Source organism: Quercus suber, unplaced genomic scaffold (assembly GCF_002906115.3).
Source record: "Quercus suber isolate HL8 unplaced genomic scaffold, Cork oak 2.0 scaffold_29, whole genome shotgun sequence".
NCBI classification, from domain to species: domain Eukaryota; kingdom Viridiplantae; phylum Streptophyta; class Magnoliopsida; order Fagales; family Fagaceae; genus Quercus; species Quercus suber.
Window position 1 is genome coordinate 2010514 of NW_027069494.1, and position 71290 is coordinate 2081803.

Below are 71290 nucleotides of genomic sequence, written 5' to 3' on the forward strand. Positions count from 1 at the left end.
CTTCAAACCTCAAGAGAGGGGAGCGTTACTCTCTTTAAGTTTTGGGGTATAGTATCATTTCCTCAAACTTCAAGAGATATTTGGTGCGCATGACAAACTTGTAGACTATTTAGTATTGTATCTGGAGGTTATTTGCTTGTAAATATAGGGTCCATAGCCGCATTACCCCTAAGACGCGTGGAAAAAAAAAAAAAAAACTTGCAAAACGCAAAACAAAGACTTTGTATCCAAACCCCACCATAATCTTGTAAAGTTTAAGATTATATTTGCACGTATAAAGGACAGTAAATTCTGTGTCAAAGCAAATCTATCAACAATGTTTTTGATATCATGGATTAGCACTAGCAATGATGTACAACAGCAACATACGAATGCAAGATTGAGTTTTTGTGCATCGTTGGATCTATTGTCGATGTCCAGGAATGGAGCTTTTGTGGGCCCTCGCCCTTTTTAATATTTAATTCTCTTCTGTCGTTTTTTTGTAATTGGCAAATCACATGGGTCAAGTTCTGGAGAGAGTATATTAGGTTTCCGTTGGAAGCTTCCTCTCCTTCACATGAGGGTGGACCTTTGTGAGAGTAGATTTTCTCCAAGTTCTAACATTTTTTAATTGTCACTCACAGTTTAAAAGGCTTTAGATTTGCTGTTTTGTTTTATTTTGTTTTTCATAGGATCTTATTTGATATTGATATATCGTTTATTTTCAGTAATTTATTTGTATAATATTTATTAAAAGATACAAATTTTAGTAATTCTTATGTTAAATGTGTTAAAAAAAAGAGAGGCAAGAAACAAAAATTAAAACATTTTTTTTAACAATGATCAAATGCACAATTAGACGTGCTTACATTGTATTGGATTCAGTGTCCTTAAGCATTGGACTCAAAACATTTCTCTAATTAAATTCATTGGTGAATGTTGCTTACACAAGTTCTTCTGTTTACACACCCATGACTTTATATATATATATATATATAAATTTTTAATTTGAGAATTGGGAGAGAGGAGATTTGTAGATATTTTAATTGAAAATGTTAGAAAATATTAATTGAATTAGAAGACTCTTGGCCTTTGATGGGCTATTATGAACAGACAAAGTTAGCTTCACCTAAATTCCTTTATTACAATTATGTTGGGATTTTTAATATATGGTGTTTGCTAAATGATTATTATTTTTATCATTTGATCAAGACATCAATTAATTTGTGATGTAGGCGAGAATCAAATCCAGATGCCTTATTTGACGACAAAAATTGTTGTTCTTTTTCTTTAAATAGGTAGATGGTGGGATAAGGAGAAGTGAGGTTCAAACCACAAATATGTGACAACACAAAAAATGCCACTAGACCCATTACCACTAGGCTATTATTTTGAATTTCGAGATTTTACAAGTGGAGTTACTTAAAATCCATACTACTTTTATTATACATAAATCACAACAACCCTATATATCAAATCAATAATTGTAAAAAATATTATGTCCCACACATTATTAAATTAATTTAATTTTATAGTTATATAATCTTTTTTGGATAAGGATACACTAGACCGTACATAATGCTAATAGCATTCTTTAAGGTATCTCAGGCTATTCTAATCAAACAATAACTTTGACAATTCAAAAAAGGAAACAAAAAAAAAAAAAAAAAAAAATTGACCATTCAAACTTTTACTATAAAAATTATGTTGGGATTTTTAATATATGGTGTTTGCTAAATGATTATTATTCTTATCATTTGATCAAGACATCAATTGATTTGTCATGTAGGCGAGAATCAAATCCAGATGCCTTATTTGACGACAAAAATTGTTGTTCTTTTTCTTTAAATAGGTAGATGGTGGGATAAGGAGAAGTGAGGTTCAAACCACAAATATGTGACAACACAAAAAATGCCACTAGACCCATTACCACTAGGCTATTATTTTGAATTTCGAGATTTTACAAGTGGAGTTACTTAAAATCCACACTACTTTTATTATACATAAATCACAACAACCCTATATATCAAATCAATAATTGTAAAAAATATTATGTCCCACACATTATTAAATTAATTTAATTTTATAGTTATATAATCTTTTTTGGATAAGTATACACTAGACCGTACATAATGCTAATAGCATTCTTTAAGGTATCTCAGGCTATTCTAATCAAACAATAACTTTGACAATTCAAAAAAGGAAACAAAAAAAAAAAAAAAAATTGACCATTCAAACTTTTACTATAAAAACTAAAAACTTTGGAAAAAAAAGGCTTTCCTGATAAATAAATAAAAAAATTTTGGACCACTTTTGACTTAATGCGAAATAATGCGACAAAAGTGAGTCTAAATATTTCGTCCCATTTTTTCTGCTCTGTTCATCTAATTAATTAAATATTATTATTATTGACTTATTAATATTACAGTTATTAATTAATAGTAGTATTTAATTAATTAGGTGAATGTGTAACAAGTATTTATTGGTGAAGTATAAAGTGAAGCAGGAAAAGTAGGACAGAAGATTTGGACTGGACAAAAGTAATGAAAAATGGTAACATAAAAATAAATAAATAAATAAAAACTCATTTAGGTTGAAAATTAACAAAATTGGTAAATTTTGACCAATGTAATCATCACACGTCATCATCTTCCTAATGATAATTTTAATCCCCAAACGGACCCATATTATATATATAGTATTTTGTTCCAAAAGTCTCTAAAACTAAACAAAAAGAACTGAAAACAGAGGCTCTCTCTCTCTCTCTCTCTCTCGTCTCTTATTCTGTGTGTGTGTGTGTGGAACTGGTTTTGTGTACCGCACGTTAGCGATGGAGGTTATGTCCCATTCTTCGGCTTTCCTTTTACCGACAATCCCGGCCGACCACCGACCTCCTCAAACGTACTACGCACTCGTCGTGCTCAACCAAAACCTCCCCAAATTCACTCCTCTGCTTTGGAACCACGGTACTTATCCTGCACCCTCTCTCTCTGTGTTCTTTTTTTCTTTTTTTAATTTTCTGAGAAATGATCCGGTGCGCTATTTAGAGCAGCTCAACTTCATCTCTGTGCTGATGGAGGCGCCAACCGTGTGTATGATGAAATGCCTCTGTTCTTTCCAGATGAAGACGCCTCCCATGTTCGAACCAGGTCTTTTTCTTCTTTGATATATATATATATATATATATATTTTTTTTTTCCATTGAAAAAAAAAAAAAAAAAAAAAAAAAAAAGGCAAAACGCAGAAAGAGAGAAACGTAGACGCGCAACGCGCAATCCAAACGGCACCTCTTTCTCTCTCTCTCGTCTCTTATTCTGTGTGTGTGTGTGGAACTGGTTTTGTGTACCGCACGTTAGCGATGGAGGTTATGTCCCATTCTTCGGCTTTCCTTTTACCGACAATCCCGGCCGACCACCGACCTCCTCAAACGTACTACGCACTCGTCGTGCTCAACCAAAACCTCCCCAAATTCACTCCTCTGCTTTGGAACCACGGTACTTCTCCTGCACCCTCTCTCTCTTTGTTCTTTTTTTCTTTTTTTAATTTTCTGAGAAATGATCCGGTGCGCTATTTAGAGCAGCTCAACTTCATCTCTGTGCTGATGGAGGCGCCAACCGTGTTTATGATGAAATGCCTCTGTTATTTCCAGATGAAGACGCCTCCCATGTTCGAACCAGGTCTTTTTCTTCTTTGATATATATATATATATATATTTTTTTTTCCATTGATTTAATTTCTGGGTTTTAATTTAAGAAAAATTTCTATGTGTTCTTGTTCAATTTTTGACCCTGGAATATATTCTGTTGTAGAACAAAAGCTAGAGTACCAGTTCATAAAAAAGTTGTCGAAAAAGGTTGTTCTTATTTATCCCAAATAATAATAAATAAATAAATAAAAAAGGTTTGTTCTTTAAGATTTAATTTCCTGGTTAAAATGTATTTGTTAAAAAAGTTAGTTTGCGTGTGTCTTTTGAGACATGTGGAGCTCTTGGGGGGAAGGTAGAAAGTGGAAACGCAAAGCGCATCAGAAAACTTTTATTTTTTGGATTTCTTGTCTTTGTTTTTAACATTGAAAGATATTTTTTGTTGTATATGTGTGGGGGCATATTGTTTTTGGTATGGAAATTATGTGTTTGTAAGACCCTTTAAACTTTAGAAATAGTTACAGTTGATTTTGGTCCACATAAGTTAAAAGTTTGTGGTGGCTATTGTTATAAAATTTTAGCCTATATAAATGGATCAAAATTGAGAAGAAAGGCTGAGAGCCACATGTTCCGTGGAAACAAAATAAATAAAATGGCTTCATTTTAAGCATTAGGAATTGCTATGAATTTGAAGTCATTGGAAACTGCTGAAGTGTGCAAGGATAGGATACATCCTACAATTACTTCCTTTATGAAAGATATACACTTGAATGTGGTGAAGGATTTGTGACTTCCTTTGCTTCATCAGAGGCTCTTAGTATAATTTTGCCAATCATTTGGGATAGAGTGATACGAACTACTCAAGAAAGCTTTGTTTTTTAGTTTCAGATCAAAGCATAATGAAGCCTCCTATGTATAATAACTGAATTTGCTGCATATAAGCTTGAATAGTCTTGTGGGGTATTCTCTGTTTCAGTAAATATGTTTCTCAATCATTTGGAATATTCTTATGTGGTGTTACCTGTTTTAGTACGTATATTTCATGCTGGGAATGAGATCTATTTTAAGCGTTTCCCCAATGCTCTTGATGATGGGATGGTCAAATTCTGTTCTTTAGTGTTGTGTGCTGTTTTGGATGAGCTATATCAATTTTGCTCCTCAAGCCTCAAATCTGCCGAGTGGCACTCAAGGAACCAGATTAGACTGCACAATATAGAATTTTGAGTATTTTGTTATTTTGGGGTTTATTATCTTGTTTTGAAAGTTATAGAGATGTTCGTGTGTCTACATAATGCTGGTTTGTCAAACAACACTGACTTCCGGGATTTGTGCCAGGTACAAGCCTGATGTTATTAAAGGTGACATGGATTCAATCCGAACAGAAGTACTGAACTTTTATGCAAACCTGGTAACTATCTTTCTTTCCTTCCTGCACAAACCCTTCAATTGATCCTGTCATTCCTGCATGATTTTGAAACTTGTGACCTTGGTTAAACCTTTACAAATATGTTGTCATTCCTGGAATTGGCATCTAAAGATCCATGATATGTGTATCCTTTCTGACAAGTCTTTTTGTGCATTTTATGTTATTATGGTGTTACTGCTCTTTGGTTTTTGCATATGCAGTGTTCTGGAGCCATTCTTAGGATGTCTATGTTTGTTTATTGTATTCAGGGAACCAAGATATTGGATGAATCTCAAGATCAGGACACCACTGATCTACATAAATGTGTAGCATATATACGTGACTTTACACCAAACCTTGATAAGTCAAATGTAAGTTAAATACAGTCATCATAGAAGCTCTTTTTTTATAAAATCTGCTCTGCTTGTGTGATCTTGAATCTGTCTGGTTGCTTATATCAAAATTGCAATTTTAAAATTCTTTTATGGAACCATTTGCCTTAGCTCTAGGGGTATTCTCTGTTTCAGTAAATATGTTTCTCAATCATTTGGAATATTCTTATGTGGTGTTACCTGTTTTAGTACGTATATTTCATGCTGGGAATGAGATCTATTTTAAGCGTTTCCCCAATGCTCTTGATGATGGGATGGTCAAATTCTGTTCTTTAGTGTTGTGTGCTGTTTTGGATGAGCTATATCAATTTTGCTCCTCAAGCCTCAAATCTGCCGAGTGGCACTCAAGGAACCAGATTAGACTGCACAATATAGAATTTTGAGTATTTTGTTATTTTGGGGTTTATTATCTTGTTTTGAAAGTTATAGAGATGTTCGTGTGTCTACATAATGCTGGTTTGTCAAACAACACTGACTTCCGGGATTTGTGCCAGGTACAAGCCTGATGTTATTAAAGGTGACATGGATTCAATCCGAACAGAAGTACTGAACTTTTATGCAAACCTGGTAACTATCTTTCTTTCCTTCATGCACAAACCCTTCAATTGATCCTGTCATTCCTGCATGATTTTGAAACTTGTGACCTTGGTTAAACCTTTACAAATATGTTGTCATTCCTGGAATTGGCATCTAAAGATCCATGATATGTGTATCCTTTCTGACAAGTCTTTTTGTGCATTTTATGTTATTATGGTGTTACTGCTCTTTGGTTTTTGCATATGCAGTGTTCTGGAGCCATTCTTAGGATGTCTATGTTTGTTTATTGTATTCAGGGAACCAAGATATTGGATGAATCTCAAGATCAGGACACCACTGATCTACATAAATGTGTAGCATATATACGTGACTTTACACCAAACCTTGATAAGTCAAATGTAAGTTAAATACAGTCATCATAGAAGCTCTTTTTTTATAAAATCTGCTCTGCTTGTGTGATCTTGAATCTGTCTGGTTGCTTATATCAAAATTGCAATTTTAAAATTCTTTTATGGAACCATTTGCCTTAGCTCTTGCACATTGTGATTAGGGACTCGTTAGTACTAATTTAATGTGCCAGATGCATTGCAAATCTGCTGAATTATTACTGGCATGCATGCTTTGTTTAGCCTGTAATTCTTGTTATTCTTGATTTGATGCCAGCTATGCATTCTTGTTGCTGGAGCACTTGGTGGGCGGTTTGATCACACGTTAGGAAACCTCAATGTTCTATTTGTCTTTTCAAGCTTGAGAATAATTCTTATAACTGATGAATCACTCGTTCGCCTTCTTCCAAGAACTCATCGTCATGAGATCCATGTTCAAAATTCTGTTGAGGGTCCGCATTGTGGACTCATTCCTTTTCCGTTATCCAAAAGCACTACAACGACTGGACTTCAATGGGATCTCAGTGAGTGTATCACAATCACATGATAATTTTTTGATTTATTGCTTTTAGTTACCAAGCTTTAGTGGGAAGAACTCCTTTCTTGGCTTTGATGTTCTTGTCACACACCACATCCTATCATGTACAAAAAATTATTCTTTTTTTCTCAATAAAATATTATTTATATTGTTAAAAAATGTGTGTTTATTTTTATATATTATTTTTTAACTACCTCCGTGGCTATGCAATTTGCTATTGTCTAATGTCCTGTAAATCTGTGTTCTGTCTATTCCAGCTAATACAGAGATGAGGTTTGGTGGTTTAATAAGCACATCAAATGTTGTGAAAGGAGAAATAATAACAGTGGAATCTGATGCAGATCTTATTTGGACAATCTCTGTGAAATAGTTGCTTTTGAGAGGCGTACAAGCAGAAGTTTTCACAAGTTCTTTTAACCTACAAAAATTGCGAAATATCATCTTCAATTATTGTAGTCAAGGTGAATTTCTGTAGGTAGAATGCAAAGCTCAAAGAAATGGAATAAATTGTGTATTCATATTGACTTTTTATGTTTATAATTAATTAGGGAAATATTGTAGCATCTCTACTTTTTCTTCTTTATTATTATTAACTCTAGGGATGATTTATCCTTTATTCAGTTGTCTTGAGAAAAGTTCTTATCCAGTGTTTCTGAGCTTCTTGGAATCCTTGTCAACAGCACTTTCATATCCTCTAACTTTTGACATTCCAGGTTTGCTGCGGTAATCAACCCTGTATTGTTTTTTTCTTTGCTAATGCATGTACAAGTGATAACAATATCAGATAGATTCATAGAAGAAACTAAAGGGCATGATCAAAATTGAGATTCAACTTCCATTGACTGTATTGCTCATATTGCATATTGGTGCTAAGTATATTCAGTTGAAATGCTACTGGCTTTGCCTTGTGTCTTCTCAATCTTGATTTAGAAATGAAAAGCTGGGATGCCAATTTCCAATATATCGAATTTCTAATGGTGCTTAACATTGACTTACCATTGCTAAGTAAAATGTTGGCTGATTTAGTAAGGTCAGGGTTCACTCAGGGTTCTCAACTCCAGACAGTTGATTATGGGATTTTACCCGAGCAGAAATCATCTCTCTTGCTTTACTGTGTTGCAGCGCAATGCCTGTGACGTGTTTCTTAGTCGCAGATGTTTCAGTAAATTATTTCTAAATTCAAAAGATTTCGAACGATTGGAATTGGCTCTTAGAGCAAATTATTTGGTGATCACAACATCATCCTGACTTTCATTATTTTGAACACTAAAATTACGTTAACATTGGAAAGTAAAATGCTTTATTTATTATAAGCGAATTCTTTGTCCAAGCTCCAAAGTACAAAGTCTCTTAAACTGATATATGCTATAGAGCTTGCGTTGTTAGTTGTTCTTAAGAAAACCGTTTTACATGTTTCTTGTGTTACATAATGCAACAAAACAGTTCTAACTTCGTATGAGTTGTTGATTAAGACTTGTATTAAATTAGGAGAAAGAAATTATCTACCTGAATAATACTTAGTCTATAAAGAAAAGAGTCATTTATTTGAAGATGAAATCACATACCAACACAATCATCAACCTGAACAATTCAATAATCATGACCATTAATCATGGGTATCAAATTGTTGGTCTTTTTTTTTTGGTCATCATTATACTCAACGTTCTCCACGACCAAACCACGAGGTTGGATCCCCTTCACTCTATTCTTGAATCTTAGTTAGGGTCCCCTATGTTATGGCATATTCCCTGACTAATTCAGCAACGAACCTTTTCTTGTATTTTTCTTTGGATCATCGTCGGAGGGTAATCATGCACTCAACAACAACAACCTCACCCCATAAAATAATGTCCGTTATTCAACTGTTTCAACACCTAAATCCTAAACTATTATAAAGAAAAATCGGGTTTTAGTTTTTCACACCATCATATTAATTTAAATGCAGTTTTATTTCATTCTAAAAAAAAATTGCAGTTTTATTTGTTGAAAATTAGTTAAAATACTTAAAGACGTGAAATTTTAAAAAGTTATACATGGCCAAAATTTAAAGATCTTCAAAAAAAAAAAAAAAAAAAACTACTGTTCCACAAACTCACAAAATGGTTTTGAGACAAATATATAAGTAAATAAGCTTTGTATTCTTATTTTAGTCCAATTTGGCCCACTTCGGTCAGTTCAATCCATGTTGATCTACTTCAGTTTATTTAGTTTACTTTGGTCTACTTTTGTAATTTTGGTAGACTCTTAATAACATTACATTTTTTTTTTTCTCTAATATGAGTTATAGATTTACTTATATATGCTTCATTTTTAGGCTAGATGTATAAATGATGTATAGTTTATAAGAAGTACTATAAACAAATTTCAACCAATTACGTTATTTATAAAATATCTCACCTTATAATGTAAAATGCATTATGTTCCTTAAAAAAAATTACAAAATTTAAAACACTATCAAATAACAAATGTAGATAACTTCATTTAAAAAATTGATATATTGTTTTAACTATACTTTGTTAGAAAATAATCCATCACTTTAAAAATGATTTAGGACTAACACTTATAAGTTTCAGTTACAATTTTCATTTTTTCACTTGACTAAAGAAAGTAAATTATCAAAAATTTTCGCACGTTGTATGTTTCTACGATTAGTAATGTCCAAAAACTGAAGTGTAGCATTTATTTTTGTTATGCTCTTATTGAGTCACATAAATGTATCATTTAGTTTGATTAATCTTCGATCTAGTTAGGTCCATTTTAGTGCACTTACCTAAAAATAGGAAAAACAATTTTGAGTTGAAAATACCTATTTTAAATCCAAAGTTATTGAAAAATTAGCTAATAAGAGGGTGTTTGGTTTGAGAAAATAAGTAGGTGTTTTCTATATTAATTTTCAGTCTTTTGTAAGACTCACAACATAAGAATCTGGTTTGGTTTGAAAATCTATATTCAGTTTCATTTTTAATATCCTAAAATTTGAATTTGAATACAAAAAATAAATATATATTTCCAATGAAAACAAGTAGAATGACTTTTTTTGTTAATTTTTTAAAAACGATTGGAACCCACCAACTATTAAGTCTCCTTAACTCAGACTTAGTAATTGAAGTGACCAATGTAAGTGGGAAAAAAATGTTTTTTTTTTTTTTTTTCTTTCTAAAATAAAGAACATTAGTTAAATTGGAGAAGTATGCATTTCGTAGACAAATTATGTATTCAAAACAAGTTCTCATACAACTCAAATCTGAAAATAAGTTATTTTTTCTACATTAATAATTAAAAAAACAAAAACAAAAAAAGTGAAAATGAAGAGTAACCAAACATTAATTAAGCCTTAATAAATTTAAGCCAACGGATTTCTATATAACCGGTTCATTTCAACATACCCTTTATATACCGACTCACTTTACCTTCAGTTTTGGCGGCAAAATTCGTACATTACAATACCTGCTAGGGTTTCTCTCTCCCCCTCTCTCTCCCTCTGTGTGTGACAAAAGTACAAATTGAGACCTAGGGTTTTTGCTGCCCAGTAACTTGGAATTCACAGTCCCCAATCCAATGTGAAAGTTGGTCCGAAACAAGGGGCTTCAATGGAAGCAGCTGATTCTCCATCTCCAATTGCTATCAAACCCATAAACAAAGGTGTGGTTCACAGAATTTGCGCCGGTCAAGTGATCATTGACCTCTCGTCGGCCGTGAAGGAACTCGTCGAGAACAGCCTCGACGCCGGTGCCACCAGCATCGAGATCTTTCTCAAAGACTACGGTCAGGACTTCTTCCAGGTCATCGACAATGGCTGCGGCATTTCCCCCAGCAACTTCAAGGTAACGTAACCCTAATTTTCTTCGCTAATAAATGCATGATTTCTCATTGTATATGTGAATTGAAATACTGACTGATGCGATTGTGGCTCCGTTGTGTTGTTTTGGATTAGGGTTATGTTCACGCTTGCGTTTTCTGATTTACAGTTTGCGAATTCAGAGTGTTTGGGAGGGAGTTTAGGAGACTACTACGCTATATTAGTGGAAACTATTTTCATTTGATGGAAATGAATATATCTTAACTATAAGAGATTTTGTTTGCAATTTCAAGTGCTAATGAGCTTTACCTAAAATGGCATTTCGTTTTTTTGTAAGAGTAAGATTGAGGGTGAGGTTGTGTTTTGAAAATCCGATTTCAACAAATAAAATCGAGTTTTAAGAACCAAATTTCAACATGCTTTGAAAACACAATTTAGAAAGGTAAAAAATGCTAGATTCCCAAATAGTTTTAAAACAGTATCAATTTAAATAGTTATTAGTAAAATATTAATATTTTGCAAATTTTACCTTGTAATTGGCTGACAGTTCAGGGTGGTCTTTTGTAACTTACCCTTTATATTCAATGTAGCTTGCTTTAGTTCAAAATAGCTTACTTGAGTTTGATATGTACATACTGTGAAGTATAGAGTGTTGGAGTTGGATGTAATTATTGATTTTCCGACTTCAGTTGTTACTGGGTTTGTTATGTCCTTTATAAAATTGTGTAGTATTAGTTGTTGAACTTTGTGCTTGACTACTTGTTCTCATTAAATCAATTTGAAGGAAAAGTATTCATTATGTCCTTTTTTAATTTTGATACTGCTTATTGTATCTGTCATTAGTTCATTGCATGAGGTAGCATATAATTATTGATTTATTATATAAAAAAAAATTGTTGCAGGTTCTTGCACTTAAGCATCATACGTCGAAATTATTGGATTTTCCTGATCTCCAGTCACTGACCACGTTTGGCTTCAGAGGGGAGGCATTGAGTTCACTTTGTGCTTTGGGGAATCTGACTGTTGAGACTAGGACAAAGAATGAGTCAGTTGCTACACATTTAACTTATGACCATTCAGGTTTACTGGTAGCTGAAAAGAAAACAGCACGCCAAATTGGTACGACGGTCACTGTTAAGAAGTTGTTCTCCAATTTACCTGTGAGAAGCAAAGAATTTAGTCGCAACATTCGCAAGGAATATGGAAAGCTTATTTCGTTATTGAATGTGAGCTTCTCTTTTCTGTGTCATAACTTCAATTATTTGGGTGTTGTATAGTCCTTTGAGTGCAATCTTAATGTTAACCTGCCAGTGAACTACTTAGTTATTTGAATTTGGCTAAAAGATCTATACACTATATGTGTGTGTGTGTGTGTGTATGGAAAGCCGAAAAACTCAGATTTTCTTCAGTTTTTATTTTCATTATCATCATCATTTTTTCTTCTTTAAATTTTCAGGCCTACGCCTTAATTGCAAAAGGAGTTCGGTTAGTCTGCACCAACACAACTGGGAAAAATGCGAAGTCTGTGGTACTTAAAACACAAGGAACTGGTTCTCTTAAAGATAACATCATTACAGTGTTTGGCATGAACATCTTCAACTGCTTAGAGCCTATGAATATATTTATATCAGACAGTTGCAAAGTTGATGGCTTCCTTTCCAGGTTTGGACATGGTAGTGGACGCAACTTGGGAGACAGACAATTCTTTTTTGTTAATGGTCGACCAGTGGATATGCCTAAAGTCGGTAAGCTGGTGAATGAATTATATAAAGGTGCAAACTCCCGGCAGTATCCGATTGCAATCATGAACTTCACTGTTCCAACAAGAGAATGCGATGTTAATGTAACTCCCGATAAAAGAAAAATATTTTTTTCTGATGAAAGCTCGATATTGTCTGCCCTAAGGGAGGGTTTACAGAAGATATATTCCCCAAGTTATGCTTTATATCCTGTTAATAAAGTTGAGGAGTGCACTAAGGAAGCAGATTGCTCTGAATTGTGCTCTCCACGTGAGAAATCTCATATGTTGAAACAATTGTCTCCAGATGGCAGTGATCTAGAAGTTATTGAGGAGCATGTTACAGAGGATGGAATTCCTCTCAAAACAATTGAAAATGCTCAGCAGCTAGTGCATGATCAAGAAGGATCAATCCACACCAATAATGGCAAATTCATGGAGAAAGATTTCACTCTTAGAGTACATGGCACTAAAAAGGCCGATAGCAGTAGGAAATTGACTGGTCACCTCAACAGTGTTACAATTGATCAAATTGCTTCCTCCCCTTCACGAGTGGATGAGAATGGAATTGCTGCTAATACAGATTCATGTGGTCGTTCAAGCTATGTCCAATCATCACTTAAAAAATTTGTAACTGTCAATAAAAGAAAGCATGAAAGCATTAGTACAACATTATCTGAACTTCCTATCCTTAGAAATGAAACCCTTTCTTGTCATTTGAAGAATGATGATTCTGAAAGGCATGCTGCTGTTTCAAGATCCCCAGCTAGTCATGACCTGGTTGATAATTCTGCTGTGGTGAACAAGAATGAGCCTTCCAAGTATCTTAGAGCAGATACGATTTTAAATAAATTTAGAATTCCACTTTCTTCTGGAGGCAATCGTAAAGATGGAGAACCTGGAAAGGTGTGTATGTCTATGCTCTATACATGCTCTTATATTTTTTATTTCAATCTTGTCAACGAGATCTAGCTCAAATGGCAGCTCCTTCCCTTGTAAGAGCAAGATAGAGGATGAAGTTGTGAGTTCAAGACCCACCGGGTGTGCATTTATATATATATATATATATATCAATCTTGTATCCTTTCAGCAGCCAGTATGAGGATAGAAATATTCTTTATTTCAAAATTAAAAATCTACAGTAATGTAAGTGTACAATTTTTTTGCTTAAAGTTGTGACATAATGGGCTTTATTTATAATATGTTGAGAACTTTTGAGTGATTTTACAACTGTGTATGAGATATTTGAAAACATTATCCATAAGTTTGAGAAGCTTGTCCGTACGAATGATGAACAAAGATGTTAAAGAACAAAAAGAAGGAATATAAAAAATAAAAAAAAAAGAAGTTGAAATGTCTTTAAAGGCTAAAGTTGCTCTCACCATTGAAAACCTTGAATGGTGAAACTCAGTCGGTTTTTTAATAAGCTTGGCTTGTAATGTTTTTGATAGATAGATAATCAGCATAAGACATTTGATCATAACCATTTGACCAAGAATCTTGAAATTTTGTTGGGTATTCTTTTGTCAAACAATTAAATGTAACAGTATTGAAGAGGTTATTATTAGCATTAATTGTAACCACTAAAACATGGATGTCATGATAACTGTTTACACTTTGCTACTAATGCATGTTAAACGTTTCCCCAAAATTAAGCTAAGCCCACAGCTTTCATTTTCTCTCTCACTGCTCAATGAATAAGAATGCATGCTGTTTTTAAAACATTCTTCCTAAGTGCTTGATTATTTGCTTCTCAACTTTTATATAGATCCATTTCACAAATTTAAAGTTGGCAGTATTGTAAGCATCAGATGACCTGACCAATCATTGACAAGCTTTTACCATTCTAAACATCTCTGAGGTGTAATCCTAGAAGTAATTGCTCTCCATTGTAGTCCAAGATTTTCTGCTTCTGAGTAACTAGTTCATTTCAGGAACCAAAGGGTCAAGAGAAAGCAGTGTCTTCTTCTACCATGGCACCAATTGCATCATCTAGCAAGGATCTTGAAAATAAATTACAAGATCCTTCTGTTGCGTCTCCTTCACGTTCTTCTATATCCATATTAGATGCTCCAAAGTCACCTGCTGATCTAGAGTTGTGTTCCACCTTGCAATTTAGTTTTCAAGAGTTGAAGACAAAGCGGCAGCAGAGGCTGTCTATTTTACAATCTAGCGGTCATAAAGATGGAAGAGCAAAGATGAAAAGGTTTATATCATAGTAAATTCCATTTGAAGAAGGAAAAGATATGACTGTGCTATGTTTTAACTGGATTATTTTGTTATGATCACTATAGGTGCTATGATGCTGCAACTCTGGAGCTTTCTCAACCTGATAATGAGGAACGAAAGGCAAAGGCTTTAGCTGCAGCTACTACAGAGTTGGAAAAACTATTCAGAAAGGAGGACTTTGGTAGAATGAAGGTTGCCATATTTGTTATTCATTGTGTCAGATTGTGAACTGTGCCATTTTACCTCAAAACCAATTGGTGATGAGGAAGACACACTCAAATCTTTTATGGGCTTTGACATCACACTACGCAAGCCTGCTATTAGAGTGGTTATAAAGAGTCAAATTGTGGTCCCCTAACAATTCCTCCCTCACAATGACACTCCCGTGACTTGAACCCATGACCTTAGCTCTGATACCATTTGTCAGACCGTGAGCTGTGCCATTTTACCTCAAAACCAATTGGTGATAAGGAAGACACACTCAAATCTTTTATGGGTTTTGACATCACACCACAAGGGCTTGTTTTTAGAGTGGTTGTAGGGAGTTAAATTGTGGTCTCCCAACACATTGTTTATAATTAGGGTAAAATGTAAAACTGACCTTCTAAGTTTCTTTAAATTTCATCTCAGTTCTCTAACTTTGTTTTTGTTCAGTTCAGTCCTTTAATTTTCAAGTTTATTCAATTAAGGATTTTCCATCAACTTTTGTTATATGTTGTGGTTAATTTTTCAATTTTATAAAATTTTCTTCAAATTTTTTAAATTAAAAAAATTCAATTAATGATTGAAAAATATTTTTCAGATTTTTTTTTTTTGAAATTTTTTTAAATAAAAGTTAATGGAAAGACCTTAATTGAATAAATATGAAACTTAGAGGATTGAAATGAACGAAAGTAAAGTTAGAAGACTGAAATGAAATCTAAAGAAAGTTAGAGGGTCAGTTTTGCATTTTAGTCTTATAATTATTTGCACATTCATAAATTAGATTAATTTTACTAATACAAGTGGACCAAAAAAACAAAATCAAAAAATCACCTGACTAGATACATGTTCTGATTCACCTGATATAGACTCATTAGGTTTGATTCTGGTTTCTTCGCTTATCCAACCTAGTGATAGTGATCAATTATTTTTAAGTTTTTCAAAAATCAATTTTTGTCCCTTATTAGTGGATCCATATCAGGCTGGGCTGTTTTTAACCCATCTCTACCCAACCTTATGTACATTCTGATTATGATTAATTAGTACTGACCAACCTTTGCTTCTATTTTATAGGTGATTGGGCAATTCAACCTTGGTTTTATAATTGGGAAGTTGGATCAAGATTTATTTATCGTGGATCAGGTAATATTATATTCTTGTAAATCTTTTTCCCTTAATATCTAAAAGGTTTTTTTCCCTTTTTTATTGAACAATAAATTCTTCTAAATGGTTCTTTACTTCAATTTCTGTGTTCCACTTGCAGACATTTTCAATTGATTTTTTTTTTAACAAAATTTTCTGAATTTTCAGCATGCTGCTGATGAGAAATACAATTTTGAGCGTCTTTCTCAATCAACTATTTTTAACCAACAGCCTTTGCTCCGGTGAGAAGTTGGATTTCATTATTTTGTTATCCTCATTTGATTTGCTTCTACTCAGAATGTATAATGATTGATGTAAACAGTGATAACAAGTAGAGGATAAGCAATCTGTACATGTTTGCTAAAAGTGTGCTGAGAACTTCTCTTCTAAGATACAGTATTTTTTGAGACATTTGGAGTGCTTTATCTGATTCAATAGATGGGTCTTTTTCTTTAGAGGTTGCTTTTCTATTATTTTTCTTTTCTTATCTATCTGAGTTTAGAATTTTTTAGTGCACGTCTACTTTTATTGTGCTACATGCATGAATTCAATATTAATTATAGTACCTATTTTTTAGTTTCAAGTTAAATTTTCATTGTTTGATGCTAAAGCAGAAGTTATGTTTGTATTACAAATTGATTTTTGAAGACAATTATCTTAGCCTTCTATGCATGCTTGTGCACACATGCACACAAAAGATTTTTTTTTTTTAAATTTTTATGGCATGGAACCTCACCAAGGCAGGCCCTTTGGACCCACCCCTAGGGAGTAAACCACGGATATATGACTCCATCTACCAAAATTGTGTATTAGGTAATCCAAGATATCTAGGTCTACAGCTCCTCCCAAGCCTCCAACTACTAGCGTACACCCTAATGGGTATGCACACACACTAGAACTTATGCTTTTATGTGTCTAGATTGCTGGGTTTGTCATAAGTAATCAACATAGGGCATGAACATGGTGTGCAAGATAGGATCATCTATAGGAAAAATTTACCAATTAAATCAGATGTATTGCTAACTAGAGGATTGGATGTTCAGGGTCAAAGTTACCACAATTTGGTAATGCCAACCACCTTGTACTCTTTTCCTCTGGGTGTAGCTTATGATCTAGAGTTGTGTTCCACCTTGCAATTTAGTTTTCAAGAGTTGAAGACAAAGCGGCAGCAGAGGCTGTCTATTTTACAATCTAGCGGTCATAAAGATGGAAGAGCAAAGATGAAAAGGTTTATATCATAGTAAATTCCATTTGAAGAAGGAAAAGATATGACTGCTATGTTTTAACTGGATTATTTTGTTATGATCACTATAGGTGCTATGATGCTGCAACTCTGGAGCTTTCTCAACCTGATAATGAGGAACGAAAGGCAAAGGCTTTAGCTGCAGCTACTACAGAGTTGGAAAAACTATTCAGAAAGGAGGACTTTGGTAGAATGAAGGTTGCCATATTCGTTAGTCATTGTGTCAGACCGTGAGTTGTGCCATTTTACCTCAAAACCAATTGGTGATGAGGAAGACACACTCAAATCTTTTATGGGCTTTGACATCACACTATGTAGGCCTGTTTTTAGAGTGGTTATAGGGAGTCAAATTGTGGTCCCCCAACAATTCCTCCCTCACAATGACACTCCCGTGACTTGAACCCATGACCTTAGCTCTGATACCATTTGTCAGACCATGAGCTATGCTATTTTACCTCAAAACCAATTGGTAATAAAGAAGACACACTCAAATCTTTTATAGATTTTGACATCACACCACGAGGGCTTGTTTTTAGAGTGGTTGTAAGGAGTTAAATTGTGGTCCCCCAACACATTGTTTATAATTAGGGTAAAATGTAAAACTGACTTTCTAACTTTCTTCAAATTTCATCTCAGTCCTCTAATTTTGTTTTTGTTCATTTCAGTCCTTTAATTTTCAAGGTTATTCAATTAAGGATTTTCCATCAACTTTTGTTATATGTTGTGGTTAATTTTTCAATTATATAAAATTTTCTTCAAATTTTTTAAATTAAAAAAATTCAATTAATGATTGAAAAATATTTTCCAGATTTTTTTTTTTTTGAAATTTTTTAAAATAAAAGTTAATGGAAAGACCTTAATTGAATAAATATGAAACTTAGAGGACTGAAATGAACGAAAGTAAAGTTAGAAGACTGAAATGAAATCTAAAGAAAGTTAGAGGGCCAGTTTTGCATTTTAGCCTTATAATTATTTGCACATTCATAAATTAGATTAATTTTACTAATACAAGTGGACCAAAAAAACAAAAACAAAAAATCACCTGAATAGATACATGTTCTGATTCACCTGATATAGACTCATTAGGTTTGGTTTTGGTTTCTTCGCTTATCCAACCTAGTAATAGTGATGAATTATTTTTAAGTTTTCAAAAATCAATTTTTGTCCCTTATTAGTGGATCCATATCAGGCTGGGCTGTTTTTAACCGGTCTCTACCCAACCTTATGTACATTCTGATTATGATTAATTAGTACTGACCAACCTTTGCTTCTATTTTATAGGTGATTGGGCAATTCAACCTTGGTTTTATAATTGGGAAGTTGGATCAAGATTTATTTATCGTGGATCAGGTAATATTATATTCTTGTAAATCTTTTTCCCTTAATATCTAAAAGGTTTTTTTCCCTTTTTTATTGAACAATAAATTCTTCTAAATGATTTTCCAGATTTTTTTTTTTTTGAAATTTTTTAAAATAAAAGTTAATGGAAAGACCTTAATTGAATAAATATGAAACTTAGAGGACTGAAATGAACGAAAGTAAAGTTAGAAGACTGAAATGAAATCTAAAGAAAGTTAGAGGGCCAGTTTTGCATTTTAGCCTTATAATTATTTGCACATTCATAAATTAGATTAATTTTACTAATACAAGTGGACCAAAAAAACAAAAACAAAAAATCACCTGAATAGATACATGTTCTGATTCACCTGATATAGACTCATTAGGTTTGGTTTTGGTTTCTTCGCTTATCCAACCTAGTAATAGTGATGAATTATTTTTAAGTTTTCAAAAATCAATTTTTGTCCCTTATTAGTGGATCCATATCAGGCTGGGCTGTTTTTAACCGGTCTCTACCCAACCTTATGTACATTCTGATTATGATTAATTAGTACTGACCAACCTTTGCTTCTATTTTATAGGTGATTGGGCAATTCAACCTTGGTTTTATAATTGGGAAGTTGGATCAAGATTTATTTATCGTGGATCAGGTAATATTATATTCTTGTAAATCTTTTTCCCTTAATATCTAAAAGGTTTTTTTCCCTTTTTTATTGAACAATAAATTCTTCTAAATGGTTCTTTACTTCAATTTCTGTGTTCCACTTGCAGACATTTTCAATTGATTTTTTTTTTAACAAAATTTTCTGAATTTTCAGCATGCTGCTGATGAGAAATACAATTTTGAGCGTCTTTCTCAATCAACTATTTTTAACCAACAGCCTTTGCTCCGGTGAGAAGTTGGATTTCATTATTTTGTTATCCTCATTTGATTTGCTTCTACTCAGAATGTATAATGATTGATGTAAACAGTGATAACAAGTAGAGGATAAGCAATCTGTACATGTTTGCTAAAAGTGTGCTGAGAACTTCTCTTCTAAGATACAGTATTTTTTGAGACATTTGGAGTGCTTTATCTGATTCAATAGATGGGTCTTTTTCTTTAGAGGTTGCTTTTCTATTATTTTTCTTTTCTTATCTATCTGAGTTTAGAATTTTTTAGTGCACATCTACTTTTATTGTGCTACATGCATGAATTCAATATTAATTATAGTACCTATTTTTTAGTTTCAAGTTAAATTTTCATTGTTTGATGCTAAAGCAGAAGTTATGTTTGTATTACAAATTGATTTTTGAAGACAATTATCTTAGCCTTCTATGCATGCTTGTGCACACATGCACACAAAAGATTTTTTTTTTTTAAATTTTTATGGCATGGAACCTCACCAAGGCAGGCCCTTTGGACCCACCCCTAGGGAGTAAACCACGGATATATGACTCCATCTACCAAAATTGTGTATTAGGTAATCCAAGATATCTAGGTCTACAGCTCCTCCCAAGCCTCCAACTACTAGCGTACACCCTAATGGGTATGCACACACACTAGAACTTATGCTTTTATGTGTCTAGATTGCTGGGTTTGTCATAAGTAATCAACATAGGGCATGAACATGGTGTGCAAGATAGGATCATCTATAGGAAAAATTTACCAATTAAATCAGATGTATTGCTAACTAGAGGATTGGATGTTCAGGGTCAAAGTTACCACAATTTGGTAATGCCAACCACCTTGTACTCTTTTCCTCTGGGTGTAGCTTCTCCAGATAGCTGAGCTGTACTTTGACGTGTATGTCAAACCCTTTTATGGAATGCCATTGTCTGAACTGTACTTTGACAAATATGTCAGCTACTGGAGACTTTTCCATCCATTCTCTGAAGTTGTTGGCATAGGATAAGAATCTCTTCTGCTTCAGTAGTTGCAGAATTTAGATATGAATAGATTTTATACATTTGGGAGCTGCTAGAGCCTTAGGAATTCAAATGACATTCAAATATATCTGCCATTCAGCTCTGCATTTAGCTTCTCTGTAATGGGGGCTGGGTTCGGTTATGGTCATTTTAGTATTCTCCAAGTGAGGTTTGAACTTTTGAGTGAGCTTTTTAATTTAAATAGGTTGTGTTTAGTGGTTGTCCAGGCATTTTGTTATTATTGATATGCTTACACTATTTCTGCATCTGCTAGAGATTGAATTATAAACCTTTGCTTCCAAATATTATATGGACAGGCCATTGAGGTTGGAGTTATCTACTGAAGAAGAGGTGGTTGCTTCAATGCACATTGACGTAATTAGGTACCACCTCATCTGCTTCTGTTTTGTTTATCATATTTGTCTATTCATTATTTATATTTTGGTCATTTCTGAAACTGTTAATTTATAGGTGAATTACCAAAAGTAAATAACTTTGTTTGACTTCGGTTGAACCTCTGGGCATCACACCACATAACAATTATGTTTACCAAACATGCTATGAGTGCATGTTAGAATAAGAACAAACATAGCTGTTGGAATGCGATTGAATTGCTGAGGAAGAATGGTTGCCCATGGGGAAGTGACCATCAAAAATAGGGTTAAATAGGAGGTCTATGTCGTTGACTTTGCAGGACCTTGGGTTCAGTCAAATTCAAGCTCTAAATAAATTTTGGGGTAAAATATCATTTTCGTCCCTAAACTTTCACAAAAGTTTGTTTTCTGTTCCTAAATTTTCAAATTTTCATATTTCTTCGTTAAAACTTTACAAAATGTTCTACTTTACCTCATTCCGTCTATGTCCGTTAGTTTATATCCTAAGTGGCCTAACGGAATGTTGACGTGGCATTTGACTTAGACCAAACCATTTTGTTTGAAAAAATTATGGACACATGGCATGCATTTATTGGCACACATGGAAAACAATAATACCCACTCATCTCACTTTTAGTTCTTCGTTGCTAAACATCACCATTGCTCACTTTCTCTTTTTACCCAATAGCTGTTCTATGATTCTTACTCTCTCTCTCTCTCTCTCTCATTGTAAAGACTAAAGTCTGTTCACTAACCCCAGAAATCTCTTTTATAGAAATCGAAGAAAAAGTCAAAAATAAGGAAAAAAAATCAAAACAAGTGAATGGGTATTTGGGGTATATCTGTAGAGATTGAAGGCACAAAAGCACACACCTTGAAATCTGTTGGAGAAAACGTTGAAAGTGGTAGAGAGAGAGAGAGAGAGAGAGAGAGAGAGAGAGTAGGGGTTGGGTTGGTGATGGAGTTTTTTTTGTGTTGTGAGTGAATAAATTCCTCAACCAAATCACACATGCCATTTTAAATTACATTGTTTACTTTGAAGATTTTCATTATTAAACTTCAGAATTGAAAATCCCCAATCCGAACTAGACTCTCTCTCTCCTCTCAGTTGGTTATTTTGTTGAAATCTAGCAAATCTGAAAGATTTCCAGCATGAAAATTGTTGAAATATGGGCAGATTCTCCGCCTTCACTGTTATTCAGATTTTAAGTTTTTGTGAACTAGAAAATTCTTAACATTCTGTTTGGTTGCCTAGAAAAGTAAAAGGAAAATGAAAGGAATAAAGTAAACTCATGAAACTTAAATGTTTCACAGCGAAGTGCTTTGGATTTCAAACTGTGGAAGAACTCAACTGAACCTGAAATAACTTACTATACATTATTTTCTTTCATTTTCTCGTCTGCCAAACGAGAACTAAAAAACACTCATCTTCCTGGCAAACACAATTGGCATCAATACGTAGCTGTTTTTCACATGTGCCAATAAATGCATGCCACCTGTCCATAATTTTTACAACAAAATGGTTTGATCTAAGTCAAATACCATGTTAGCATTCCATTAGGCAACACATAAATGGAAGGATGTAAAGTAGAACGTTTTGCAAAGTTTAGGGATGAAAATGATATTTTACCTAATTTAGACGCATTAGTTTTTTAATTTGTAGGCCTTTTTTTGTTTGTTTGTTTGTTTGTTTGTTGTTGTTGTTGTTCTGTTTTTTATTTATTTATTTATTTTATTTTATTTTATTTTTTTTTTAATGTTGATCTCAACCTCTTTGCATTCTCACATTTACTTTCTTTTAGAAAAATATCCTTCTTTAAGCACGTAGTCATACCCAAATTTAGTCATACCCAAATTTAGACTTTCCCAGATGAGCAAAGCCTACATAAGCACACATGCTGAACACTTTCACCCTATTCATTGTAACAAAAAAAGTTATGACCCTAAATTAGTGCATGATATTATAATTGTTAATGAATCACAAATCAGTGTTTTAGTCATACCCAAATTTAGACTTTCCCAGATGAGCAAAGCCTACATAAGCACACATGCTGAACACTTTCACCCTATTCATTGTAACAAAAAAAGTTATGACCCTAAATTAGTGCATGATATTATAATTGTTAATGAATCACAAATCAGTGTTCAAGTTTACAATGATGATACATAGAGATTCTGCTGGTGGAATCACTAGAATTTGTTCATTTTTAATCTTTTTTCCTGGAGTCTTGCATTGTCCTCATCCATTTACATATTTGGGTGTGTGTGTGTATAATTTCTTACTACTCTTTTATTTTCTGATGGTAATATGATTTCCAATTTCAGGAAAAATGGCTTCACTCTGGAAGAGGATCCACATGCTCCACCTGGGCAGCATTTTCTATTGAAAGCTGTCCCATTCAGTAAAAACATTACTTTTGGAGTCGAAGGTAGTTGTTGCTTTCAGATTTTTTTCCCCCTGATATTCTACCGTATGGACTGTATTTTGAATGTAATGACCATATAGGAATATGTTGCTATGCCTTGTGCAGCATTATCACAAATATGTCTTTGTTAAAAGTTCTTGCATATTGATGAAACGGAGCGCAAAAGACATTTACCATTTACAGTTTCTTTGAGCAGATGTCAAGGACCTGATTTCTACTCTAGCTGATAGTGAAGGGGAATGCTCAATGATTGGGAGTTACAAAATGGATACTTTTGACTCTGTTTGCCCAAGCAGAGTTCGTGCAATGCTGGCATCACGTGCATGCAGATCATCTATTATGATTGGAGATGCGCTTGACAGAAATGAGATGCAGAAGGTAATAACCCAAGATTACTTTAATTTCCCTTGACCCTTTCCATGTCCATGCGTGAAGCATGACCCTTTTACCGCTGAATTTCTTACACAACGAGAATCTATGCACTTCGTTGCTTTGAAACTTCATAATTTCCTGAGCTTATGAATCCTATTTTGCAGTTAGTTTTTGTAATGGTTCTGACATCATTCTCTGCACTTTCAATTATATTGGATAAAGAATATATCATTATACATATTAGAGAGAAGCATGAGTGTTACATTACTGATTTACTTGATGGCTTCAGATACTCAAGCATTTGGCAGACCTGAAATCTCCTTGGAATTGCCCGCATGGTAGGCCAACCATGCGTCATTTGACTGACCTGACATCCATTCACAAAAGATCAGAAGGAAAAAATGTGGACTGTTAACAGATCTTTTCATGACTATAAACGGGCCTGTGGTTTATCTATCTTATTTTGTATGACCTTAAAAATCCATGTAAAAAGTCCCCATTCACCTATGTGACTATGTACAGGTACTTAATGTGTGTGTGTGTGTGTATATATATATATATATATATATTGGGGAATGCTTCTGGTTCTGGGTCCTCTCTCTGTCTCTCAAATTACATGGACTTTTGGCCCTTGATCTTGGCATTTGATTTTATGCTGTGTTTAAGGGATAGTCCCTTCCATCATCGAAATGGTGCAGCAGTTACTCGAACAGCTTAATAGCTGTAAAACTTGATAAAAACTTTCTCGTGGGTTTAAGGGCTTGGATATGTACTGATTTAATTTTAATGGATGGAATAGAAAGAGAACTGCAAATGGTTGAGTAGGTTCGGACAGGCTCGGTTTCTGCATAAGGGTTTACATTCTTGATCTCATGTGTGTAAGAATATATTGCTCCAGCTAAAAGTTTAACCATTTCAAACTGAGTAAGTTAAATGCATATCCTCTTAATGGTTTCAATTCTTACTAAATACAGTTGTTTTGTTGCATAAAGGATGTAAGAATATGATGTTTTTAAATTTTTATGGTTACGTCACTGTCGAGAGCTTTGTAGGCAATGGCTCAACTAATCCTTTTTAGTATTTCTTCCTTCCTTCACTGTAATTATCAAATAATAATAATAATAATAATAATAAGAAGGAGAAGAAAAAGAGTTTTACTAACTTATACTCTTAGGGCATACATTAATTAATCATTTTAAAAAAAAATTTATGGAAAAATAAAAAAATAATTATTTTTTAAACAACTTTTTTAATTTTTTATAAAAAAAAGTTTTATTTATGTGTATTTTAAGGGCACATATTAACTGGACCTTAATAATAACATTATTATGCAATTCTTGAAAAAACAATTATCAAGTTTTACACAGTCAAACACATCACGCACATTCTAGTAAAATGAATGCCATAAATGGTATCATGACAAAAGTCTCGTGGTTTAACAGTGTTGTTCAGTTCTTGTCGCGGGAAGAAAATAATAGTAAATAAATAAATTCACATCACGACACTAAAGGGAAACAAGAGCATTGACATCTACTGGTTACTAATCTCTATGTCCATTAGCTACTTAAATAATTTTCACATCAATTACCCAATTAGTGTTAGTTATTACATGAGCCATTATTTTCACTAGTCTAAGACTATATTAAAGATGTCTTTACAGTTTTGTTAAAAATGTATTTATTGTGACAAATGATGTAGATTTGTTAATTATGTATTGTAGGGACCCAATTTGAATTGAGTGTTGGGTTTCAGCCCAATAAGCCCAAACAATAAATTTATAGAGAGTGGGTTGACAGGCTTAGGTGCTGGCCGTCGATCACCACGCTCAAACTTTTTCTTATAAAAAAGGCTAAGTGTTTCCTTCCAAATAGGGGAATGCTCCTCGGCCATAGGCCAAGGAGGCCTTCAGGTTTCCCCCCCCCCCCCCTTCTCTTGGCTTTACTAGCTCTTCATTTTTTTTTTTTTTTTTACAATAAATACTTAGAACTTAGAACTCTTATCTCATTCAATCTACTGTAAAACAAATACTTAGAGTTTGGAACATTATCTTTTTCAGTCTATCGTAAAACAAACACTAAATACTTAGAACACTTACCTGGTGCGCCGGCCAGCACCCTAATCCTTCCCACAGACGGCGCCAATTGTAGGGACCCAATTTGAATTGAGTGTTGGGTTTCAGCCCAATAAGCCCAAACAATAAATTTATAGAGAGTGGGCTGACAGGCTTAGGTGCTGGCCGTCGATCACCACGCTCAAACTTTTTTTTATAAAAAAGGCTAAGTGTTTCCTTCCAAATAGGGGAATGCTCCTCGGCCTATGGCCGAGGAGGCCTTCAAGTTTTTTTCCCCCCCTTCTCTTGGCTTTACTAGCTCTTCTTTTATAGTTTTCATCTTCCTCTCTCCTACTTCCATCTGTTGATCGTCTATTTGCTTTTCTTCTGGTTGTCCGTCCCATCAGAGGCCTTATCGGCACTAAAGTGGCTCACTCTAACCAACGTTATCCTGCCAAGGGGTTACCTCCCCATTAATGCGGTCAGGGAGGTTAGTTGAGTGCATTCAATGCGATAGTGACAGCTTACTTTGGGGTTAACCTCTCCCCAAAATCACCTTTGTTAGGCCGAGGATAAGGTATCCTCGGCGTGGATCCAGGAGAATAAGCTTCCCCCCATTCTCTTCAGGAATAGCTTGTGATCCTCGGCATAGGCCTTGGGCCTGCTATATGATGGGCCGAAGCTATCAAGCCCACGGACCCCACATGTATAATTAAAAAAAAATTATGTCCAAAACTAAAACGAAAATAAATTTGTGATCAAGAAAATTCATCTTTAATAAAATTAGGTATTGACCTATTTTCTTTGCACACAAACAAACTTTGCCCAATGTACTAATTCCGTAACTTGACTGCAATAATGTGATTCTTAAAAAAAAAAAAAAAATAATAATAATATGACCTCAATTTTCATGTTATTTCTTTTTCTTTATTAAAAAAAAAAAGTATAAACACGCCAGAAATAAAATAAAAAAACAGTGAGAGAGAAAACTTATAAAGATTGATATTTTTGTCATTAAAAAAAAAAAGATTGATATTTAATTTTAATTGACTTTACAGTATTAAATAAAAATTAAAGAAAAAGATTTATAGTTCAATTCAATCGGACAACCTAAAAAAACAGGGTACCACGTCAGTATTTAAAAACAACCTCGTAATTATTTATCCAAAAAAAAAAAAAAAACTCCTAGTCCTAGTAGTCGTAGTCGTAGTTTTGTTTTGTAGTTTGACAGAGAGAGAGAGAGATAGAGAGAGAGGCAGCAAAACAGAAAGCCGGTGGATCACTATATATTATTATTATTATTATTATAATTATCACACGCATTCACCTTCACATTCGCAATCAAAATTCATTGATATACGATTTTCTTGTTTCAAGTCGAAATCGAAGCCTCTTCTTAATCTTAAACAACAGGTAATCTCCGTTTCTCTTAACCTATATTGTTTTATTTACGATTTCCTTCTTCTCTACCAACTCTCTCTCTCTCTCTCTCTCTCTCTCTCTCTCTCTCTGTGCACGTTAAAGATTTTATTATTTTAAATTTGAATCCTATTTCTTTAGCATAGTTTGCTCGATCTAATAAATTTGTTCAATTACTTTTGGTGTTTTTTTTCCCCCCTTGGAGGGTTTTCATTAGATTTTGACTAAGACTTTGTTGCAGGTTTTTTGTGTTGTCTGAGTTTCTGTGCCCCAAAATATGGTACGTTATTTTCTGAACCTCAAAAATTTTACTTCCTGTTTGGTTGCCGAGAAAACGAACGAAAACCCCCAATAGTAGAAAAGATTTGATTTGATTTTTTTTTTTTTTTTAATTCTGAACTGAAATAAGCTAAATACTTGTACTGATTTCGACTAATTAATGCAACATATTAGAATTAATGCTTAGCAACTAGACTGATAATTGGACTAACTTTAATCCTAGTTGTGTTTTTCCTCTATTTTTTTAATTTTAATTTTTGCTAATCACTTTTTTTTTTTTTATTAAAACTTTACAAAATGTTCTACTTTACCTCATTCCGTCTATGTCCGTTAGTTTATATCCTAAGTGGCCTAACGGAATGTTGACGTGGCATTTGACTTAGACCAAACCATTTTGTTTGAAAAAATTATGGACACATGGCATGCATTTATTGGCACACATGGAAAACAATAATACCCACTCATCTCACTTTTAGTTCTTCGTTGCTAAACATCACCATTGCTCACTTTCTCTTTTTACCCAATAGCTGTTCTATGATTCTTACTCTCTCTCTCTCTCTCTCTCATTGTAAAGACTAAAGTCTGTTCACTAACCCCAGAAATCTCTTTTATAGAAATCGAAGAAAAAGTCAAAAATAAGGAAAAAAAATCAAAACAAGTGAATGGGTATTTGGGGTATATCTGTAGAGATTGAAGGCACAAAAGCACACACCTTGAAATCTGTTAGAGAAAGAGAGAGAGAGAGAGAGAGAGAGAGAGAGAGAGAGAGAGAGAGAGAGAGAGAGAGTAGGGGTTGGGTTGGTGATGGAGTTTTTTTTGTGTTGTGAGTGAATAAATTCCTCAACCAAATCACACATGCCATTTTAAATTACATTGTTTACTTTGAAGATTTTCATTATTAAACTTCAGAATTGAAAATCCCCAATCTGAACTAGACTCTCTCTCTCCTCTCAGTTGGTTATTTTGTTGAAATCTAGCAAATCTGAAAGATTTCCGGCAAGAAAATTGTTGAAATATGGCCAGATTCTCCGCCTTCACTGTTATTCAGATTTTAAGTTTTTGTGAACTTGAAAATTCTTAACATTCTGTTTGGTTGCCTAGAAAAGTAAAAGGAAAATGAAAGGAAATAAAGTAAACTCAAACTTAAATGTTTCACAGCGAAGTGCTTTGGATTTCAAACTGTGGAAGAACTCAACTGAACCTGAAATAACTTACTATACATTATTTTCTTTCATTTTCTCATCTGCCAAACGAGAACTAAAAAACACTCATCTTCCTGGCAAACCCAATTGGCATCAATACGTAGCTGTTTTTCACATGTGCCAATAAATGCATGCCACCTGTCCATAATTTTTACAACAAAATGGTTTGATCCAAGTCAAATACCATGTTAGCATTCCATTAGGCAACACATAAATGGAAGGATGTAAAGTAGAACGTTTTGCAAAGTTTAGGGATGAAAATGATATTTTACCCTAATTTAGACGCATTAGTTTTTTAATTTGTAGGCCTTTTTTCGTTTGTTTGTTTGTTGTTGTTGTTCTGTTATTTATTTATTTATTTATTATTATTTTTTTTAATGTTGATCTCAACCTCTTTGCATTCTCACATTTACTTTCTTTTAGAAAAATATCCTTCTTTAAGCACGTAGTCATACCCAAATTTAGTCATACCCAAATTTAGACTTTCCCAGATGAGCAAAGCCTACATAAGCACACATGCTGAACACTTTCACCCTATTCATTGTAACAAAAAAAGTTATGACCCTAAATTAGTGCATGATATTATAATTGTTAATGAATCACAAATCAGTGTTCAAGTTTACAATGATGATACATAGAGATTCTGCTGGTGGAATCACTAGAATTTGTTAATTTTTAATCTTTTTTCCTGGAGTCTTGCATTGTCCTCATCCATTTACATATTTGGGTGTGTGTGTGTATAATTTCTTAATACTCTTTTATTTTCTGATGGTAATATGATTTCCAATTTCAGGAAAAATGGCTTCACTCTGGAAGAGGATCCACATGCTCCACCTGGGCAGCATTTTCTATTGAAAGCTGTCCCATTCAGTAAAAACATTACTTTTGGAGTCGAAGGTAGTTGTTGCTTTCAGATTTTTTTTTCCCCTGATATTCTACTGTATGGACTGTATTTTGAATGTAATGACCATATAGGAATATGTTGCTATGCCTTGTGCAGCATTATCACAAATATGTCTTTGTTAAAAGTTCTTGCATATTGATGAAACGGAGTGCAAAAGACATTTACCATTTACAGTTTCTTTGAGCAGATGTCAAGGACCTGATTTCTACTCTAGCTGATAGTGAAGGGGAATGCTCAATGATTGGGAGTTACAAAATGGATACTTTTGACTCTGTTTGCCCAAGCAGAGTTCGAGCAATGCTGGCATCACGTGCATGCAGATCATCTATTATGATTGGAGATGCGCTTGACAGAAATGAGATGCAGAAGGTAATAACCCAAGATTACTTTAATTGCCCTTGACCCTTTCCATGTCCATGCGTGAAGCATGACCCTTTTACTGCTGAATTTCTTACACAACGAGAATCTAAGCACTTCGTTGCTTTGAAACTTCATAATTTCCTGAGCTTATGAGTCCTATTTTGCAGTTAGTTTTTGTAATGGTTCTGACATCATTCTCTGCACTTTCAATTATATTGGATAAAGAATATATCATTATACATATTAGAGAGAAGCATGAGTGTTACATTACTGATTTACTTGATGGCTTCAGATACTCAAGCATTTGGCAGACCTGAAATCTCCTTGGAATTGCCCGCATGGTAGGCCAACCATGCGTCATTTGACTGACCTGACATCCATTCACAAAAGATCAGAAGGAAAAAATGTGGACTGTTAACAGATCTTTTCATGACTAAACTGATTTACTTGATGGCTTCAGATACTCAAGCATTTGGCAGACCTGAAATCTCCTTGGAATTGCCCGCATGGTAGGCCAACCATGCGTCATTTGACTGACCTGACATCCATTCACAAAAGATCAGAAGGAAAAAATGTGGACTGTTAACAGATCTTTTCATGACTATAAACGGGCCTGTGGTTTATCTAACTTATTTTGTATGACCTTAAAAATCCATGTAAAAAGTCGCCATTCACCTATGTGACTATGTACAGGTACTTAATGTGTGTGTGTGTGTGTGTGTGTGTGTGTGTGTGTGTGTGTGTGTATATATTGGGGAAGGCTTCTGGTTCTGGGTCCTCTCTCTGTCTCTCAAACTACATGGACTTTTGGCCCTTGATCTTGGCATTTGATTTTATGCTGTGTTTAAGGGATAGTCCCTTCCATCATCGAAATGGTGCAGCAGTTACTCGAACAGCTTAATAGCTGTAAAACTTGATAAAAACTTTCTAGTGGGTTTAAGGGCTTGGATATGTACTGATTTAATTTTAATGGATGGAATAGAAAGAGAACTGCAAATGGTTGAGTAGGTTCGGACAGGCTCGGTTTCTGCATAAGGGTTTACATACTTGATCTCATGTGTGTAAGAATATATTGCTCCAGCTTAAATTTTAACCATTTCAAACTGAGTAAGTTAAATGCATTTCCTCTTAATGGTTTCAATTCTTACTAAATACAGTTGTTCTTTTGTTGTATAAAGGATGTGAGAATATGATGTTTTTAAATTTTTATGGTTACGTCACTGTTGAGAGCTTTGTAGGCAATGGCTCAACTAATACTTTTTAGTATTTCTTTCTTCGTTCACTGTAATTATCAAATAATAATAATAATAATAATAATAATAATAAGAAGAAGAGGAGGAAGGGTTTTACTAATGTATATTTTTAGGGTATATATTAATTAATTATTTTTAAAAATTTTTTATGAAAAAATAAAAAAATAATTATTTTTTTTACAACTTTTTCAATTTTTTATAAAAAAAGTTTCATAAAATTGATGATTTATGTGTACTTTAAAGGCACATATTAACTGGACCTTAATGATAATAATAATAATAATAACATTATTATGCAATTCATATTTACAATTTTTTTTGGGTAAAAACAATTATCAAGTTTTACACAGTCAAACACATCATGCACATTCTAGAAAAATGAATGCCATAAATGGTATCATGACAAAAGTCTCGTGGTTTAACAGTGTTGTTCAGTTCTTGTCGCGGGAAGAAAATAATAGTAAATAAATAAATTCACATCACGACACTAAAGGGAAACAAGAGCATTGACATCTACTGGTTACTAATCTCTATGTCCATTAGCTACTGAAATAATTTTCACATCAATTACCCAATTAGTGTTAGTTATTACATGAGCCATTATTTTCACTAGTCTAAGACTATATTAAAGATGTCTTTACATTTAAAAAAAAAAAAGTATTTATTGTGATAAATGATGTAGATTTGTTAATTATGTATCATTAAAAAAAATTTATGTCCAAAACTAAAACGAAAATAAATTTGTGATCAAGAAAATTCATCTTTAATAAAATTAGGTATTGACCTATGTTCTTTGCACACAAACAAACTTTGCCCAATATACTAATTCCGTAACTCGACTGCAATAATGTGATTCTTAAAAAAAATAATAATAATATGACCTCAATTTTCATGTTATTTCTTTTTCTTTATTAAAAAAAAAAAGTATAAACACGCCAGAAATAAAATAAAAAAACAGTGAGAGAGAAAACTTATAAAGATTGATATTTTTGTCATTAAAAAAAAAAAGATTGATATTTAATTTTAATTGACTTCACAGTATTAAATAAAAATTAAAGAAAAAGATTTATAGTTCAATTTAATCGGACAACCTAAAAAAACAGGGTACCACGTCAGTATTTAAAAACAACCTCGTAATTATTTATCAAAAAAAAAAAAAACTCCTAGTCCTAGTAGTCCTAGTCGTAGTTTTGTTTTGTAGTTTGACAGAGAGAGAGAGATAGAGAGGGAGGCAGCAAAACAGAAAGCCGGTGGATCACTATATATATTATTATTATTATTATTATTATTATTATCACACGCATTCACCTTCACATTCGCAATCAAAATTCATTGATATACGATTTTCTTGTTTCAAGTCGAAATCGAAGCCTCTTCTTAATCTTAAACAACAGGTAATCTCCGTTTCTCTTAACCTATATTGTTTTATTTACGATTTCCTTCTTCTCTACCAACTCTCTCTCTCTCTCTCTGCACGTTAAAGATTTTATTATTTTAAATTTGAATCCTATTTCTTTAGCATAGTTTGCTCGATCTAATAAATTTGTTCAATTACTTTTGGTGTTTTTTTTTCCCCCTTGGAGGGTTTTCATTAGATTTTGACTAAGACTTTGTTGCAGGTTTTTTGTGTTGTCTGAGTTTCTGTGCCCCAAAATATGGTACGTTACTTTCTGAACCTCAAAAATTTTACTTCCTGTTTGGTTGCCAAGAAAACGAACGAAAACCCCCAATAGTAGAAAAGATTTGATTTGATTTTTTTTTTTTTAATTCTGAACTGAAATAAGCTAAATACTTGTACTGATTTCGACTAATTAATGCAACATATTAGAATTAATGCTTAGCAACTAGACTGATAATTGGACTAACTTTAATCCTAGTTGTATTTTTCCTCTATTTTTTTAATTTTAATTTTTGCTAATCACTTTTTTTTTTCCTTTTTTGGGTTACAGCTTCCACTTTCTCTACTTAAGAGTGCCCAAGGGCACCCAATGGTAAGAGTTTCATCTCTATATTGAAAATATTGTTTGTTGTGAATGGACATGGATTTATACTTTATAATGATTTTAGATATTGTGTTATGGTTAGTGATTCGTAACTTGAAGTTATTGTGCGTTGTAACAGTTGGTCGAACTGAAAAATGGTGAGACCTACAACGGGCATTTGGTCAATTGTGATACTTGGATGAACATTCATCTCCGGGAAGTCATCTGCACCTCTAAAGTAATAAATTTTTCCTTTCTTTTGACCCTTTATTTTGTTTAATTCACTTCACTTTTGTTCTTTGAAGTGTGTTTTTTCTTACTTATTAATATTTTGATTGAATGTGATTGGGAATCATGATGTAGGATGGAGATAGGTTTTGGCGAATGCCTGAATGCTACATCCGTGGGAATACAATCAAGTATCTTAGAGTTCCTGATGAGGTATGGGTAGAAGTGTTCTTAATAATCTGCTCATGTTAAAGTGATGTACTCATCTATGTATTTTTTGTGTCGTGCTCTTCTCATATATTCATGCATCTCTAGTCCATCAAGAGACTTAATTTGATCTGTTGTCTATGATATTTGTGTTGTTAGTTATTCATGTTGTCTGGTAGCATTAATTAAGGAATAGAGTTTTGCATTGTGCTTTTTGGAAGGTGCTATCATTGCTTTGTAGTGTTCTAAAGCCCCCCCTCCCCCCATATTTTTCTTTAAAGCTAATTGCATTTGATAAGTTCTTCTACTTACTGAAAATAAAGATGCATGCCTTTCTAATTTGGCTTCATAGTCACTTTTATTGTTGCATTGGTACTTTTGTCTTTAAAAAACCTTTTCTGATTAGATCAAGATCTGCATGTAACACATTGTTCTGAAATTGAACTGATGTAACAGTCAGTTGGATGACATTTTTTAAAATCCGAATGCCATAGTTTCTATCATCATTTGCTTTTGTTCTTTTTTTATTATTTATTTTCATGTTTTAGTGGCATATTTCATTAATCTATATTGGTTCCTTTGTATTTCAGGTGATCGATAAGGTTCAGGAAGAAACCAAGAGCCGTTCAGGTATACTTAACTCTTTCATCAAAGAAGACTAGGTTATTTATTTTGAAACTCACTTCTAAGGATGAGGAGATTAGTTTTAGGTCAATATTTTTTTTTCAAAGAATTCAGCCAAAAAAAAAAAAAAAAGTTTTGAAAGAAGCACCTGAATTTCTAAAAATGTGGGTAAAATAAAGCTTTGTTATTTCAGAAAAGTGAAAATTGCTTTTAATATAGGTTCTTATTTGGTCAATTGCGTTTTGCAGATAGGAAGCCACCTGGTGTTGGTCGTGGACGAGGACGAGGTAGGGAGGATGGTCCTGGTGGACGCCAACCGAAAGGAATTGGGCGTGGCTTGGATGATGGAGGTGCTAAGGGTATGGGTGGAGGCCGAGGTAGAGGTGGATCTGGAGGAAAGGCTGGCGGAAGCAGAGGTAAACTTTTCTAAGAAAAATATATGAACTTGTTGGAAGCATGTGCTATCAATTTTTTTTTTGGTTTGTTCATGGTATATGTTCAGCTTAATGCTGGTGAATTTATACACCATTAGAAGTCATTAATGTTTTTCCTTTTGGTGACAGGTGCAGGGCGCGGTCGTGGCTGATTCATTTTATGGTGTGAAACATTCATCTAATGGCGGCTTTGCTACTTTTAAAGGCATCGGTGTCCAAACTTTATATTTGTGTTGTTTGAGTGGTTAACCACTGTTTCCCTGTTAGGTTTATTCAGTTGGAATAGTTAATGTTGAGTAGCTATTGCATAGTGTCGCAGAACGTAATGAGAAGCTTGTACTGTATGTTTTTTCTTTTTCTTTTATTGAAAATCTCAGTGATTCAAGTTATAATATTAAATACAGGTGAGATTGTTATATTCCCTTGGACCTATCTGGGTGGTTGTAATTCATGAGTTTTCCTTGTTGTTAGGGTTAAATTCAATCAGAGCATGATTAATTTTGATTACCTACTCAAGGCAGGAATATGGAAATTGATGATATTGGTTTGCAGGTTCTGGAATCTGGATATTATATATGTATTCTGTCTTCTCTATATGTCTCAGAGACAGAACGGATTATCCAGCGTGATGTGAATGGAGAATCAAAAGTATACTTTTGCCTGCTAAACAAGAGGGGATAAATTTCAGTTTTTGCTGATAGAAGTATATTGTAAAAACTAAATCAACAACGTTTAGGATTGGCCCTTAGCTTATGCTTCATTCTCCAGTCAAAACAACAACGTATTCTTTTTCTTTTTCTTTTTTGAGATGATTTTTCTGTTTATAAATAATTAACGATTGCCGGTTGTTGTTTTGAGGTCGGTGAAGACGTAGAGGTTGCGGTGGAAAGTGTTTAAATGATAGTGGGTACGAGAATCATATATTTCCCATGGAGGAATTTTGCCATATATCTCACAATCATTCACAATAAAATGATGATTTAGGTGAGTGTGTTGTTCAGCGTCGTTGACCTTGTTCATTAAAATCTTCATCAATTCATCATCGGTAGGATCATATCGAAACCCCACCATCTCCATTGTTTCAAGAAATCAAATAATTTTCTTTCCCTTTTCTATAAACACGTAGGAAATTTCAAACTTTTTGATGAATGTTTGATGAATGTAAGAAATCTCGAACTCAGAATTAAGTAAGAAACATGTAGGAAGTTTCAAACTTTTTGATGAACGTAAGAAGTCTCAAGTTAAAAAACTTCGAATATCTATGCATATATATATATATATAGTGACGCTAATAAGGGTGGTCGATTAAAGTTAAAAGGGCGGTTATATATAATTATATATATTATGTATAAAATTATTTCTAATACCCTAAATATACCGTAGGTGTAGAAGGTATATAATTATTACTAATACCTAAAAAAAGCCCAAAATCGAGAGAACAGTCCAAAAGAAATGGTTCATGCTTCAAAAATACTTCAGCCCATACAATACCCCAAAAAAAAAATCTATGGGCCGTATAATCTTTCCATATTTCAAGCCCAATACAACAAGCATAGATAATTAACGAGCATAGACAGAAGAACAAGATTACAAATGTTTTTAACTCCAAGTACCAAAATGAAAATGAAATCCGACTTCAAAGGTGTAATTTGTATGTGTCTAGAAATTATGTTATATACGTTGAGGCCCTTGGGTACTTAATAGGATTTATATAAACATAGCCGATTAATAGTTTAATACAAAGTTACAAACTCCATATGTTTCCCAATGCTCTGTACACCCACATACTGGAAAAACAAAAAAAAAAGAAACAACAAAAACAAAAACCGAAAAAATAGAGATTATATTAATGGTACAGTAAGTTCACAGCAAGCAGAACTGAAAACCCAAAATAAATAAATAAATGATAAAGAAAAAGATACAAAAGGCCAATAAAAAAATGGCTTGCTAGTAGGGATTATGCCTATTTTTCTTGCGAGTACTGGGTGACTTCATTATCAATGCGCTTGAAATCCATGATCTATTTATCTGAGGAGATTCATCAGACAACCAGCAGCATAAGCGGCCATCTTCAGCACCTGTCCATCCAAAAATGCCTTGGTTTTGGGCTAGCCCACCCTGCTGCATACTTGCCATAGGCAACACACTCCTCACAATACCTGTATGCCCACCCGCAAGAACTGCTTCTGGAGATCCTATGACTCCCACTTCATTATAACTTACTGGAAAGTAGCCTATAGTGCCAGAGTTACTGCCGCCAATCACCCATAGTCGTTCATCTTCTTTTGAGTAGTGACAATCAACAAAATAATCTACCTGCCAAAAGAGAAGGGTTACTAATTATGTGGCTCAGTGCCAGCACAATCTAGAAGGGAATTGATTTGCATTCTTTAAACTTTAGTGCAGTACATTAGGTTCGCCAATTAAATTCAAACACCTGGTTACATTCAATTGTCCTTAGAAATGATAACAATATTTGTACTTTATTGGCGTCAATGCAACCAGATGTTTGAATTTAATTGGAGGACCTAATGTACCGCACCTAAAGTGCCCAGAACTATAAATTCCCATTAAGAAATGTTAAAAATTCATAGCTTTCTGCCTAAATGGATATTATGTCATTCTCAAATGTTCAGGGTGACAAAATTGTTGCATAGTCGTATCTAAATAGAGTCCTATGGCAATAATTCCTGCCAATTAGGAAAAATGACCCCAAGTGATAGGCCAAAAAAAGCACTAAAATAAGTTTCCAATTGACTTAAAGTTAAGCACCACATTTTCAGTGATCATGCTGTCTAATGAACCATTAGCTTGGCCACAAGAAAAGGCATGGTTGATATACAAAAGTTGTGAGTGGGTTAGTAATGATGCAAAACCATGGTTTATTACATATTTGACAACTCATCAGAGTGGTGTTTCTGGCCATCTTACTTGTATCTTTATTTATTACAAGGAACATAGCTAAATCGGGCATTGCTTATGCTTCCCAAGGTAAAGCTGTTGCTACAACTCAACTATGCTTGTACTGATACTTGATTTTGCCTATTTTTATTCTTTTTCTTTTTTTAAGAAATGTTAAAGTAACACATACACCCAGTGATTTGAACCCACAACATCATTCTCCACCCATTATTGTGGGAGGTGAAAGTGCAATTTAAGTTAGAGCCTATTGGCAAGAAGTTCTACAATATTCCGGCCTGCCTCAAGGAGTTCTTGACAACCATGGGATAAACTCCAGGCTTAATCTTAAGAGGGTTTTTTAGCTATTATATTAAGTGCCTATGGTGGGGATGCATCTCATTTACTTTTTTATAATAATAATAAAACGATAATAAGCAATCAAAAAATTTAACCATGTATGTAAAAATAAAACATAGGGCTTCTACTAATTGACAAAAATGGGTAGATTCTATATAAAAATGAAAAACTTACATGATCTAATGTCCAACTATCAGAAGCTAATGAACGGGCATCTTGGAAGCTTGCTTCACTTTTTGCATCTCTCCAGTCCCAAATACTGAAAGAAATCCAAATAAGCTATTAGCATTTAACATATATTGTGGCAGCCAATCAGAGTAAAATATGAGTGTCAAGTAGAAATCCAAATATCTAACACGGGACATATTAGAAAGGTGGAACAAGAAATCTGGTTTTTAGCATAGATTGTAATTTCAGGTATTACATATATTTAAACTATATTTTCATCTCATGATTCCCACATGAAGATGGAGTAAAGATTAAGAATATTTTAACAATAATGTCCTTAACAGCAGTTCATGGGAAAAGACAATACCTTAAGGTCTCAATATGGGTCAAACACCAGAGCTTTTGATACCTCTCTCCAAGAAACCCCACTTTACTAATTGAAGTTCCCACATTGATTACCTACATAATTGTAACCATAAACCTGATCATATTTATAAAGGATCATCTATCCAATATCTCCAAGAAAATAGAAACCTGTAACAAACCATTCATTTGTCAAGCTTAAGCTCAAGCACTTGAGGTCATATTATGACATTAAGTGCATTGATACTAGGTTTTCGTGAGACACCTAACAGTTGACAAGAATTATCCTTTTTATTCGTTGTTTCACGGGGGGAAAAATTATACGCGCGCGCACACACACACACACACACCTTAGAAACTGAAAAGCAATTATTTTGACAAATTCTCTGATCAACCCTACTTTCCATAATAGACGTAACTGGCCATTTCATCTATAAAAAAATACTGATACTGGCATGCACTTACTGATTCAAGATTATCGTCATCATTTATATCTCCATCAGTATCAAATATACATATCAACCCATCTACAGATGCAGAAAGAAGTTTGCTTTGTTGGCCAGGGACAAAGTGAACCTATCAAAAATCACAAAGTTATCAAAAACTCAGAAAATACACAAGTTCCAAAAGCTAGCTAAAATCAAGTAACAATATCCCATCACATAAACAAACCAGATGCACTAGTGTTGATGAATCTTTACAAGAAAGTCTGTGAAAAAAACTAGTACTACTACAGCTCAGCTAAGAAGTATCAAAATATAAATATAATGCAAGCTTGACTGATATAGAGTAACATAGTCTTCCATATAAATGCATAACAAAAGCATTTAGGATTTCAATATATGACCCCACCCCAATCAACCGATAACCCTGACCATATGTAACGTTTTTGCATTCTAACCAAATTTCAAGTACTTGATAAGGACAACTTAAAAACTAAGTTGTGTCACTATTTACCTAAATTAGTGAACATGACTCAACCTGAATGTATTGACATTTCACAGGCATAGGCATCAGAACAAACCTGCGTAACATCTTCCACATGAGAGTCCTCCAAACAAGCAACTTGCTTCTTGTTCCTCCAATCCCAGAAGAGTATCTGAGAAAATTGATTATCACACAAGAAAAGATAATCATAAATGCATGAACTAGCAAATAGTTATCCTACTTATTTGACTGTCTAATAGACTAATACTGGAATGAAAAAGAAATATTGAACACATTTTATTCTTGAAACACCACCGAACATGTACAACCTATATATGTGAAAGTGCAGAAATAAATCACCCTTCAAATACTATAATGAACATCAAGCTAGCAAATAACAATCTAAACCGAAAAACTAACATTTCACAACACTCGATATGATTTATTTCCTAACATAGACATTGAACCTGAGATTTACATCCTGCGGCAAGAAGATTATCAGTTGATCCTCCAAATGAGAAGCTGAAGACCTCTTGGGAATCACCAGCACTTATACACGAAACCTGCAGTGTTAATAATCAAATAAAATAAACAAAAATCAGAAACCAACATACTTTAAAGAATTAAACAAGAAGACCACTAAAAATATTTTACACCACAACATGATGTAAAAAAAAAACTTATGAATGTGTATGCAAACAGATAGAGGCTAAAGGAGCTACCTGCTGGAATGTCCTGGTATCCCAAGCTCTAATGGTTCCATCAGAAGAGCAAGAGTGCAACACATGTGGAGTTGATGCACCCGGGAAAGAGATATGATTTATGGTATCAGAGTGACCCCTACACTCTCCATAGTACTGACCAGTCACTGGTGAGTAAAGCTTCACTGCATTTGTTGATAATGACACCGCCATTGCCGTCCAATCCTCCCTGCCATCCAAAACCCACATAACAAATTAACCCCTCAAAATAAAAAATAAAAAAAATAAAAAAAACAAATACACAAAACCCATTTAACAACTACTTGTTTGACCCAAACTAATAAGCATAGCAAAAACCCACTAACCAAGTTAAAAACTTTGACAAAATATCTCACATATTGAGATGTTGTATTAGACCCAGAATCAAATTTTGCTCCTTTTTCCTAAATTTGATCAGAAAACAAAGAAAAATTAGGTTCAAAAGGAAAAGTAGCGTACCTGGGGACAATTTGGAAAACGTAGTCATCGCCGAAGTTGGTTTGGATTGAGTTTTTAAGACCGAACCGCTTGTAAGAATTTGGGTTGGAACTGGAATTGGAATTGGAATTGGGATTGGGATTGGGATTGGGATTGTTTTGAGGTTGTTCTTCAACATCCATGTCCGTAGCCTCCATCTCTATCGTTGTTGCTGTAGACGATTCAAGAAAGACAACCTTGTTATCAGGGTTTTAGGGTTATGATCCTCTCAGGTGAAGATCACTGTAGTGACTTTTGTCAACAAATCAGCTCTTGCCATGTCATATGCTGTCTCTAAACGACACCCATTTATGGACCCCAACATGATGTATACAGTATTAAAATTGTTCAAACAGAATCATCAATTTCAATATAATTTTTCTTCTAAAAAAAGTTTTCAATCTAATTTTTTTAAAAAATTAAAACCTCAACTTTAATTTTTCCATACCTTATTATTATATATATTTTTTAAATTACATTTTACCATCCTAAACTATCTTATTTTACACTTTGCACCATAAACTTTTCACGTGCATCTTTGTTATACTTTATACCATGATGTTAAGTTTGCTGTTAACTTAAATGGAAAAATATGACAACACGTGAAAAGACCTAATTGGCTCTCTTCTCAATGTTTTAAAAACAAAAGATAAATTACACTTTATCATCTTAACTTATACTCCTTATTACATTTTGCATTCTAAATTTTGAATTTTTATTTAAGTTAACAACAAACTTAACAGCATAGTGCAAAATGTAATAGGAGCCGAGTCATAGTTTAGGTGCAAAACGTGTATTTAAAAAGTTTTTGAGTGTAAAGTGTAAAATAAGAAATAATTTAGGATGGTAAAGTGTAATTTATTTTTTTTAATTTTCTTTTTCAGGCTGAATAGCATCATGCATTCGAGAATTATTGATATAGTAATACATTTATGTTTGGAAGGAGAAATTAATATATGCATTAAAATCTAAAATGATGGGATGGCTGTTATTTAGAATCTTGTCAAATTAATTTTACTAGTTGGATCTTAAGGACCTAAGGTACAAAAATTCTAACAACATTATCCAAAATATATTGGTGAAAACCAATCTTTATGACGTGATCATCTACCACCAAACCCTATTTTGACATATTAACACAATCATACATTCAATACCTCACATTGTGAAATTAGAAAAAAAAAAAAACACATAAATTATATTAAAATAAAATTGATGAAATTAAAATGATCGAAAAATTAGTAATCATGAATATATTTACTCAATTTGTTTACAAAGAATTTCTACTCAATTTATATTTCATTGTTTTTTTTTTTTTAATAATTAGTTTTGAATTTTAACAAAAACACATATTGAGTTTAGTGTTCTGTGCACTGGATTCAATACGATACAATCACATGTCCAATACTTACCATGTGTCTGCACTATATCAAGTTTAATGTATGAAATACACAGGATCAAAGTATTACCCAACAATTAATTGGGTGACCATTGCTTATTGGTCTACTTGTCTTTACACTTTTGACCTTACCATTGCCTTTGATTCATTAGATTGATCAATACTCACCTTGGTATTGATATTCTAACACTCAGAGTAGTTGACCATGCTAATCAAAGTTCATCTGAGTTCACTTAAAAAGGTGAACACCTACCTCTCGGTTGCTTTGCTTTTTCTAGTTTCATCTTTCATGGTTACAGAGAGTTACACCATAAAACACCGATTCCAAGTTGAGCATCCTATGATGATTGCTCATCTTCACTGAAGATCAATGCAATCAACGAAGAGTGAGTTGGGTAATTTACCGCAAATGAGGACTTTATTTGAACCCGTTGCTGTGTTGAAGTTTGCTTGAGTTCAATTCAGAAGATTGATGCCAATGGCTTGTAGGCCGATTGACACTACCCCTTGTACCAGAGTTTTATCCCCAATAATTACCAAAAAAATTTAAGATGACTGATAAGCCATAAAAGTTCTTGAGATTTGGTCGGCTGAGCACATAGACAGGTGAGGTTTGGGCGAGGGGAACGAAAATATGTATTTGACAAAAACTTGTACGTTATGGTGACCTAAACTCAGTCTCTAAATTCTATATCCAAGCACACTTCCATTGCACACTCACATGTCCACTTACTAATCTCATGGGACATGGTAAAATCACAGCTAGAAAAATCATATTCATATTTTGGGTGTAAAAAATTTTTTGCGCCTCATGGCAAGAGAACATCCAATTTAAAATTATTCATGTGAAATATTTGGTCATTGCATGGATTAATTATTACATAGAAATAAGTCTTTAAAATGATTGTAATAATTATTTCATAATACATGTAATAAATTTTAAAATTAATATATTTTCAAAAATATAAATTTTTCTTAGATATCTTTTACAAGCTTTCCAATAAGTAACAATCAAACTTATGAATTATAATAATTATTTAATTACAACATATTATATTCCTAATAATAATGATTATTATTTCTCATAAATATCCATTCATTGTACCGAATGTACACTTAATTAGAGAACTCCAATGTCAGGAGAAATTATACAGTCTTCTGGTGGACCACGTTACTTGTCTACTATTTTATTAAAAGACTTCCACTAGTTTAAAATTGCCAAGTCAATAATCAATTTATGTTTTTTTTTTAAAAAAAAAAGAATTCTAACTCAATAATTTTAAACAAATAAGAATCTTTTAATGAAATGATAAGACCATCATGAGGACCTTATAATTTCTTCAATGTTAGGCCTGCACTGTCTAACCATGAAGTACACTATGAATTTAGCCATGATGCCACTAAGGATTATCATTTATGAAGCATGGTAGTAAACATCCTAGTTCAAGTAAAAAAAATAGTATTTTGCCCGTCTATAAGATAGAAATCAATGCTTAGCCAACACCAAATATTGTGCAAATTCGAACATCATCACCATCACCATCAACTCTGTTAGAATAAATGACACGCATTGATACAGTAATTAAGACCGAAAATTTCACCCCACGAATTTAAATCAAAGCCATAGTTAAGAATTTTTAAACCATCATCAGACTATGTGCTTGAAGCAGCTTCTTTTTTCTCTTCTGGAGCATCACCCTCACTCTTAGCAGCATCATGTCCTGCTTTTGCACCTTCTTCTAATTTGTCATAGTCTGGCTTGGAAACTTCTTGGTCTAACATAACAGAAAAGCATATTTCGTTGTTAGTAAACAGGAGACAAAATACTACTACACCATAGAGTAATAACAAATTTTTCTTTAACACAAACAAGGCAAAGCCTTTTGAAACAACTAGAAATCTTCAAACAAATAGATTTCTTTCCTTCTTCCTACGTTAATTATTTTCTGCGCTCTCTCTCTCTTTCGTAGTGATCTAAGCATACAACAGCAAAATTAACAATATTTACCAATTTCAAAATCTTTAAGACAAAAGTGATCCCTCGTATTTTATAGCATAACAAGTACAAATGAACAAACCATATACAATTTTTTGCACTACACCATGTATAAACTAGAAGCACTTCTGGCTTTGTTTGTTACCTTCATCATCACTGTCAGCAAAGTCATCACCCATAGCATCATCACCCATGCCCATGCCTCCCATGCCCATACCTCCCATGTCCATGCCTCCCATGCCACCCATGCCACCCATGCCTCCCATGCCACCCATGCCTCCCATGTCACCAAATTTCTGCAAAATACAGCAATGATTTAGTCAACAAGCCCATAACCAAAACTTAAGGTTCAAATCTCATAAGCTAATATTCCCCTACCGAGAAGTCCATTCCTCCCAAATCCAAGTCAGCACCAGGACCTAATCAAAATGAAAAGTAAATTAATTCCCAACTAAGAGCATATCAGCATTTGTCAATTTAAACAAAATCAATTTAAATAAACAAAACAAAATTACACACACACACAAAAATAAAAATAAAAATTTAAAAAACAGTACCGGTCTCTTCATCTTCATCCACCCATTTGTCCCAATCTACTTTGATATTATGTGGGGCCTTGCCATCTCCACGCAATAGTTTCTTCCACCATCCATTCTCTGCCTTCTCCAAGATGCAGAATATGGTCCTTACTCCTATATTAATTTTGCTTTCCTAAATCAAGGACGAAACAGATAACAAACACATCAAAACAAAATTTAATTAAAAGAAAAGTGATAAAATATGACTTTCCTAAACAACTAGTATATTAAAAATCCATACTTTAGCATCAATAGGTCTAACAAAGTACAAATTGACCCTAGTAAGTGTCCTACAGACCATTAGCATAACCACTCTTAACTTTTCTACATGGAAATGTTGTTAAATGACCATAAACATAATGGAACTCATATTCAATTGCTGACTTGGACACTAAGGAAACAAGCAACTTATCATAATTCCCAGCCAAAATGGTAGCATAGGCTAAACAGCTGTTAATTCCTGGAGATAAAATAAAAGCTATGAATAATTTGGAAGACTAGCTTCTTACCTCTACATTAACCTTATCAAAAAGATCCAACTTCAGCTCATAAAGGTGGTCTTCTGCTCCCGCACTGGCAGAGAAGGTAAAAACACCCTCTGGCTCCAGATTAACCTTAGCATTTTTGGCATCTGGCAATTGCACTGTAATAAAAACCTTGTCTGCCCTCTGGGCCCACTTCACCTCAGGATGACGACTACAATAGGAAATGCATTCGTTTATAAACAGGACATAACAATAACAAATGTAGAAACATGGAAATCTCATTCACCAATGTACATAGCAAACGTCATTTACAAGCATTCAAAGATTTACACTTGCTACAATGAAAACACCAACTTTGCCCGTCCTCGGCTATCAACCTAACTAACAGAAGGACTAATATGATTTTAGCAATGCAAAAATCAATTATAGTCATAACAGACCCAGCACACTACTTAAAGCAGTGTTAGTTCCACCGCGTAATTTAACATTTTACAGTAACAAGCATCACAGGCCAACATCTATATCATGAAACCATTATTTCCTCTGGTTCCGTGTCTATGAGGTACCAGCCTAACCATTGGTTTGTAATCCGATGTATGTTCAACACACACAGACAGACTCAAACAACAACTAAGCCTTAGTCCCAAACCCTTTGGATCGGCTATGGATCCTCAACAGACTAATCAGGGTCCGTTGGTTGCATGCTCTTAAACCTTAACACGCTTAGCCACTCATCCTAAACCCTTTGTCTTAATTTTGTTTTATGGCATACAATCACTAGCTACATCAACTTCTCAGCCAAAAAATATTTCTTCAACAAATTATTTACTAATTCCCAGATAACAAATGTAAATATAAATACCATTCCAATCAACCACATTTCACACAATGATGCCGTTTTTCCTCTACAAATTTGTTCAAAATGAACAAAAAAGACTAAAACCCAAAAACGAAAGAAGATTCCAACTTTACCCCGCCCAAAAAGACATATTCTCAAAACAAAAACAAATAACATTCAAAACCCTATATTTTTTTTTTCTCAGAAACCAAACAAAGTTTTAGAAACGAACACTATAAATTACAGATCAAAGAACAGGTAAAGTAAACGAAAGCGGCAATAGCATATAATAAGCAAATCAAAGTGTGAAAAAACCAAGGAAAACAGGGCAGAGCGGTATTACCTCATGTTTGTTAAGGAAGAGGAGATGAGCGAAAGAGAGAGATAGTATAAAACCCTAGAATTGAAGCAAAACCAAAGTGTGTGACTTTGTTATATTCTTTGTTTCTAGGACTTTCTCTTTTCTTTTATAGGGAGAAGATATTTCAAGTGATAGAGAGAGAGAAAAAGCCTCGTCATTTCTAGCACTTTCTTTATAAAAGAAAAAGATTTGTATTCTTACCGTTCGATTGCTCGGGCCCTTAAGCCACAAGCTTTGCCATTGGGTAATCACTTTATCAAAAATTAGTGTGATTAGATCTAACGGTTTTACATACCCAAAAAAAAAAAAGATCTAACGGTTTTTAATTTGTGATGAGATGAGAATCATTGGCTCTTGTGTGCGAGAAGTGAGACTCAATAGGAATGATAGTCTTCATTTTTTTTTTCTTTTTTTTTTTTAATTCAATAATTGGGAAGGATAACTTTCAATCCTATATATTTTTATTTGAAATACTAGAAAGTGTCTTATCTTTCTAGAAGAAATTAAGTGTCAATTGGGTTACACATCTCTTGATATAAGTATTTTTCTCTCATGTGAAAGTATTTTATATATTAAGTAAAATATATACATTTTCTCTATTACACACATGTAAATTTCACGTATTATGAAGTCTACATTCTTTTAAAACAATGATGTATTATCGCATCATTTCCATTTCCTTGTGAAATAGGTCAATTCATCTTTTCATCTAAAAAAAAAATTCCCTAACCAGTTACCACATTATTTCTTATTTAATGGAATGAAGTTTTAAATAGCATAAAGTATCTTTTTTTTAGGAACTAAATAGAATAAAGTATCTAATGCAACAAATATGCACTATTTTCATATATACTCGACTAAGCATGTGTATGAGTTGGTTGGTTCATTTTGGGGTATATTTCAACCCAACTTAACCCCCCCACCCCTTCCCTTAAAGTAAGTAAATCTTCAATCCAATCCGACCTAACTCAACTTAGGAAAATTATGGGTACTCTTGGAGCATGGTAATGTGGTGTTCATTCATCTCATGTTTATGGTGGATTCTATTAATTAAATCTATAGTAAAATCCACCAAGAGTTTAAAATGATGAAGTATCACGTCATTGCATTCTGAATGCACTTAATAATTATTCTTTAACTTATAAGGATCAAGTTGGGACCATTTTGTTAGGACTAAATAACATAATTAGATATTAGAATGAGATAAGGGAAAGAAAAAAATGAATGGTTATATTGTAGGGTGTGGTGTGTGAGATAAAATAAAAATTAATAAACAGATATATATATGTATAAGTTATAACTATTAATAACCTGGATTGCTGGGTTTGAGCCCTGCCCACATTTTATGGGATAGCTCAATCTATTGTACATAAGTAGGCTAGGCCTTATAGAAAGCCCACCCTCCTGCTGATGATGACTACGTGGGCTTTAAGCCCATCTCAGCCTCACTCAAGGACAATTATCTCTTACGTGATATTTTTTTTAAGGACTTTTCAGCCAATAAAGGAAGCTTAAAAAAAAAGGAAGCTAAAATCAAACCCAAGTGGGCTAATTTAGCAGAAAAAAGCCCACTGGGTTAGATTTACTATTAGCCTGTGATACTTTTGTACTGGTTTTCAGGCCTGCAAGTTCGAAAACCCAAGCCCAGCCTAAGAAAAAGCTTGGACACGCACTCAAATGTTAATGCCAGAACTTTCAAGTAAACCAATATTCTAAACTTGGGTTTGGGCCTAAAATGGCCATTACAATGGCCTATGCTTTTCCTCATGATAATATGACTACAACTATAACAATGTCCTTGCTACCTGTGCTAGTTTTTGTGAGTATACAAGCCATGGAAATATTCTGAGAGTCAAAGATGATAGAGTAATCATTCACCCAGGTCTATGCCATGCTGTCCCGCTTACACGTCACATTGAAGATCAGGATTTACAGGTTCAATTCAATCAATAGTGGCAATGTTTCATATCCGTGCTTCAAACTATGACTACTTAAAACAAAGCCTCTATTATTTGATGAAAATGGATCATTCATTCATTTGCGTTGGACCTACAAATGACTTCCTTGTCTCTAATAATCGAGTGCATGAAATGATCAAACAAAAAAAACAAATAATGCGGTTGATGATATTGGCTGAAGTATCTGCAAGATTTTTTTTTTTTTTTTTAATGTACTTTCTCTAAGAGATAATGGAAGAATTTTCAACTCAGAAATGTGACTGTAATAGAATGAAAGGCAAAATGTTCACGTGGAATACTTTTCTTGTGGTACGTTTGGTTGGTGGAAAAGTCAGAAGAATAAAAATGGAGGAAAGAAAATTAGAGTTTTCAACTTATTTGGTTTGGTGGGTATGAGGAAGGATGGAAAAAGGAGCGAGTGAAGTTTCCACCTGAATCACTAAGAGCCATCCTCCAAATTGGAAGGAAAAGTATGTGAGAAAATGTTTATTACCGGAAATTTACTATTTTGTCCATTTTGGCTACAACATTTCCTCTACTCAAAAAAAGAAAAGAAAAGAAAAGAAAAAAAGTTACAACATTTCCATTGTCATTAATTATTGTACTAAGAGTATACCACAAAATTTATTCAAATTACATTTTTCTATTTTTCCAACTTTCTATCCTATCTACCAAATACACGCGGGAGATAACTAAAACATTTTTTTATCATTCTTCTTTTTTATGCTTCATACTTTATCTGTTATATCTCACTTTGCCATCCTTGATCAGTGTCAATTGTCCTTCTCAACGCGCTTGGTGTGATCAAGTTCTCAAGATAGTCTATAATGTGTGGGGGGCCAACACACTTTGAAAATACCCATTCTGAATAAACCCAGATTCAATGCACATACACAAATTGCATTACATAAAATACATAGCAAACCTCAAGCAGTTTCGTAGTAATCCATGCACAAAGAAAAAAAGGAAAAGCCCCATACCTTTGAGTGATTGGGTCCCTAAAATTATGAAATATTTTCCCAAATCTAATAGACTCGCACAGACCTGCTACATCACTCACCCAAAAAAAAAAGAAAAAAAGAAAAAGAAAAAGAGAGTGAGATAATGAACAAGAGGCAGTTGTGAAGGACAATCCGGTAAAAACCAATCACTTACCTTACAAGTGGTTCTCTCAATCAAGGTTTTCTCTGTGAGGAAGATGGAGGCAGTGGAGGCACAAGAAGATATAAAGGGTTCTCAGATACGTTAGGCACTAAATATTGAGTGAAAAAAAAAAGAAAAGAAAAAAGGAAGCGCGGGAAAAAGAATGGTCAATCATGTGGATCGAACCAGTGAGCTGGTTCATTAATAGGCCTTTTTTAAGCATGTTTTAGTGTGTTTTCTGAGGTGAGTGAAAACTAAAAAATAAAAACAACTTAAGACCAGTTTTCAGTTTCCTTCACAATATGGAAATTGAAAATAGTTTTTGATTTTTGCCTAAAATAAGTTACCAAACAAGTTTTTTGCCTTAGGAAACAGAAAATTGTTTTTGAAAACAGAAAACTGAGGGAAAAAAATGGTTACCAAACATACCCTAAGTCTTTTTTGTTTTTCTTTTTCAAATATTGTTATATGATACTTTTGCAAACATGTAACTTTTGTGTGTGCGCGTGTATGTGTGTGTATATAAAAATGATTTTTTTTTTTTTTTGAGAATACTAAGTAAAAAAAAAAAAAATTTTGTTAAGGAAGATAGAAACATACTCTACATATGGTCCATTATTATATAGAGTCTTCATACTACTAAACAAAGATAATGTGAGAGCACTTACTAAAAAAAGTGAATTATAGATTGCCATCATTTGAGGGTATTTTAAGCCAAAGATAGATCTAATTGAAGGGAGTAAAACTTAAAAGTAAGTATGAGAACACCGGTTCTAATTAGAGACTTGAGTGGCTAGCTAGAAAGGAAGTGAACGGTGTAAAATGTTTTGGGAAAAATGTGAATGATACTTCTAAAGAAAACTGAGCTAAAATTTAATGCCAATACAACTTCTGACTAATGTGTTGGGACTTGGGAGGGGGCAAAATTTAAAAAGAATAGGTTTTGGCCCCTTTGGGAGAGGGAGGGAAAGAAGGGGAGGGGAGTGCCAAATATTTTGCTTGGATAGGCCAGCTCTTGGAATATAGAATTGATATCTAATTTTTACCTATAATGAAAATAAAATTTGGGGGGTAGAAGGCCCCCCACCCCGGGGGGGGGGGGGGGGGGGGGGGGGGGGGGGGGGGGGGGGTTGGGTGTGCATGGCCCCCTTAGTCACACATAATTCCGCACTTGAGTGCTGGCAATGGTGGTGTGCTAAGTGCATTCGATGAGTGATCAAATAGTTTTGTCATCGGACTTGTGGTTGATGATCATGTCAATTAACCGATTAAAGTAGCATTTTGGAGGCGATAGTATTGGGATAAAGCCATAACTCTACCATCTGAGGGGCAGACCTCTAAGATCAAAATAAAATTTAAAATATTTATAACAATTACCTCACCAAAAGCGACTTATTATGAGTTTGAGCATGAGAATTAACTTCTTTATATATATATATATATATATATCACTATACCAAAATGACAGATTACAAGTTTGAGTATGAAAATTGACGTCTTTAGTAGGGGTAAGGTTGCATTTAAAAAAAAAAAATAATATATATATATATATATATATAACAATCACCTACCACAAAAAAGACTAATTACAAGTCTGAGTCTGAGAATTGACTTTTTTAGTAAACTAGGAGTAAGGTTGGGTTATTAAAATATATACAGCAATCACCTACACAAAAATGACAGATTACAAGTTTAAGCTTGAGAATTGACTTCTTTAATAAATTAGGGGTAAGGTTGCATTATTAAAATATATTTAACAATTACCTACCCTGAAAACAATTAGCAAAAAAGAAAAGAAAAAAGACAGATTACAAGTTTGAACCTGCGAATCAACTTCTTTAGTAAAAGGGGTAAGGTTGTGTTACTAAATTTCATTTTATTTTGGCTCTATCCCTAGTAGGTGTGGGGATATGTTTGGGTTTTTTTTTTTTTTTAAATAAATTTTATATTTCTTTATATATACATTAATTAAAATATGAGATTTAAACAAGGTTGTCAAAATCGGGATCCTACGTAGGATAGTGAATTGTATGATTGGACATGGATCGTAAGATCCTACATTATTTAAGAAAAAAACAAAAAATACACATTGATATATTAAATAATTACATAAATTATATGTTCATTCATATAAAATAAAAATTTGCATCCATTTGATGTAATTACCTTATATCACTACATTAATCATTTAAAGAGGCCAAAAATCTCAAAACGTGACACTCTATTGAGATGTTATTTTTTATTTGGGTTCAACTGACACTATTTACATTAGAATAGCAAAATTTGGTTTATTGGGATGTTATTTTTCTTTTTGGTCCAACTAAGCCTTTTGTCAAGTTAAAGAAGACTATAAGAAACCAGAATCGTACAATTCTATTCATCTTAAATGATCGCAAAGATCCTTGAAAAATCTGAATCATTTTGGGCAAGTGGGACCGTAAAATCGTTGGATGTAGATCGAAATTTTGACAATTGTGGGTTTAAGTGACCTAGTTAAAATTCTGAAATTTGAGATGTCTCACGGACAAAACCATAATAAAAAAGGAAAAAGTTTTCTATCTAAACTAGTTTGGAGATAAATCTTTCAAATTCTTCCTATATATTTTTTTATTAGATGTGAATTTTGAAAATCTAACCGTTGGATAACATATTTTTGTTATATCCCCCATTCTTGCAAAATTTCAAGAATATTAAAGATCAATAGTTATGTCATAAAAAAAAAAGTTATGTCATCAATTAAATGTTTAAATTTTAAGGGTTCCTTAATGTTTCAAATGTTTAAATTTCTCTTTAAACTAATTTAGAGAGAAAATTTATCCATAAAAAATAAAGGCAAAATTACACCAGTGGTCCCTAATATTTACCTTGTAAGTGCAATTACTTTTTTAAGTTTTAAGTAAATAATATTAGTTACTCAAGTTTAAAAAATGAGTAAGATTAATAATTTTGTTAACTTTGTCAGTTTTATTGGGTAGATAGTTAACAAAAAAGTGATGTGGCATTTTTAACTGATGTGACATTTTTTATGTTAAAATATTACAAAATTAATACTCTCTTCCTACCTATTCTTTCTTATTGATTTGCAACCATAGAGATTCAGTATTTTCACATTTTTATCTCACTTCTTTGACAAGACGATCTCGCTGAATAGAAACTCTTTTTTTTTTTTTTGATGAGCGATATAGAAGCTCTGTTTTGGTAATAATAATATAAATCAAATTGATTTCACAGATCACACATTTATTTGCGCACACCCATTTCACCAAAACAATATTATATTATTATTATTATTTTCCTTATGGGTTCTCCATGTTATGCTCTTTCACATTTGAAACTCACGAAATTCTCTAACTTTCCCCAGCATTCGAATTGTCAATCATTCTGTATAACACAATTCAATTCCGAAAAAATAAATTTCCTCATCTGAGTCATCTCTATTTAACTCATTCAGGTTGAAAAGTTTATCAAATCTTCTTCATTATTTTAGAGGGTCAAATTTTTTAATTTATTATTATATGTATTTTGGTGGCACAGGACAAAACCAGGACATCAAGGTCTTGTAGCTTTTCTATCTCTCAGGTTTAGAGGAAAAGTTCAGTTTCAGTGAGTGGTAGCTTTGAGCTTAAAAGATCGGACTAGATACGCTGCCGTTGTGGTAGAGAAGAATAAGTTGAAGGAAGTGAGAGGCGGCTAAGAGAGTAAGGGTTAGAGATTTCTTTTCAATTTTGTAGTACTTTAATAGAAAGAAACGTCAAAGAAAAATATGTTGAGGGCGTTTGGACTCAGCTTTCAGTGAGTCCACGTTTTGCGTTTTGAGTTTTTTTTTTTTTTTTTTTTGGAAAGTGAACAGTAAAATTACATGATTTTACTGTATAGAGACAAAAAATACTGTTTAGCACTAAAAAATATTAAAAATGGGTTCTACGGTACTATTTACATATTTAAAAATTATTTTGCTACAGTATTTTCAGTTTTCAATTTTAAGTTTTCAGTTTCAGTAACAATAAGTTCAATCCAAACGGACCGTTATATCATTATTATCGTTTGGCCAGCAGGGTGTTGCATGTTTACGTTTTCAGCTTTTTTTTTCTTTTCTTTCTTTTTTTTTTTTTTTTTTTTTTTTTTCATTTCACGCGTTTTTAACTTTTCCAGCCACTTTTTTACTGTAGCAATACTGTTGTGGCTACTGTTTATTAAACAGTAGCAGCAACATATGACTTTTTTACACAATTTTTACTGTTTAAGACCTACAAATTTTATTTTTTAACAACTTTTTTATTAAAAATAAGTCTCACAATATTATTTACACATTTAAAAATTATTTATTACTGTATTTTTTAGTATTTAATTTTCAGCTTTCAGCTACAGTGCTAATGATACTTATTTCTGAATTATGAAAACCTCTTTCCACTGCAATCATCCGAACTCAATCAATCAGATTATAGTGTCTTCCGTGGCCTCAATTTTCTAAGTTGTGGCACTACTTTCTATCATTCTATGCCATGAGTTTTTTCATACTTTTCCTGCAGACTGACTTTACTGTTTCGACTTTCGAGTAGAAAGAACATGATAGTATATACCTACTTTAAAGAAAATTCGATTGGTGCAATGGACGTACCGCATAGGACAATTGGATTATAGTTTCGATGGCTCAGTGTGTGATTCCGATGTAACAAATTGACAACACAGTCGCGTTCATGTCAGGTTTCTATAGTTTGTTTGACTGGTTGTTGTTGAAGATGAACATGAGTGGCCTCCTCGCTTCCAAGCAAGACAACAAAAATTTAGGGGCTATGTTTGACTGGTTGTTGTTGAAGATGAACATGTTGTGTTGTGTCTTCTTCTGCTTCTTTCATGTGATTAATGCCAAAAATCAAGATTAGCTCTTTGAATTTGTTTCCTTTCGGGACCATGTGTTTCCTATCATATGATGTCAGGTATGACGAAATTATATGATAAGACAATACGAATTAAATAAATAAGTATTATTGTTAATTGATATCAAAACCACGTTTGACATTAACTTATAAACTCAGTTTTTTATTTTTAGTAGAGTTTTTTAAAATCTCACATTTTTAAAGTACAAGTATACTTAACATATTTTTAGCAAAAAATAAAAAATAAAATAGATAAATTATTCTCAAGCGGATACAAGCCTCTATGATTTGTAGCAGGGGTTGTAAGTAAGATTGTGAGAAGGATAATGGGCTAGCTAAAGAAATGAAATTGATATATTTTGTCATATTCTTTTTGTTGAGAACAATGTGTTATCATAATAATATATCAAAATAAAAATGGTGTTATTCAAATAGAAATTCATTACTCTCAAATAAAATTTTCATTATTATATTGTTGTTTTTGTTTTTGTTTTTGTTTTTGTTCTTCTCTTTTTAATGATGATTCCACCGATGAGGTGTGTTAATTCATGATTTTCATGGTGAGATTAGTCAGGTTTTTCGTTTTCTTTCTGGTTTATTGGTCCAGCCAGTGGCAGAGCCAGAAATTTTGAGTTGAGGGGATTGAACTATTGTGTCAAGATAAACTCAAATCACAAGTAGACACTACGCTAAAAAAATCCACATAATATATGTGAGTATGAAAAAATAAATTTTAATTTTCTTATTCTAAAGCAAGTTATATACATATACACAAAATTATCAACTTTAATATATATATACACACCTAGACACAAGATCTTCCTTATAAGAAAAACTTATAATCTTTTTAAACTATAATAAGTATACAAACATGGTATAATTGGGTATACAACATACAAATATATAGAACAATATATATATATATATATATAGTTATTAAAATATATACAGCAATCACCTACACAAAAATGACAGATTACAAGTTTAAGCTTGAGAATTGACTTCTTTAATAAATTAGGGGTAAGGTTGCATTATTAAAATATATTTAACAATTACCTACCCTGAAAACAATTAGCAAAAAAGAAAAAAAAAAGACAGATTACAAGTTTGAACCTGCGAATCAACTTCTTTAGTAAAAGGGGTAAGGTTGTGTTACTAAATTTCATTTTATTTTGGCTCTATCCCTAGTAGGTGTGGGGATATGTTTGGGTTTTTTTTTTTTTTAATAAATTTTATATTTCTTTATATATACATTAATTAAAATATGAGATTTAAACAAGGTTGTCAAACTCGGGATCCTACGTAGGATAGTGAATTGTATGATTGGACATGGATCGTAAGATCCTACATTATTTAAGAAAAAAACAAAAAATATACATTGATATATTAAATAATTACATAAATTATATGTTCATTTATATAAAATAAAAATTTGCATTCATTTGATGTAATTACCTTATATCACTACATTAATCATTTAAAGAGGCCAAAAATCTCAAAACGTGACACTCTATTGAGATGTTATTTTTTATTTGGGTCCAACTGACACTATTTACATTAGAATAGCAAAACTTGGTTTATTGGGATGTTATTTTTCATTTTGGTCCAACTAAGCCTTTTGTCAAGTTAAAGAAGACTATAAGAAACCAGAATCATTGGGATCACCAGAATCGTACAATTCTACTCATCTTAAATGATCGCAAAGATCCTTGAAAAATCTGGATCGTTTTGGGCAAGTGGAACCGTAAAATCGTTGGATGTAGATCGAAATTTTGACAATTGTGGGTTTAAGTGACTTAGTTAAAATTCTGAAATTTGAGGTGTCTCACGGACAAAACCATAATAAAAAAGGAAAAAGTTTTCTATCTGAACTAGTTTGGAAATAAATCTTTCAAATTCTTCCTATATATTTTTTTTTATTGGATGTGAATTTTGAAAATCTAACCGTTGGATAACATATTTTTATTATATCCCCCATTCTTGCAAAATTTCAAGAATATTAAAGATCAATAGTTATGTCATAAAAAAAAAAGTTATGTCATCAATCAAATATTTAAATTTCAAGGGTTCCTTAATGTTTCAAATGTTTAAATTTCTCTTTAAACTAATTTGGAGAGAAAATTTATCCATAAAAAATAAAGGCAAAATTACACCACTGGTCCCTAATATTTACCTTGTAAGTGCAATTACCTTTTTAAGTTTCAAGTAAATAATATTAGTTACTCAAGTTTAAAAAATGAATAATGATGATGCTATAAAATACTACCTTTAAAATCGTCCATATGGCTCGTCCTAGGAAAAAGTTGGAAGGAAGGGCGCAGCCACATTGCCTCGTCCATACCCGTCAAGCCTCGTCTGTCTTAAATTGGGAGAGGACGGACGAGGTAAGCATGTTTATGCTGAGGCACGTCCGCCCTTAAGTAGGGACGGACGAGGCAAATATCCTAAACTCAGAACCTTACCTATAAAGCGAAGCCTCCATTGTTTGTGATAAGACACCGGTTCAGATAAAGTAACTTCCATGGAAGTTACGGAAGTTACCTCCGACTTTGGTGAATTCCTCGACAATAGGAACGGTTATCAGAGCAAATAACCGTTCCAAGCCCTATATAAACACTTCTCTACGTAGAGGTAAAGGATTCGAATTTTTTCTTTTGAGAAGGGAAGAATAAGCACTTAGAAATTTTTTCCTCTCTATTCCAACCCACTAACTTCATCATCGGAGGACTATAGGCCGGCCTTCACCGGTCTTTTCTCTGATTGAATTTGGTTTTACAGGATTTAACTCTCAAGATTGTCGAAGTCCGAAAGTTTTCAACCTACTGATTTTTCAGAATTATCAAGTAAGATTAATAATTTTGTTAACTTTGTCAGTTTTATTGGGTAGATAGTTAACAAAAAAGTGATGTGGCATTTTTAACTGATGTGACATTTTTTATGTTAAAATATTACAAAATTAATACTCTCTTCCTACCTATTCTTTCTCATTGATTTGCAACCATAGAGATTCATAATTTTCACATTTTTATCTCACTTCTTTGACAAGACGATCTCGCTGAATAGAAACTCTTTTTTTTTTTATTTGATGAGCGATATAGAAGCTCTGTTTTGGTAATAATAATATAAATCAAATTGATTTCACAGATCACACATTTATTTACGCACACCCATTTCACCAAAACAATATTATATTATTATTATTATTTTCCTTATGGGTTCTCCATGTTATGCTCTTTCACATTGAAACTAACTTTCCCCAGCATTCGAATTGTCAATCATTCTGTATAACACAATTCAATTCCGAAAAAATAAATTTCCTCGTCTGAGTCATCTCTATTTAACTCATTCAGGTTGAAAAGTTTATCAAATCTTCTTCATTATTTTAGAGGGTTAAATTTTTTAATTTATTATTATATGTATTTTGGTGGCACAGGACAAAACCAGGACATCAAGGTCTTGTAGCTTTTCTATCTCTCAGGTTTAGAGGAAAAGTTCAGTTTCAGTGAGTGGTAGCTTTGAGCTTAAAAGGTCGGACTAGATACGCTGCCGTTGTGGTAGAGAACAATAAGTTGAAGGAAATGAGAGGCGGGTAAGAGAGTAAGGGTTAGAGATTTCTTTTCAATTTTGTAACACTTTAATAAAAAGAAACGTCAAAGAAAAATATGTTATATCATTATTCCGTTAGTAAAAAAAATAACGTCGGCTGCAAGTAACCCAAAAACCTAATGATACTTATTTCTGAATTATGAAAACCTCTTTCCACTGCAATCATCCGAACTCAATCAATCAGATTATAGTGTCTTCGTGGCCTCAATTTTCTAAGTTGTGGCACTACTTTCTATCATTCTATGCCATGAGTTTTTTCATGACTTTTCCCGCAGACTGGCTTTACTGTTTCGACTTTCGAGTAGAAAGAACATGATAGTATATACCTACTTTAAAGAAAATTCGATTGGTGCAATGGACGTACCGCATAGGACAATTGGATTATAGTTTCGATGGCTCAGTGTGTGATTCCGATGTAACAAATTGACAACAAAGTCGCGTTCATGTCAGGTTTCTATAGTTTGTTTGACTGGTTGTTGTTGAAGATGAACATGAGTGGCCTCCACGCTTCCAAGCAAGACAACAAAAATTTAGGGGCTATGTTTGACTGGTTGCTGTTGAAGATGAACATGTTGTGTTGTGTCTTCTTCTGCTTCTTTCATGTGATTGATGCCAAAAATCAAGATTAGCTCTTGAATTTGTTTCCTTTCGGGACCATGTGTTTCCTATCATATGATGTCAGGTATGACGAAATTATATGATAAGACAATACGAATTAAATAAATAAGTATTATTGTTAATTGATATCATAACCATGTTTGACATAAACTTATAAACTCAGTTTTTTATTTTTGGTAAAGTTTCTTAAAATCTCACATTTTTAGCAAAAAAAAAAAAAAAAAAAAAAAGATAAATTATTCTCAAGCGGATACAAGCCTCTATGATTTGTAGCAGGGGTTGTAAGTAAGATTGTGAGAAGGATAATGGGCTAGCTAAAGAAATGAAATTGATATATTTTGTCATATTCTTTTTGTTGAGAACAATGTGTTATCATAATAATATATCAAAATAAAAATGGTGTTATTCAAATAGAAATTCATTACTCTCAAATAAAATTTTCATTATTATATTGTTGTTTTTGTTTTTGTTTTTGTTCTTCTCTTTTTAATGATGATTCCACCGATGAGGTGTGTTAATTCATGATTTTCATGGTGAGATTAGTCAGGTTTTTCGTTTTCTTTTTGGTTCATTGGTCCAGCAAGTGGCAGAGCCAGAAATTTTGAGTTAAGGGGACTGAACTATTGTGTCAAGATAAACTCAAATCACAAGTAGACACTACGCTAAAAAAATCCACATAATATATGTGTGTATGAAAAAATAAATTTTAATTTTCTTATTCTAAAGCAAGTTATATACATATACACAAAATTATCAACTTTAATGTATATATATACACACCTAGACACAAGATCTTCCTTATAAGAAAAACTTATAATCTTTTTAAACTATAATAAGTATACAAACATGGTATAATTGGGTATACAACATACAAATATATAGAACAATATATATATATATATATATATTGTATCTTCCATCAAAGTCATGCTCAACAATAATATTTCATGTAATAAACTTTATCAATTATTATTTTTATAGCAAAATTATTCATAATTTCCTTTTTAATATATAATTTTTTTTGCAAAACTTCATCCATGTTTGACAAATCAAAATCATAATGTTATAATTGAAGTCTTATATGAGCTTTTTTTTTTTTTTTTTTTCTTGATAAAATCTTGAGAATAGAATATTTCAACCAAATTGCATATGTTATCAACGTTGAATGATTTGAATGCATTAATAAGATTTGAAATTGGGCTAAAAATTAGGGGTTCCACTTAGGGCTGTACACGGTGCAGTGCGGCCGGTTTTGTGACCGTTTTTGCACCGCACCGGAATCTTCGGTTTCCTAAAAACTCAAGCCGCCGCCGCTCTTGAGGAACGGTTCTTTGACAACCTTGGTGGCGGTTTTAGTCGGCTCGGTTTTTGGTGTCCACCTGTCTATCACACACACAGAAAGAAAAAGATATCTAATTCTAAAACCAAAATCAAACACAAAAAACTCAGGGATTCAAACCACAAATCAAAACTTAAATCAAATCTAAATATCAAAAGATTCAAAACCCATTACAAACCCAAATATTAAAACTCATTACAAACCACCTGTCTGAGTCTGGCTGAGCTAAGTGATGGAATGAGTGGAGTCTGAAAGAGTAGGAGCAAAATTCTAAAAATAGAGAGAAAGAGACAAGTGTTAGACAACTGGGTACGTGTATGGCTGAGAGTAAATAAGGAAAAAAAAAATCTTATACAATGACTTAAAACACTAATCAAATACGGCATTGTTTTTTTTTTTTTTTAAATGCAAGACAATTTGGCAAGACCTGAGTGAGACTATACTTTAGGACTGACACACGCTAACATTTTTTTATGTATTGATAGGGTTATGTTATATATATATATATATATATATATAACCTTTAACTATTTATAAAATATACCTATATTGTAAAAAAAATTAAAAATTTTGGAGGTGCCACAAGCATGCATGTGGCTCCGCCACTGGGCCCAGCAGCATCATATGCACCTAGGAGTCTCTGCAAGTAATGACAAATCCTAAGACTCCGATGGAATTAAACTTCCGAAGGTTAAATATATAACCTTTGCAGTTAATCACNTTAAACTTATAAACTCAGTTTTTTATTTTTTGGTAAAGTTTCTTAAAATCTCACATTTTTAGCAAAAAAAAAAAAAAAAAAAAAAAAGATAAATTATTCTCAAGCGGATACAAGCCTCTATGATTTGTAGCAGGGGTTGTAAGTAAGATTGTGAGAAGGATAATGGGCTAGCTAAAGAAATGAAATTGATATATTTTGTCATATTCTTTTTGTTGAGAACAATGTGTTATCATAATAATATATCAAAATAAAAATGGTGTTATTCAAATAGAAATTCATTACTCTCAAATAAAATTTTCATTATTATATTGTTGTTTTTGTTTTTGTTTTTGTTCTTCTCTTTTTAATGATGATTCCACCGATGAGGTGTGTTAATTCATGATTTTCATGGTGAGATTAGTCAGGTTTTTCGTTTTCTTTTTGGTTCATTGGTCCAGCAAGTGGCAGAGCCAGAAATTTTGAGTTAAGGGGACTGAACTATTGTGTCAAGATAAACTCAAATCACAAGTAGACACTACGCTAAAAAAATCCACATAATATATGTGTGTGTATGAAAAAATAAATTTTAATTTTCTTATTCTAAAGCAAGTTATATACATATACACAAAATTATCAACTTTATATGTATATATATATACACACCTAGACACAAGATCTTCCTTATAAGAAAAACTTATAATCTTTTTAAACTATAATAAGTATACAAACATGGTATAATTGGGTATACAACATACAAATATATAGAACAAATATATATATATATATATATTGTATCTTCCATCAAAGTCATGCTCAACAATAATATTTCATGTAATAAACTTTATCAATTATTATTTTTATAGCAAAATTATTCATAATTTCCTTTTTAATATATAATTTTTTTTGCAAAACTTCATCCATGTTTGACAAATCAAAATCATAATGTTATAATTGAAGTCTTATATGAGCTTTTTTTTTTTTTTTTTTTCTTGATAAAATCTTGAGAATAGAATATTTCAACCAAATTGCATATGTTATCAACGTTGAATGATTTGAATGCATTAATAAGATTTGAAATTGGGCTAAAAATTAGGGGTTCCACTTAGGGCTGTACACGGTGCAGTGCGGCCGGTTTTGTGACCTTTTTGCACCGCACCGGAATCTTCGGTTTCCTAAAAACTCAAGCCGCCGCCGCTCTTGAGGAACGGTTCTTTGACAACCTCTGGTGGCGGTTTTAGTCGGCTCGGTTTTTGGTGTCCACCTGTCTATCACACACACAGAAAGAAAAAGATATCTAAATTCTAAAACCAAAATCAAACACAAAAACTCAGGGATTCAAACCACAAATCAAAACTTAAATCAAATCTAAATATCAAAAGATTCAAAACCCATTACAAACCCAAATATTAAAACTCATTACAAACCACCTGTCTGAGTCTGGCTGAGCTAAGTGATGGAATGAGTGGAGTCTGAAAGAGTAGGAGCAAAATTCTAAAAATAGAGAGAAAGAGACAAGTGTTAGACAACTGGGTACGTGTATGGCTGAGAGTAAATAAGGAAAAAAAAAATCTTATACAATGACTTAAAACACTAACAAATACGGCATTGTTTTTTTTTTTTTTTAAATGCAAGACAATTTGGCAAGACCTGAGTGAGACTATACTTTAGGACTGACACACGCTAACATTTTTTTATGTATTGATAGGGTTATGTTATATATATATATATATATATATATAACCTTTAACTATTTATAAAATATACCTATATTGTAAAAAAAATTAAAAATTTTGGAGGTGCCACAAGCATGCATGTGGCTCCGCCACTGGGCCCAGCAGCATCATATGCACCTAGGAGTCTCTGCAAGTAATGACAAATCCTAAGACTCCGATGGAATTAAACTTCCGAAGGTTAAATATATAACCTTTGCAGTTAATCACATCAGTCTTCTGGTCTTCCCTATATATATATATATATACACACACACACCTTAATCAACAAGTTCTGTCTTTTTCACTATGACTCTTGTGTTTTATTTTTTTTTTAATTTGATTGAGACTTCTCCAATGTTATTTTTTGAATAAAAGTAATAGGTTTTGTTTGTATTAGTCTAATTTTTAGTTTATTTAATTTATCTAGTTAAATAACTATTATAAAATTTTCTTTAATAAATTAATAAAATTAATTTATCCAACAGACTTTTAGCGAGATAAGATAAGGTGGAGTTTTTCTTAGCCAATTGAGAAAGACTTTTTTTTTTTTTGAGAAAGACTTTATGTAATAGCAAGCCAATAATATTTCCACATGACGCCTAACCACTTGAGAGGTTCCCTTTTTTTTTTTTTTTGGTATTCTTTAGTGTTTGGTCACTTATTTGTATAATATTTATCATAAGATATAATTTTGACAATTTTTATATATGCTATTTGTGTGATAAAAATGCTAATTGTGTTATAAAACGTTGAAAGCTAGCACTATATATATATATATATAATTAAAGAAAGAAATAAAAATAGTTTTTTTTTTTTTTTTTTTTTTTTTTTTTTTTTAAGTTAGTTGCCAAACAAATCAATTTAACTTAAGTCGACAAAATTCTTAGCGAAGATATTAGTATTATTTAGAAAGGCTATAATATAAATTTTATTATAAACATTTATAAATTGATATAATAATAAATTTGATTAATAAATCTTAACAACATAATGAATAAATGTTTGACTAAAATTTTCGTGATTCTTGTTAAATATATTATTAGCAACACAAAGTGGATGCGGAAAGGGAAGCATTGAATAGGACACAGAGAACACGAGGGTTACGTGGTTCAACCTTGTTGGCTTACATTCACGGAGGAATCCCTTAAGGGCTATATCTTTATTATGTAAGAGTGTAGTACAATAACTTATGTTACAATGAACCCTAACATGTGTATATATAGATGACTCAACCCTAGACTACTAGTACAAGCAGGAGTGGGCTTGGGCCTATTACATTGGGCTAATATGTCTAATATATCTCTAACACCCTCCCTCAAACTCAAGGCGGAAGCTCGATGAAGGCTTAAGGTTGGATAAGCATGAGAAAATCACTCGGAAATGCCTTGAAGAATGCATTTGAAGAAACCACAATGAAGAATGTGCTAATTGACCAATTTCGAAGCATCAAATGAAGAAATAGAGTCTGAAATTGGAATCTACGCAAAAAACTAAATAAGATAGGCCATTTCAGAAATATTAACTTTTGGTCTAAGGTCAACGCAAAAGTTAAAGTCAACGAATCCTGTCAAAGTCAACGGTTATGGTCCTGGGTTAGATCCGGATGGTCCGGGTCAGGTTAGTCCAGGTCAACAGTCAGCTAGGTGATGTGGTGTTGATGAGGCAACACTGCTAACGTGGCGAGTTAACGAGGCGGATGACATGTCTAGGGCTGACGTGGCTTTTGCTTACGTCATGGATGACGTCATGTTAAGCTGACGTAGTTCTTCGGCGATTTAGATCTCCACCGGCGCATGCAGGAGATGTTATAAACCCAGATGACGCGTGTGGGTGCGTGTTTTGAGTTTGGCAGCTGGACTTTTCAGGTTTTGTAGATTGGAGGGCTACGAGGCCGGCAAAGTGGCACATGTACAAGAATCCAGTCTGGGATCCGAGAATTTTGGTGGCGCGTGGGAGGAGGTACCGGAGGCTTTGTCAATGTGTGCGACTGCCTATGGAGGTTGGACTTCGCTGGTTTGGCAGATCGGCGAGCTATGTGGCCGTCATGGCAACGCCTGTTGTCGGAGGAGGATCTGCTTCTGAGGAATTAGAGGTAGCGCGTGGAGAATTACACCGAAACAGCGGCAGTGTGTGGGAGCGCGTAAGGGGGTTTTGTGGAGACCAACTTCTTGGGTTTTGGTCGTGATAGGTCGTGGAGCATGACTGTATGGTTGGTTTCATTAGGCGAAGGCTTGATGTGCACAGATCTGAAAAGTTAAATAACGGTTTGCTTGATTGTGAATTTTGACACAACACAGAGCCATGGTGGCTAGATATCGTGGAGTCTAGACCCAGCAGGCAAGCATGTGTGACTTTAGATGATGGTGTGCATGTGATAATCTTCTTTTTGCTTGCTAGAGATGTTTTGTTTGAGGCCGAAAATGAAGTTCGGCTCTAATACCATGTTAAATATATTATTTTGTTTAGACCCCAAATTAATAATTACGGCTTGGTTGAGTAAATGCGAGCACACAAACAATATAACTACTCTAAGCCATATTCATCAAATATCAACAATAAAATGAAAAATAAAAGAGTAGGGAAGAAGAATGCAAACACAAGATAACACACCGATGAGTTATCAAAGAGGAAACTGAAGAACTCGGCGAAAAACCTTTCCACCGCCTTCCAAGCGGTAAATCGATCCACTAGAGAATGAGTTGGAGTACACAAATAACAAAAGATCCTTCAAGCCTAGTCTACCCCATGTACTTGAGCCCTCCAAGCTCTTGCTACCAACTGACTTAACGAAGCCTTGTCTTCTTTAGCTCTCCGGATCACGCAATTTAATCTAATTGCATCCACTAAACAAATGGCTTCTTCCAATGCTTCCTAGCAGCACCAAAACCTCACTTTACACTCAGGATGAGTGTGGTAAGTATTTAGGCTATTAACCTCTCAAGGATTTGGATATGGAGAGGTAGAAGTTGAGGAAAACCACAATGGATTGTGGGTATGACAATCTCTAATTCTCAAGGGTTATGGCTAGGGTTTTCTCTCTAAAAAGAACTCCTCACAATATGTGGGTAATGATGGTATACTTAGTGTGGGTGAAGACATATTGGAGTAGATATGACAAAATAGCAAAACAGCATGTTTCGCGGGTATCTTATGGGAAGGTCTTACCCGTGAAATACTCGCGAAAACTAGCTGTCACCATCTGTCATGACTCTTCGCATTCTAGTCATGTGCTGAGCACATGGCTTCATTTCGCAAGAAGTCTTCTTGCGAGCTACTAGTGAAAACTCCTTTGATCTTTAATGTTGTCTGTCTTAAGTCTTCACACTTTCTCTTAATGCGGAAGGGGAAGCATAAAATAGGACATCGAGAACATGAGAGTTACATGGTTCAGCCTTGTCAGCTTACATCCACAGAGGAATCTCTTAAGGGTTACATCTTTATTATGTAAGAGTCTAGCACAATAACCTATGCTACAATGAACCCTAACATATGTATATATAGGCAACTAAACCTTATACTACTAGTACAAGCAGGAGTGAGCTTGGGCCTATTACATTGGGCTAATATGTCTAATATATCTCTAACAATTTTTACCTTTTAGAGTAAACACTAAATATAGGACTGAACAAATAAAAATGATAGTGTTTTTTGTATTGAAGGTCAATACATTAGTATGCAAATAAAGAGTAGGAAAACCTATGATACTTTAGAGTTAATCGAAAATAAGCAAGTTTTGTTTTGTTTTTGTTTTTGCTTCTTTTTTTTTTTTAATGCTAGGGGTTGTTCCTACGAACATAACATAATTCACAGAAATATACATCAAATAGGAATGTTTTGCAAGAATACAATTTCACCTCAAAATATATAAAAAATTGGGTCATGTTACCTCATTGTGTTTCAAAGTATGACATTAAAACCTTACTTTTTATTTATCATTATTCCACATGATTGAGAGTGACTAAATTGAGATATAAACTATGTTGCACTCTTGAGATTATACAAGACGTCTATGAGAGATTTTCTCAGCCGATGCAAAAAAAAAAAATATATATATATATATATATATATATTTGCCATTTGCCATGCCATTCTAAGAGAGACATGCATGCCCCATATTTATTGGAGATTTATTTGAGTGTGCCGTGTGCGAGTGGCATAATGGCACGGACTTTATAAATAAGAAGTCTTGATTGTGACTAACTAGTCATTTGGGTTGATTCTCAAAAAAAAAAAAAAAAAAGGTCATTTTGGGTTTAGCGCATATATAATTGTCCTTTTTCAGGGATGGTTCCAAATAGTATCATTCTATCAGAGCTAGTCTAATAACCCCATTTAAGTGAGAGAGGATGTATAATCTCAATTTTGACTAAACTAGTCATTTTGAGTATAACACAAATGTGATTATAGGATACACGCTAACCACCATTGCCATCACAATACAAGTTTGTTCCGTCAAGTAATAAACTAACAACGAAAGGCACTCCAAAATATACTAAATAGTAACAACCTCCTTCAACAAGAAACAATCATAAAGACAATACTTTTTTTTTTTTTTTGAGAAACAGCATAAAGACAATACTAGTTTTAAAAGCAATTGGCCCACCATGGCCCTCGTAACTATTATTCATTTAAAACCCTTCGTTTCACTTTCATATATAATTTTTTTTGGTACGAATTTGGATTCACTCGGACACAATTTTGGCTCCTCCTATACACCTTTTTCATGTCTGTTTCATGTTCACGAAGGACCCATCAGCTGCTGGATGGGCCAAAATAATGAATGTGCAACCAGAATAAGAGCATCCGTATCAGATATTCTAAAAATTATGCCATTTTACCACATTAAAAACCTACTTTATTATTTTGCCACATCATTTTACAACACGTCATTTATCAGATGTTCTATATTTTTACCACTTCATTTAAAATAATATATACAATACTTTAAAATAATATAAAAACATCCTCCACACAATCCAACAGCAGCAACAGTCATAGCAACCTCCGCCACAGCACTACCAGCATCAACCTCCACTGTGGCAACCAAAATCCACCACACGAAAAAAAAAAAAAAAAAAAAAAAAAAAAAAAAAAGAAGAAGACAGCCACAACCCACAAACCCAGATCGGTGAGAAGAAAGAAGAACGACGGAGAGGCAAACCCATCACGCCGGCGAGCAAAACACCAAGCAAAACACACACACAAACCCACCACAACCCAGAGACCCACGCCGATCAGAATCCGAAGTCGCAAAATCAGCCACAACCCACGCCGATTACAAAGCGATGATGACGACGATGACGATGGCCCTTCTCGTCTTGGACGTCGGCGATGACGATGGCTTGTGCGCCGTGAACGACGAACTCGCGAGCCGTGGCCACCGTGAGCGGCGAACTCGCGATTCTCGCCCATGCCGCTTGCGCCTTCGGTGAAGAGAAAAGGGGAATCGGTGAGAGGGAACCCATGCCGCTTGCGCCTCCGGTGATAATGGCCACCGTCAAACTGATCTGAAATTAAAGAACAAAAAAAAAATCTCACCAATATGTGAAGAGAAAAGAGGGAATCGGTGAGACTTGAGAGAGAACAGAGGCGGTGAGAGAGAACAGAAAACAATAAAGGGAAGAGAGAGGAGAGAGAGAAGAGAATAAAAAATTATTATCCCATATACCATGTGTGAACAGTACCGTTGCAAATTTGCAACGGTACTGTTCACATGTTGCAAAAATTATGAGATTTGGCACATCTCATATTTGGTGTTTTTTGTGTTTGGTGTGGTAAATGTGCCAAATATTTGGCATTTGGCACATTTACCACACCTGATGTGGATGCTCTAAAGGGGTACTCTTTAATTCATTATCTCTTAAATCCTACGCACCTAGGGCGTCGTGTCCTATATGGTTAGTGATAAGGGTATTTCTGAAAGTTTGATAAGCTCGTTCACATGAAGCAAAACTGACAGTCCTAAAGAACCTGACGACTTTGCTTGTGCCTTCATAAACGACGACACCATAAAGCTGACGGTTCCACCACAAGGCTGACGAGTGCGCCTCGAGATCAACGACACTTGAATAAGACGACCAAAATGCATAGACAGGATAAGAAGCTAACAGAAGGAAGCTGAAGGGGATAAGTAAACTTTTGACGAGTCTGACATGACCTTGCTTGGCCTCCACGCATGAATATATAAGGAAACATCTTGTGCTCCATGACTAACCTTAATCGAGGGAATTCCTACAAGGAAAGGATCCCGCAAGATACACGTAGTAATGGAGATATTCCCTACAAGGAAAAACCCTCTATGCCAAGGAACGAATGTCAATCCTACCTACTATAAAAACTCCAAGACCCTTACAAACCAAGGTACGCATAATTTTCCTCGCTTTGACACTCTAGAGTTGTAAAAGTTCTCTAACTTAACATCAGAGAGACTTTGGCGGTATCACACAAGTACTCTCCTAAGGTCTTCTTAATCTGTGTTGTGTAGGTGTTGTCTTGCGCACGTGAGGACTGTGCAACTTACTAATGATTTTCGGCATCATCAGTTGGCACCATCTGTGGGAAAGCTGACTTGTAAGCCATACTATCGCTTCCCAGAAAAAGAGTTGCATGGTGTTTACTCGCTCGATGGCGACCACCAACAATGTTCAAGGAGACGAACCACACACCACCACCTTTAAGAGACAGGTTCAAACTCTCGCCGCTATCGTAGAATGTCTCACCAGAAAAACCATGATCTAGAGGAGCAGTTGCACCAAAAGAACGCGGGGTTTAACACTTAGGAGGAGGACCAAGAAGGCACCAGCAGTGAGAAAAGGGACTAAGAGGGGCAGGAAGTAGCAACGCCCTAAGCAGACCAGAGCGACATGACACGAGCTGTCCATCCGTCGCAGATACGGCTCCACCTCAATTGGTCGCGGAGATGCAAATGATGAAGGAACATATGGTTTTCATGATGAACGCCCTCAGAGGATGAGTATCTAGCGACCTCGATGACTTGGTCCACTTTAATGATTCACCATTCACTGCATCCGTCACTTCGTTCCCCCTTCCACCAAAATTCAGTATGCCGTAGGTGAAGACCTATGACGGATTTAAGGATCCCTTAGATCACTTGGAGTCTTTCAAGACCCTGATGCACCTGCAAGGAGTGGTAGACGAGATCATGTACAGGGCCTTCCCTACTACGTTGAAGGGCCTCGCAAGGGTTTGGTTCGGCAAGTTGACACCTAACTTCATTAATACCTTTAAGGAGTTAAGTGCCTAGTTTGCCTCACACTTTATCAGAGGACATAGGTATAAGAAGTCCATTGCATGCCTGATGAGCATTAAGTAGTGGAAGGATAAGACGCTGAGGTCCTACATAACCTACTTTAACAAAGAGGCCCTCTCAATCGATGAAGCTAACGACAAGATACTCGTGGTTGCGTTCATGAATGGGCTACGGAAGGAGAAGTTTTCTATTTTCTTTATATAAGAACGACCTAAAAACCATGTCGGATGTGCTTTACAGGGCTACTAAGTACATGAACGTGGAAGACGCGTTGTTGGCCTGAGAAGAGAGAAAGACAAGAGGATGTACTGTAGATAGGGGGTGGAAGATGGCTAGGACCGAAGAATGGCAGGAGGACATGCGCTCTAAGCCCCCCACAGGGAGGTTCACAAGCTCCACCCCACTACTACCCGATCGACCAAGTCTTGATGCAAATCATGGACGAAGGAGCACTGACATTTCAGGACAAGCTGAAGGGAGACCCCAATAAGAGGTCCAGAGACAAGTACTGCTACTTTCACTGTGACCACAGTTATGACACAGCTGACTACTATGATTTGAAGTAACAAATATAAACACTCATCAGGCAAGGAAAGTTACAAAGATTCACCAGTAAGGAAAGAGTGAACCTACCACAAGAGCAGGTTCCTCGACGAGAGAATGAACGTCCTAGGCCACCCATAGGAGACATAAGGATGATTGTGGGAGGCATACCAACCTCTGGCTCTTCAAAAAAGGCTCGTAAGACTTACCTCAGGATGGTCCAGAACGTTCAACTGATAGGCTTCATACCAAAGATGGTGTGGATTGACAACCCCATCATTGAATTCTCAGAGGAAGATGCTTGACATCTCCACTACCTGTATGACGATGCATTAGTCGTCAGCATACGGGTAGGAGACTACAACACAATCGGGTCCTGGTTGACAACGGAAGCTTTGCTGACATCCTCTATTACCCGGCATTCCAGTAAATGAGGATTGACAGAGAACGATTGGTCCTTACCAACGCCTCGATCATTAGGTTCAGAGGGACAAAATATACCCCCTCAACCCAGTTACATTGTTGTGACGGTTGGTGATTATCCTCAGCAAATCACTAAGGATGTTACATTCCTTGTTGTCAACTGCTCATCCGCATACAATGCCATCCTAAGACGACCTACCTTTAACTTGTGGAAGGCTATAACTTCAACCTACCACCTGATGATCAAAATTTCCCATCGAGTATGAAGTAGAAGAAGTACGTGGAGATCAAGTGGCTGCACGCGAGTGCTATATAGCAATGTTGGAGATGGACGATCATCTACAAACGATGAACATAAAAGAGTAGCGGACAGTAGCAAAACCCGTTGAAGGACTTGAAGAGATACTTCTCAACAACTCTAAACCAGATCAAACGACTAGGATCGGCACCCTCGCCAGCTCGCTGGTCCACCAAGCACTCAAGACTTTTCTCAAAGAGAACCGGGATGTATTTTCCTAGAGCAATGAAGACATACTCGGGATCGACCCTTCAGTCATAGTGCACAGGTTAAATGCGTCGCCCACCTTTCCACCTATTCGCCAGAAGAAGCGGGCGTTCGCCCATGAACGAGATTGAGATATGGAGGAAAAAGTTTGCAAATTGCAAGAGTCAGGCTTCATTAGAGAAGTTTACTACTCTGGGTGGCTGGCGAATGTGGTGATGGTCAAGAAAGCCAACGGGAAGTGTAGAATGTGCATGGACTATACAAACCTAAACAAAGCATGCCCCCAAGGATAGCTACCCCTTTTTGCGAGTTGACATCTTAGTAGACTCTACGGCTTAACACCAGTTACTGAGCTTCATGAACGCTTTCTCTGGTTATAACCAGATAAAAATAGATGAAGCAGATTAGGAGAA

At 33.9% G+C, this 71290-nt stretch overlaps 6 protein-coding genes and 2 long non-coding RNA genes across 9 annotated transcripts; 5 read left to right on the forward strand and 3 right to left on the reverse strand.

Annotated features, from left to right (window-relative positions):
- The first annotated feature begins 2701 nt into the window (after nucleotides 1-2701).
- LOC111996432 (thiamine pyrophosphokinase 1) lies at nucleotides 2702-7547 on the forward strand. Of its 2 annotated transcripts, XM_065770285.1 has the most exons (6): nucleotides 2702-2945; nucleotides 3032-3128; nucleotides 4958-5030; nucleotides 5297-5398; nucleotides 6620-6866; nucleotides 7138-7547. In XM_065770285.1, the coding sequence occupies exons 1-6, from the start codon at nucleotides 2810-2812 to the stop codon at nucleotides 7248-7250; spliced, it is 768 nt and encodes a 255-aa protein (XP_065626357.1). In that variant the 5' UTR covers nucleotides 2702-2809; the 3' UTR covers nucleotides 7251-7547. The 2 variants fall into 2 exon arrangements, with proteins under 2 accessions (XP_065626357.1, XP_023884158.2); XM_024028390.2 differs by lacking the exons at nucleotides 2702-2945; nucleotides 3032-3128; nucleotides 4958-5030; nucleotides 5297-5398 and adding exons at nucleotides 5601-5986; nucleotides 6253-6354.
- A 2714-nt stretch (nucleotides 7548-10261) lies between these two features.
- On the forward strand, nucleotides 10262-24246 carry LOC111996357 (DNA mismatch repair protein PMS1). Its single transcript, XM_065770286.1, has 11 exons — nucleotides 10262-10704; nucleotides 11582-11905; nucleotides 12136-13323; nucleotides 14352-14623; nucleotides 14712-14838; nucleotides 15922-15990; nucleotides 16159-16232; nucleotides 20797-20862; nucleotides 23179-23282; nucleotides 23476-23657; nucleotides 23941-24246. Exons 1-11 carry the CDS (start codon nucleotides 10471-10473, stop codon nucleotides 24064-24066), a joined length of 2766 nt encoding a protein of 921 aa, XP_065626358.1. The 5' UTR covers nucleotides 10262-10470; the 3' UTR covers nucleotides 24067-24246.
- LOC136066279 (uncharacterized) lies at nucleotides 17105-18584 on the forward strand. The gene is made up of 3 exons (XR_010627728.1): nucleotides 17105-17218; nucleotides 17305-17431; nucleotides 18515-18584. It is a non-coding gene; the product is annotated as an uncharacterized LOC136066279 (long non-coding RNA).
- A 5131-nt stretch (nucleotides 24247-29377) lies between the features above and the next one.
- On the forward strand, nucleotides 29378-30295 carry LOC136066271 (DNA mismatch repair protein PMS1-like). Its single transcript, XM_065770316.1, has 3 exons — nucleotides 29378-29498; nucleotides 29693-29874; nucleotides 30158-30295. Exons 1-3 carry the CDS (start codon nucleotides 29378-29380, stop codon nucleotides 30281-30283), a joined length of 429 nt encoding a protein of 142 aa, XP_065626388.1. The 3' UTR covers nucleotides 30284-30295.
- A 2039-nt stretch (nucleotides 30296-32334) lies between these two features.
- On the forward strand, nucleotides 32335-35011 carry LOC111996438 (probable U6 snRNA-associated Sm-like protein LSm4). Its single transcript, XM_065770287.1, has 8 exons — nucleotides 32335-32514; nucleotides 32739-32776; nucleotides 33068-33109; nucleotides 33240-33338; nucleotides 33464-33541; nucleotides 34126-34165; nucleotides 34408-34575; nucleotides 34723-35011. Exons 2-8 carry the CDS (start codon nucleotides 32774-32776, stop codon nucleotides 34743-34745), a joined length of 453 nt encoding a protein of 150 aa, XP_065626359.1. The 5' UTR covers nucleotides 32335-32514; nucleotides 32739-32773; the 3' UTR covers nucleotides 34746-35011.
- Nucleotides 35012-36415: 1404 nt separating this feature from the next.
- Nucleotides 36416-40735, reverse strand: LOC111996391 (WD repeat-containing protein GTS1). The gene is made up of 8 exons (XM_024028355.2): nucleotides 40509-40735; nucleotides 40032-40239; nucleotides 39777-39872; nucleotides 39407-39481; nucleotides 38848-38958; nucleotides 38387-38478; nucleotides 38026-38110; nucleotides 36416-36909 (listed from the first exon to the last, which is right to left on the reverse strand). The coding sequence occupies exons 1-8, from the start codon at nucleotides 40682-40684 to the stop codon at nucleotides 36541-36543; spliced, it is 1212 nt and encodes a 403-aa protein (XP_023884123.1). The 5' UTR covers nucleotides 40685-40735; the 3' UTR covers nucleotides 36416-36540.
- A 2632-nt stretch (nucleotides 40736-43367) lies between these two features.
- Nucleotides 43368-46300, reverse strand: LOC111996472 (uncharacterized protein OsI_027940). Its single transcript, XM_024028465.2, has 6 exons — nucleotides 46166-46300; nucleotides 45009-45195; nucleotides 44479-44632; nucleotides 44300-44340; nucleotides 44067-44217; nucleotides 43368-43700 (listed from the first exon to the last, which is right to left on the reverse strand). Exons 1-6 carry the CDS (start codon nucleotides 46168-46170, stop codon nucleotides 43579-43581), a joined length of 660 nt encoding a protein of 219 aa, XP_023884233.1. The 5' UTR covers nucleotides 46171-46300; the 3' UTR covers nucleotides 43368-43578.
- Nucleotides 46301-48614: 2314 nt separating this feature from the next.
- Nucleotides 48615-49783, reverse strand: LOC111996260 (uncharacterized). The gene is made up of 2 exons (XR_010627729.1): nucleotides 49297-49783; nucleotides 48615-49185 (listed from the first exon to the last, which is right to left on the reverse strand). It is a non-coding gene; the product is annotated as an uncharacterized LOC111996260 (long non-coding RNA).
- Between the last annotated feature and the right edge of the window lie 21507 nt (nucleotides 49784-71290).

Coding starts and splice junctions, on each gene's coding strand:
- LOC111996432 (XM_065770285.1), top strand. CDS start 2,810: ATGGAGGTTATGTCCCATTCTTCGGCTTTCCTTTTACCGACAATCCCG. Junction 3,129..4,957: donor GCCTCCCATGTTCGAACCAG/GTCTTTTTCTTC, acceptor GATTTGTGCCAG/GTACAAGCCTGATGTTATTA. Junction 5,399..6,619: donor CAAACCTTGATAAGTCAAAT/GTAAGTTAAATA, acceptor ATTTGATGCCAG/CTATGCATTCTTGTTGCTGG.
- LOC111996357 (XM_065770286.1), top strand. CDS start 10,471: ATGGAAGCAGCTGATTCTCCATCTCCAATTGCTATCAAACCCATAAAC. Junction 16,233..20,796: donor AACCAACAGCCTTTGCTCCG/GTGAGAAGTTGG, acceptor TTATATGGACAG/GCCATTGAGGTTGGAGTTAT. Junction 23,283..23,475: donor CATTACTTTTGGAGTCGAAG/GTAGTTGTTGCT, acceptor TTCTTTGAGCAG/ATGTCAAGGACCTGATTTCT.
- LOC136066271 (XM_065770316.1), top strand. CDS start 29,378: ATGATTTCCAATTTCAGGAAAAATGGCTTCACTCTGGAAGAGGATCCA. Junction 29,499..29,692: donor CATTACTTTTGGAGTCGAAG/GTAGTTGTTGCT, acceptor TTCTTTGAGCAG/ATGTCAAGGACCTGATTTCT. Junction 29,875..30,157: donor ACAGAAATGAGATGCAGAAG/GTAATAACCCAA, acceptor TGATGGCTTCAG/ATACTCAAGCATTTGGCAGA.
- LOC111996438 (XM_065770287.1), top strand. Junction 33,542..34,125: donor ATCTTAGAGTTCCTGATGAG/GTATGGGTAGAA, acceptor TTTGTATTTCAG/GTGATCGATAAGGTTCAGGA. Junction 34,576..34,722: donor AAAGGCTGGCGGAAGCAGAG/GTAAACTTTTCT, acceptor TTTTGGTGACAG/GTGCAGGGCGCGGTCGTGGC.
- LOC111996391 (XM_024028355.2), bottom strand. CDS start 40,684: ATGGAGGCTACGGACATGGATGTTGAAGAACAACCTCAAAACAATCCC. Junction 39,482..39,776: donor CCGCAGGATGTAAATCTCAG/GTTCAATGTCTA, acceptor CAATTTTCTCAG/ATACTCTTCTGGGATTGGAG. Junction 38,479..38,847: donor ATGACGATAATCTTGAATCA/GTAAGTGCATGC, acceptor ACAATTATGTAG/GTAATCAATGTGGGAACTTC.
- LOC111996472 (XM_024028465.2), bottom strand. Junction 44,341..44,478: donor GGATGAAGATGAAGAGACCG/GTACTGTTTTTT, acceptor CATTTTGATTAG/GTCCTGGTGCTGACTTGGAT. Junction 43,701..44,066: donor TGCTGACAGTGATGATGAAG/GTAACAAACAAA, acceptor CTGTTATGTTAG/ACCAAGAAGTTTCCAAGCCA.